At 38.6% G+C, this 60,948-nt stretch overlaps 1 protein-coding gene across 1 annotated transcript; it reads left to right on the forward strand.

The window, feature by feature from the left end:
* Positions 1-33,749: 33,749 nt before the first annotated feature.
* Positions 33,750-52,977, forward strand: AGTR1 (angiotensin II receptor type 1). The gene is made up of 2 exons (XM_056499176.1): positions 33,750-33,882; positions 50,647-52,977. Exon 2 carries the CDS (start codon positions 50,700-50,702, stop codon positions 51,777-51,779), a length of 1,080 nt encoding a protein of 359 aa, XP_056355151.1. The 5' UTR covers positions 33,750-33,882; positions 50,647-50,699; the 3' UTR covers positions 51,780-52,977.
* Positions 52,978-60,948: the final 7,971 nt, after the last annotated feature.

The following is a 60,948-nucleotide window of genomic DNA, read 5'->3' on the forward strand; positions in this document are numbered from 1 at the left end:
CATACCCATATCTGGACAACCAAAGCACCTAAACCATTTGTCCAGTCCCCAGCCCATCCTTCAACACAATGACAAAGACTTAACTACATCATATGCAACATATTTGAGTATTTCCACTTTTCAACAATGCCCAAGTAATGCTGTTGGAAGAGTGACCCAGGTAAATAATATCATCCAACTGCACTGACAGGCTCAGATTCATTTTTCTATTTTTTTTTTCCTCAAGTGCAAAGAGCTCCTGAGGAGGTGGAAATTGGCCTGATTAAGATTAAGATCAATCCCAGTAAAACTCATCCCCAGAATGCTCCTATGCATTCCACAAATTGCATTACACACTTCAAAAATCCTTCCTTAAAACCAGCAGTGTGTATGTCTTGGGGAAATGAGCTTAATCCCACTCTAAACAAACATTGCAGCATAGCAGGCAACCTAGAGCAAAGTGAGAGAGCTGAAGACATTAGGGCACATCCAAAGTCAACAAAATCAGCCAGACCTTCAGCTAGCACAAACCAGCACTGTCTTCATTAACTTCTTTGGCTCAGAATCATCTTCTAGGCTTACAACACACAGACCACACGTGACTTCCTCAATCAGACTTTTCACAAGCCAAATCTCAGCCTCACCCACCTCCTTCTCTCAGTTGCATCCTGTTCCAACACAGCTGGGCTTCATCACTGCACCCTCCTCAGCCCTGTGGAAGCACGTCCTGCACAAAGCTCAGCCCTGCTTTGCTCCTCTCCGTGCCAGAGAAGCTTGAAAGCACCACCTAATGGCACAAGTAACATTCTGAATATTACCTTTTTACACTATTACTGGAGTGTTCTATCATAGGGAGATACAGCTTCACATAAGTAATTTTAGTGGCCACTTTCCAAAGAATGCAGGTTACAAAAATGGGGAATACTATTTTATCCCACATCAAGGAAAAGGCATTGCACTTTACCAAGACATTTATATGCAAAGGCATATCTTTCTATACTGTATGTTGGAGTTCACAGATACCCTCAATTTGGCTCAAATATGGAGTTCATTAGTGCAGTGACCACAAATCCACATCTGGATTTAGAAACAACCGAGTGAACTGTACTGCAGAGAAGTTAACAAGAACATTTCTACTGTCAACTGCACGTGAAAGGAGAAAAATGTGCTGAACAAAAAATTTTAAGAGCTCAGCTGTGGGCTGCCTTATATCACTAGTACATACTAAACAGAAATTGAAATGGGAAGCTGTGTGATTGCTTACTTTACCCAGAGTTTACTTGGCTACTGTAATGTTCTCAGCTACTTTCAAGAGAACAAACAAAATGAAAAACTGTGATTTCATTCACAAGTTTGGAGTGGATTTTGGCAGGACACTACAGATTGCTGTTGTCAACCTCTGACTCTGAAGTAATCTGCCTGTTACTTTAGTCAATCCTGAGCAGAAGACATGAAAACCCTTCCTGCATCCATTCACTCCATAAACAGCTAGAACAGGAGTCAGTATTTATAGGCATCCTTTATATTTTAGTATCCAAACATACCCATGATGTGGCACATCAGAATTAATAGAACTGATATTGCTCCAGCACCATCCAATAATTTTCTTTCTGTAAAAAGAAATTATGCAAGAGGAACAGATGATATTCTACTGCTAGCTAGTAAGAATTATATCTTCCCATCTAGACAGTTTCTTTTATGCAAAAATCACCATAATATTATAATATAATACTTCTGCAGGTAGAGAAACCAAGAAAAGAAAAAATTAAAGCATATAATTACATTCCACAGCAAGTAAGAAACAGATCTAGAAACATAATTCAGTATCCCAGTGCTGTTCCAAAACTCTAGTCACTCAGCTGTACAAAAAGCATGTGGCATGTCACACCTCTAAGCAAAGCAATAGCATGGCTGGACTTCATCTTCCCCAGTTCCAAATCCCTCTCAGATGAAAACTTAAGAGATATTGGCAATGCCATTCTTCTGATTCCAAATGATCAGTCTGACTTTGTTTTTAAAAAAAGCCCAAATCAAATGAAACAATTTCCTTTCTGAAAGTGAATACACTTAATGTGGGTTCCCAGCACTGTGCTGGAATATAAGTTGTCTGCATGCAATAGAGGTTGGAAATATCACATGTGAATAAAAATGGTGAGAGAATAAGAGTCATAAGAAAGAATGTCTCTTTTTATTCAACAGCTTCAATATTAAAAGTGAGGGTGTTGGAAAACTTTTATCATACACAGGAACTTTCTTCCATATGGGATTCAGAGTACCCAGCAGGATATGAACTTTAAATACCAAATGCATGACAACAAAGTATTCACATGTCACATGGCCTCCACAGACACAAAGGAAAAACAAAGGTTATTCCCCCTTAAAAATAGTCCAATAGGAATCAAAACATGAAGATATCTGTAAATCTTTAATGTCCTTTTTTCCTTAGCTATTGAGATACTGATGTCTCTAGCTAGGATTTTTTTTTTAAATTTAAATCTTTAAAATCTCTTATTCTGATCCCTATTTCAGTTTCCATTTGATTCTGCTATAGTACTTTGATATGTGGCTACTAAAGCTTTATTTGCCTACTTCAAAACAAGCTGATACTGAAGCTGTTTCCACAGGAGCTAGCAAAAAACTGCACCTGTAAATCCTTATTGCTTAACACCTACACTGGAGTTTCTCTGTGCACCTTTATGTCATGCTTTTCCCATATGAAGATCTGCTTTGGGCAAGTTTCTCTCCTCTTGGGAGCCTCGAGGTTTTTCACTAAGACCAAATCCAATGCAGTTTGAAGTTTAGCAAGTGCTTTGGGCTTTACAATGAAATCTATTTCTGTTTGACTCCTCCATACTAACTATATCTGAGTTTCAAATTTGCTTTCTTTGAAATTTTTTATCCTGTTTGCACAAAAGAAATAATAACTAAATGAATAGAGAACAATTTGAGCCTGGTACCATTCATGATCAATCAAGAGCAAAGGAAGAATTCAATCCCTTTGTTACAGATTATAACATTTTTAAACCATGTTTTGGCTTTTCCATAGGATTTTCTGTTTATATGCACTAAACCATAACAATATTTAGCATACTGAGAACTGTTTGTACATCTTGTATTTAAGATGTGTTTGCTGTGTTTATGTTTAAATCAGATAACACAGATGGCTTCCCCCTCCACAACGCTGTAATAAATCTAAATTTTAACTCCCCTTTTATTTTTACTGTCTTGACAAGAATCCTTTGAAATTATCATGTATTTTATTTAAAGGATTTTTTCAGTGTTCCCATGTTTAAAGAAATCTCCTGGGAGGGAAAAAAAGGCACTTACAAAGCAATAAATATTTCCATTAATAGAAAGATATTTTTAAATTATAAAAAGGGAGTAGATTCAGAACTTACTATTTTTTTTGCCTAAAGATTGAGCATAAGGTTTGTTGCTCTTTTCTGGATTTTTATTCTTTTAACTAATATAAATTGGGCTAGTAGAAACCAATTTTTTAATAAGGTTTTATAGAATGCATTTTAGCTGAAGAATGAGGTTCCATTGAATGTTAAAATCTGTTTTTTTTCCACCTTTACCAGTTCCATTGATGGTATGATTATCCATGACTTAGCAGGCAGAGGACTGGAAACTGGGAAATCAATTCTCTGCTTTTGTTTCTGTCACTGTCTGTTACTTCATGTCAGTTCCTCTAAAATTCACTGGCATTATCAAAGGGGCAAAATAAACAAAATATAATATAATATAAAATAATATATAATATAAAATATACAAAACCACAAATATACAAGTTATTCAAACAAGTAAGACAAAGTCCTCAGCTCCATCACGGCATAGATCACTTCTCTATAGAAGACAATTCTCACCTTATGTGCCCCTAAAGCAAAAAATTTCATGTGCAGCAGCCAAGAGCCAGGGCTACCCAAGACTTTGTCAGCTGTCAAAAGAAGCAGCAAGCCTGGGATAAACCAGCAGGTTTTTATCCTGTTCACATGGACAGCTCTGGTGTGTCCTCCTGCACAGGACAGAAATGCAGCACCATATGAGATAATGGAGGGAGGCCAAGCTTCATCAGTTTTATTGCTCAGAAAGTGCTCAGATGCAGAAGAGAATCCACAAAAGAGATATCACACACATTGCAGACTTTTTATTGTTTGTACTGATGCAGGGCAGGATGGCTGGTGGTAAACAATTTTGTTTCCTTCAAAGTATTTACTCAGTTCTTACAACAATGAAAATGGGCATTACACTAGAAGAACAGAAAATCATCAAACTATATAGAGAGTATATAGAGCTCAATGTCTACATAGGCATACATGCCTGCCACCATATTTCCATGTTGCCAGGAGCCAGCAAGACTGCTGCCAGTGCTCATTTTTTTTCCATATTACATTTTCCCCTCATGAATAAATGCTTATGATCTCATTTCAGCCAGCCTTGATTGTGGGGGTTAGAAGCAGTAACTGGCCTATAAAGTCTCCATTATTCTAAACATGAAGGAATATCTATTTTTGTCTTTCATGGCCTTAAGGGTTTTGTATTTAATTATAGAGCAGTGTACCTGAGAGTCCAGCCATTGTTTCACATCAGTCCGATGAAACTGATTTAAACTGATTTAAACCAATATGAGGGTTGAATCAGATTAAGATTGGCAAAACATACTTAAAGCTCCATTGAGCTGAACATGAGATTACATGTGGTCTGTAAGAAGCAAAAATTAAGATATCACAACTAAAAGACAGAATGACTCCCAGATTTCAGCTTAGTTGAAATCTGCATATTTGCTAAATGACCAGAGTTAAGAACGTCAGCACAGACATCACAGTTTCCAAATATTTTTACCTCTAAAGTAACCAATATGCATTTGCTCCAACTAGTGAAGACAGTAAAGCTTTCCAGTGTAAGAAACAAAGTTAATTTCACTTTGCTAAAGATATTAAAGCAAACAAATAAACAAAAAAACCCCTGTACTAGAACACTAAAGCATTCAGACTGAATTCAAGTAAACAGCTAAATTATTAACTGTTTAGATTCTTCCACTTTTTGAAGTGAGAAGGGAGACTGTATTACTTTAAAGGAAGGCAGACTTTGTGAGAGTTTGAGTGAAGGCTGGGCACTAAAACCTCCAAATGCACATAGAAGAGAATAATCTTTTGTGCTCAGACCAAATACACTCCATAGAAATCACTCAGTGATGGTAAATTATAACATTAGACAGTTCACACAAATATACAAAAAAAAAAAAAAAAGAAAAAAACCAAAAACATTTTCATGGGAATTAAAACAAATCATTAATTTGGTTCTAATTCGCTAAGTTTTGTCCAACAATAAGTTTTTGTAATATCATAAGACAAAAGAGTTCATGAGCCCACTGACTAACACTTCAATGCATTAATAAATGCATTTTGGTTTGTGCATGATGTCTTAGAAGAAAACAATGCCTTCAAAAGTGACACCACCTGCAACCATGCAAGGATTTGTACCTCACTCTGGGAGTTCCAGCTTCAGGTTGAGTCTCTCATCCCATGGTTCAAGTTTATCCTAATTACTGCCCTGCAACATTCCTGGATGGGCACAAGCTCTTCCATGAAAATAGATCATCTAAATTGCATAAAATCTGTAGAAGTTGCCCATAGAGAAAAAAGAAATTACCTAAAAAGAAATACCAGTGGTCACAGAAGGTCACCATTAACTCATCATAAAAAAAGAAATACTGGCAGTAGTTATTCAGAGAATGTAGCTCACTTAGAATACTTTTTCTAAAAAACTAAGAGATCTCTCGTGCCAAGAAGGAAAACACATCATTTTAATGTTGGCCAGGTCAATGGAATACACATTTGGAAAGATATCAGCTGTATAGAAATAATGAAATATTTCCATCCTCTTTTACATATTTCAGTATATTTAAATCAGATAAATTTTGCAATGGGAAAAAAAAAAAAAAAAAAAAAAAAAAAAAAAAAAAAAAAAAAAAAAAAGACTTGTCAGGTATTTTCTGGGTCATTTCTACTGGTTGCCTCTTTGTTTTTTTAATGTTTATGTCTCTCCCTTTCTCCAAGTGTTACAACTTCACTATAAAATTCAGGTATTGCTTAACAGTTAAAGGATCCTGTTCCAAGTAATTTGATAAAGTTCTGGAAGAAGCACTTGAAGAGGCCCAAGCAATTCAGTGCCAAACCCCCTCCTACTTCCATGCTCAGTAGAGGAGCAGGCAGGACAGATCAAAATTACAACCATGCCACACGACTTCATAAGAACTCCATCTTGAAGACACCTTTAGGATTTTGTGCATTACTACATCAGTCTGCAAAGCAGGCTGCTGCTAAATGAAAGATTGGGGTGGCAGTGACAGTCTCCTTATGAACATCATAAACTCTTTATGACACTTCCATGGATACATCTTAGCTTATTTTATAGTTCTACCACTAAAAGCGAGACTTGCACAAATAGATTTAGGTTGGTAATACAAGACAGTAAAGCACAAAGCCCAAGAGAACCGATGCAATTTAATCTTTAAAACGTTTCAGTTGACTTTATGGATTTTAGAATTTACTATTTGATTTTATTGCACAGCAACAAGGACTACATGTGAAGCAAGAACCCTTTCATAAAAGGCCAGATATATCCTTTTATACCATTTCTGCATTGTCTTTAATTTAGAACAGTTTAGTACAAAAGGCAGATCACTACATGAAGATATACATCATGGCAAGTAGTTCCAATGATCCAGATAAAGTCAGACATGTATGTTCAAAGGCCTCTCCACAATTAAGCTCTGTTCAAAGCTTTGTAAAAGCTATTTTAGAACAAGCAAAAACCTCTTAAAAGGCCTCTTAGCCAGGAAATTACGTTGGCTGTTCACTGTTGAGTACAGATCATAAGACCCCAGGACTGCAGAACAGAGAGCACCTTCTTGTACCCAGAGTAGGGTCTCATGTTTCCAGGCTACAATACACTTCACATGTGTAAACCACTTTGCCTTCCAAATAGGAGTCCAGCGAGGGCTCTCCTTCAGTTACATGGATTTTGGCCAATGGAACGTTTACAGAACCAAGCATTTGAGAAGTTTTATTTCTGTGTATATTCCCAGAAAAAGGGGAAACTCTAAACCATGCCTTACTCTAGTTAAAGTGAAGGTTAAACACCTAAGTGCCTCTCTGCTTACATTTATTAGGCTGACTTTACAAAGCCAGGCAAAATAACAGATAAAAGTGGTTGGACCCATTCTTTAACATTTGTTAGCAACAGCTTTCCACAACAACTATTTCCCAGAAAACCCATCAATTAAAATATGGTTTTTTATCATGGTCACCAGCTTGCAGGTGCATGCATCAGTGGGAGAAAAATCGGTTCCTGCATCACAGAACAGAGAACACAAAAGTCACAGAGATAAGACTTGAAATTTGCATTTCTACACTGAAATCCCCACCACTCACACTGCTGGCTGACGATACCCACGGCCTCCCTGCTCTCCTCAGAGCTCACATCCCTGCCTCAGGCATAACACAGAAAGGCCAGGAGTCAGCATAAGGAGTTAGGAAAGCAGAAGTGACTTTTTCTTTTGCCACAAAACAGCACATACAAAAATTGACTAAGACCATGTTTCACACAGGAAGCTCCTGCTCCGAGCATAGGGCCTCTAAGATAAAAGTTCCCTGAAATACATCTTTGTTTCTTAAAGAATATTTGACAACAGATTCTCTCAGAATTCAATAAAAATTTCTAATTAAAATCTTCCATTATTTTTTTGGTTTCAGACAGGCAACCATCATGGAAAACAGCAGCACACTAGAGCACACTAAAACATGCCAAGGTTGTAACCATCCAAAAACAAACACCCAGCCCCTGGTCTGCACTCCAGAACACTCGAGAGCACCCCACAGCTCAGATCTCTAATAACTCATTTGGTACTCACAATTAACTGGACCAAAATCTTCGTCTTGTTCAAGTCACCAATGTCAGTCCCAAATCTCTGCTCCTCTGTAGCTCTCTGGCCCAAATTTAACTTGAGGACATTTTGCTGGAAGGTCTGAACTCTTAAATGTGCCCATTACTATCCATCAGTAGGACAAATCTATATTTCTCCTAAATGCCTGGTATTAATCACACAAAATAAGAATAATTTACCCCATATAGCCACTCAGGAGCTAAGTGGTTTTCCCTGGAAGCACCAGTTTTATTGTGTTGTGGGATAGAGAAGAAAGCCTTAAAACATCAGTTCTGAATTTAATTTGGACACTTTCTGAAATAAAATCTCATCTCCCTTACTGAATTTAATAATTGTTCCAAATATTTTCCTGAAAGCTATTTTTCTTCTGCCCCAGACAAAGGTACCAAGAGTCCTGAATCATCCATTCATTTCTTCATTTTTCACACATTTAAACTTAAATCTCATAACAGTTTAGGTCTGACGCCGAGGGGGAATGACCACACAAGTCTGATGGACTGTCAAAGAAAAAAGCATCACTTTAACTTTATGGTGTTTTCTGAGATCAAAGTCTTCCTTTAAAGTCTTTAACAAAGGTTTCACTTTAAAATAAAATAATTTTTTAAATTTAAATTCTTAGTTAAATGCTGATAGTGTTCCCAGTAATAATGCAAGGAAAAAAAAAAGTTCTATTACGTGGTTTTCAGTGTACAAATTACCAGCTCTTCCTCAATGAATCAAAGTTCCTTGATAGCAAGCAAGAAAAAAAAAATCAGGAAGCACTCTATTTTTTGATCAATGCCAAAAATAAGTATTTTGCTTTACTACACAAGCACAAAAATAAATAAGGTCTTTATCTAAATTAAAATGTCTACACATACTGTAGCTGAAGCAAATAATACTTCTGGAAACAAGAGTGTAGAATATGAGTAAAGTTAATAATTCTGTGATTCTATTAAGATATTACATGTGTAAGCAGTGCACAGACACCAGCTGCAGGATCTTGCCAGACACAGCACAGATCCCACCCATCAGAATGGGGCATTTATGAGGGTGTTAAATTGACTGAACTTCTGCAACACTCAAATAACAAGAAAATTGCTAAAGGTTTCCTTTCACCCTTAACATCTTGTGTCTGATATGCCTGTTCTGCTCAGTAACACAGCACAAACAGAATTCCACTAACACATTCCCATACATGGGTAGAACCTCTGCCCTGCTTAGAGTTCTGTAGGTACAATAAGAAATTCAAAGAATTTAAATTTCTTGCCCTGTTCCTAATAATAGACATGCATTGTACCTCTTTTAAAAGCAGACAATTTACATTGCTCTTAATGCCACTGGCCCCACGACTCTAAATCTTTATCTGCATCACTACTCTTAAACATATTACTGGCATTTAATACTTCTGGGAGAGGGAAAAGCCTTGACCTCTTCCATGAGGAAGTTGTTCATCACTGGATCTTATCCAAGGGGAATATTAATGATGATACAGAAGAGTGGTTAACCATTTTTCTTAAATATAAAAAGCATCTCCTCTTAAGGATATGCTTCCATCTTACTGTGGGAAATACACAAAGAGGCACCATATTGACCTTGGTTTGTTTGTATGAACTCTTGTCTTCAAATGTGAACATACAGCTCCAAAATTAATCTACCTGTCAGCTGAAGGATTGCTCCAATATGTCCATTCAAGAAAAATGTAAGATTTAAACTGATTATGTGGGGAATGGAACCAGGTTCCTGTGCATACACTGCAAACATGATCCACATGGCAGCACTGAGAGAAACTCTTGGGAAGAGCACGCAAGCACACTCTCTAGAGCCCCTCTGCTTTGCCCAGTATCTATGGTTTACCTCCACTAGGAATGTCAGAGGACACATCTCTGCCTATTCCTTTAACATCCCAGCAGATACAGGCAGTAGCCTCTGCCTCCCTCTCAATAACAATCCTGAGGCTTCCCAATACTTTCTTGGCTTTTTGACCACCACACACCGACATGGCAATTTTAGGGAACTGTAAATGATGGTTTATTGACCTGTTTCCTGAATTTCAGCTGCCAGCCCCAAGTCCACAGTCATGCAGGCATTACCTGTGCTGCTCTCCCTGAAGCTTTATCTCTTGCCTTTTTGTACTCACAGAGTCATGTAGAGTTCCCTCTCCACGTGCTCTCAGAGCAAGTCAAGGCACTGTGGTCACAACACAGACAACCTTGTGGAGAAAATGGATAAAGGGAAATCCACCAGGTTGTTCTTGTTATAATTGAGAATTTTGTTCAGAGTGATAATAGGCAATTATTATTTTATTATTAGATTGGTAGATCAGGAATTTAATAAAATAGTCATTCCTTTCATGCACTAATTGACCAGGACTAGCAGCTGAAGGAATAAATCAGGTTTGCTACATCTAGAAGACTTAGGAACAATTAAAATCACTTATTTCTTTCTGTCTATGAAATCTCAGGAATGAGATGGTGACATTATTCTAGAAAGGGTAACACAAACCACCTGTTACTATTAACATAATTGTTATTTGGCTTGTATTTGGGGAAGGACAGGATATTCTTGCAAACCTCATGGAGTTTAAAAAAAGAACTCTGTCTCTAGAGTGAGTACCTACCAAGGCAGATCAGTTGCTACATTCTGGCTTTGGCCACACTTGTACCACCTAAGGTTAACTTGGACAGCAGCTCATACACAGCACAACAGGGTCAAATACAGGTCCCATGATATCACTCCACATAATAAATAAAGCAGGAAAAACGTGCTCACAGTGTGAGGCTTGGCAGCCTTTTCTAGCTCCATCCCTGCAGCAGCTGTGCCCTTGGAAAGGCAGAGCCACACTGCCAGGGGTGCAGCCAGCAGAGTGCAGGGGGGTCACTCAGGAAGGAAGGATTCCCCTCCCCTGCTGCTTTCTCAGGACAGCAACCCACCGTGCTGGAAAGCAGCAGAGACACAGAAGAGTCTCACTAGAATTTTTTTTAAAATTTCATTTAATCCATTTTGGAGTCTCTTGGTCTCTCTCCATTACTTTCCTTTTGCTATCCAACTCTGATTAAGAGGAAGGTGCTCTTGGACTCCTCTCTAATAAGAAAAAAGAACCAAAAGACAATTTCCTCTTTTACCATACTGGAAAGGAATTAATTTGCTCAGCTTTGAAGCAATAAGTAATTTTATGGGTGTTAAATGAAGTTAAGTCCTTATTTACCAATAGAGATGTTTACACAAATGAAGGCATATTACACAATAAAAATGTCCAGTTATACTCCTAAATAATGGCCAATTACAAGATTTTGCTGTTTGGGACCTATTTTGCAATATGTTTAATATTGTTGTACTACAATATATTTAAAATCTTTTGCTTTCTGAAGCATTACTGGTACAATGTCTGCCATATTTTAGAATTGAATTATTCAGCAATTCATTAAATAAATCAGACAAATCAGATTCTAGCACAGCATGTAGCAGAATAGACTCCAGTCACTGGTATTTATGACGCTTTGCAATTGAAAGTAAACAGGCTTTTCCCAATTATATTTATGATCTTTTATTATTTTTAATCTCATTTATATACAGAGCAACTGTTTATACAAACAGTAGCTGTCAAGTCACATTAGAAATCAATATGCCAAAGGTATATAAGAAGGTTTTTATACAGGGCTGAATAAAATTAAATATATACACAATTCACTTAAACATTTGCATTGGCAGTTGTTTTTCAACAGATTGTCAAGAGGTATCAATCTATTAATTTAGGATTAAGTCTGTTAGTAGTATGAATCCACTTTATCAGTGGATAATCCACTCCTCAAATATACCAAATTATTTTATTGCTAATGTAAACCATTCACACCGAGATGTTCTGAAAATCTCCTTTGCCTGCAAATGAAAATATGATTAGACACAGCACCATGCAGCACTTTGGAGGTGAGAACAAATGTGTGAAGTGTGAAATAAATGTAGCAGAACACGAGTCTCCCATTCCTAGCAGCTGTCTGGCAGTAGAGCATGTGTGTGTGACAGCAATGACAGCCCAGTGTCCTCAGAGGTAATGAGACTCATTTCCCGACGAGCGCAGAAATGCGTCACAGCCCCGAGCCCCAGGACACACACCCTGGGCACAAGATGCATCACTGTGGGCTACAGGAAACCAGGGAGCAGGGATTCCAACCAGAAACAGCAATTCCACACCCAGGTGGAGGAGCAGTATTGATCTGTATCACTACCAGAATAGCATGATGAATCGTTAGAGCTGATGTAATATATTTTTCCTTGCTGTTTCTAGGTACTGAAAGGGGGTCTGAAGCCCTTCCCTGTCTCCTTTGGAGCAACAGTATAATTGACTATATTTTAGCAAGTAAGTAAACAAAAAAAAATAAAATAAAATAGAACTTTTTTCTTTTTTCAGCTAGAAGCTGCTGTCATTGCTGACAAGGGAACAAAGCAACACAAAACCGGGATGACTGCAGTAAGAATCCACCAAGAACTTCTAGGGGAGCCTGAGACAACAAGACAGACATTTAAACCTACTGCCAGAAAGCACAAAATACATATCCAGCATAGAAGGGGAGCAAATGTCAAGCAAGCTTTTTTAAAGCTTCTCTCTGATGAACTTCTGAAAACAATCCAGGAGACACTGTAAAGAAATACAAATCCACAGAAGTAACAACGCTGTCTTAGGAGGAACCACCCTTTCCTCTGGACAGGCCTTGCATTCATGCCTGCTCTGTGGAAACTAACCCCTGCCAGCACAGGACAGGCACCAGGACAGTCCATCACACCAGGACACAGCACAGGGATGTGCTGCCCTGCTCACTTTGGGTATGAGCTTTGTATGAACCTGCTGTCAGTGCCTGGCATCACTGGGACTGCTCAGTGGAAGGACTGTGTCCCTTTCTCAAGGACCCCTTGCTCAGGTGACTCTGCTCTTGTGAGAAGAGAAATGATGCACAAGGTGCCAGAGGTGGAGCACACAGTGCACCAAAATTAATGTGATTCATATGGCATAGAAAAATCATCCTGGCTCATCACTAGACAGCAGTTGGCTACAGCTCAGTGTCATCTCCTGTTTGTTAGTGTACAGGAGTACATAACTTGAAGGAAAGCATCAATAATAACAGGGCTTGTGTTTGAAACACAAAATGGTGTTTGTCCTGCATGACTCAAGGGAGGGTATTTGTTAGCTCACAAGGTTTTACTTTCTGTTGGAAGCACAGGAAACAAAAAATAAAAACAGAATGATGCATACTTATCAGCAGATAAACAACCTGAAATTTACTGAAGGGTCAGCCAAGATATTTTTCCTATTAGCCATACACACATTTTGAATTTCATGTAAAGTCAATATTGGACTACACAAAGACCAGTCCCATATTCCTCATTCATAAAAATAATAAATTAAAACCCAGAATTATTCCAATAGTAAAAATGTCATGCATTCTTCAACTGCAACATTAATAAAAGATTATTCTCCAGGGCAACCATCCCTCAGTCAATGCAGAAAAAATGTGTATAGACTAACAGAAACAAACAAAATATTATATAGCACACAGGATGTGGCAAGATTCAGTCAGGAAGGCACGTTTTATTTTTCTACAAACTCACACAACACACTGATTTTCTGAGAGCTAATTCCTAACAGCAAGCACAGCCAAAGAAAATCAAATATCTTTTCAGGTCAAGACCTTCTCCATGTAGAACAGTAAACACTGCACAGTTCTAGTCTAGGAAAACAAGAGTATTTAATGATGCAAATAGAAATAATAAGAAATAGACAGGAGAACAGGACAAAAACATTACAAGAGAAAGAATGAAATGCAGACAAATTCTATTTCATGTATATGAGAGTCAGGTCACATAGACTGCAGCTGGAGTGCAGAAAGGAGCCCAGACAGGGAGGGACCTTCAACTAAACCTGAAAGTAGCTGTGAGGCTCAGAAGAACTCAGGTGACCTGCAGTGAAGTTTTCTCTACTTAGAAGGCAACAAACACATGGCTGTTCACTAACACAATGTACTCAGCCCTATATTTTAAAAACATTTTGTCTTTTATTTGCAGAAAACATTATCAAAACCAATAAGCCATCAGATAAGAATGAGTCATCAGAGCAGCTACAAAAAAGGATGGGATTAAAACAATACATACATATGTATCCAAAGTAAACACCCATGCATGGTAACTAGCACTAAAGAACATTCAGAAATTGCAAGATGTTGTTGTCTGTGTAAGGGGCTGCAGAATAATGAAATGTTGAGAAATTCCATATGGAATAGATTTTCAAGAGAACATTGTGAAAGGTGCATCTTCCAAAAATTTGTTCCATAAGTGAGAAGTACTTTTGCCTAAAACTGATTTCATCATTCCATGAGGACTCTTTAGCAAACGATTTAGCAATAGCCTGTGACACGCCCCCTTACACAGAAGTGATTCAGTTTCACACGTTCTGCACAGGAAACAGATTCACTGTAAAGAATCACATTCATCCAGTTACTGAGGTCAAGTATTAATTTTCTGAGGCTGAAGAACAGAATACAGCAGCCACTGTCTGTGCAGTATTAATCTTAGTCAAGCTCTCAGTTATCAGTGTTACTCCCTCTGAATTTGGTGGTGTTTGTAGGAGTGGATCCTTTACTTTGTCCTTAACTCTTGCTGGTGCTGCCACTGACCACCTTGGCAAACACATCTGATACTGTGGCTGTGGCCACTGCACTACATTTACACAGTAAGAGAACAATGCAACACATGTTGTGACAGAACACTTGTGAATAAGAGGAATCTGCTATGAATTATCCAATAAACACCACAATTAAAACCAGATATCTATGTGCCCTTTGCTCATTTTAATTAGAAAACTGAAAAAAATGTAGGCATTCAGAAACAAGAAAGATACTGACAAGGTATTTTATCACTTGCTGTAAAATATGCAAGTGTGCACTTTGCCATATTTGAGAACGTTTTCACATACACAGCAAGACCATATCCCAACCTGCCTCAAATCTCTTCAAAAGTGCTAAGTAAAACAGATGAGCATTTTCTTGATACTGAGGCAGGATATGAAATTTACTTTGACCAAAACACTGAAAACTGATCACAGGGCAACTTGGGACAAGGTTTTCATTAAACATCCCACATTTGTAATACTCCAGGATTTACCAAAAGGATGAATTAGTTATTGGGTTTGTGCTTTCACCACTGCAGTAAATCCTGTCTCTCCCTCTCCTGCATGATACCATATCTTTCTCAATTTCACAGTTATAACAAAAAGTGACAGAAAGTACCAGACCTTTGTTTTATTCTGTTCAGAGGCCATTTACGCACATTTGGAAGGGATGGGCGTCTGCAGCTCTGTTTTCAATTTTACAGCCCTCACTGATGAGCAACATTAGATAAAAAGCTGCTCATCCAAAGCCAAGTGTGTGCCAGCAACAGAGAAACAACTTGAAGGTGTTAGATAAGTGACATTTCTATTAGAAATATCACCTTCTATTAATGGAAAGTGTCTTTTCGGATTATCTAATCTGAAACTTTAGTTTTGGGAGGAACAGTCAAAGCCAGTAACTTCAGCTGTTCACATAAAGTCATTAATATAATATAGATTTTACACTGAACAATGACAAAAAAACCCCACCTTTAACTGACATTTCAACAGCATTTCTCTATTAATGTTGGGGAAAAAACATCGTTTCTCTATTAGACACATGAAGGCTCCAAAGGGTTGGTGGTCTTCCAGATAGCTGACTCAGCTGGCACTGCTAACTACTTTGGAGTTTTAGGACAAAACCTCTCATATTTTGCTTTAGAATACAAGAAAGAGAAATTTCACTTCCTATCTTTTCACGGATGCAAATAAGTGTGCAACAATAATTGCTTCACTTCAGATCAAAGCTGGCTACCACCTCTGTAGAATCAACACTGCCTGCTCCAGGAGGCACCAGGGAGGTGAGGTCCTCAAGCAGAACAGCAGAATTCTGCAGCTTGCTACCACATGGCCCTTTGCCCATAAGCATACAGAAGACAAAAAGCTCTCAAAGAGCCAGAAGCCACCCAAATCTGACATGAAAGTTACAAACAAACCCCTTCCCTGTAAACTCCCGTTTAGATTTTGTATCTTTTCCTCCAGAGTAATAATCTGATTAATTTCACTTAGATTTAGAGTTTGGCTGGTCTAGGTAAAGGAGAATAGGATTTTCCTGTAACATTGCACTCCCTAAGGATAAAAAAAAAAAAAAAAATAAAAAGGACAATAAGTTAAACAAGGCTATAATATCTGTGATCCCAGATGCATACTCCAGCTCTTATCCAGTCCAGTGCAAAGGTACAAGACAAAATATACATTCTGAGAAAGAGCCCAATTTCTCTATCCTCTCTCAAACAAAGAATAATTTAGACTGGATCTCATCTTTACAGACGAGCCAATCAAATTAGAGAAATATTTTTTAAAAGTCACAATGCCTATTTTCTTACTGAAAAGCAGACAAGCAGTACACAGCTCTCTGATAGAAACTGCATTTAATAAGAATAGGTATGTGCCCAATATTATCTCTCTCAAAACCATTTCTATGAATGGTCAAATATTATCTCTCACTTTATTTCTTCTCCCTTGTTTTGCTGCTCTTCCTGCCAGTGTTAGACAATGTTTTTTTCCCCTACTTGCCAGCACTGAGCTAAGTGTGAGCTCCCTAGGACAGGGCTAATCACAGTGGGCCACGTTGCCTTTCTAAGAGCAGAGCCTCTTTTCTGCTCTTTAAAGGTCTTGGAAAGAGACTGTCAGAGATTTCTGGAGGAACCAAAACTGTGGAGCTGTCTCAACAAAGGAGTTGGTCAATACCCACATTTCTGGAAGTTGTTTTAATTTTATTATTCTCAGCCTACCAGCATGCTGAAAGGGTCTTAATACTGAACCCATGCCCATTCACAACCTCCTGTGTCACTGGGATCCAAATGACACTAAAACCAAATGAACACCACACAGGGAAAAGAAGCCCCTAACTGGGCTGTATCACCTCTTCCCACTCAAACCCCCACCACCAGAAAATGCTTGGCATTTTCCACAAATGCAGGGCAGGCAGAAGCTACCAGCATTCCTAGCACCTCACTAACCCCAGGGGGCTGGCATTGTTTAAAAGCTGTTTCCAATAGTCAAGTGGTTTTAATCATCTGCTGTCTCCATCAATCACAATCACTGGGAGTGCCTTGAAGTCCTTTTCAAACAGATAATGCATGTCCAAAATCGACTTCTAACCTGTGTTGGGGCAGTTGTGCAAAATTAGCCAAATGTGACACCAGCAACCCCAGCTTGGGGAAAAAAGGCAGCCAGGCACTTGAAAATGTAAATGTGCCAGTCAGCTTGATGGAAAATTAACCATATTCTGTATTCCTATATGCTTTAGGGAACTCTTATGTTTCTTTTTACCTGGGAACATATTAACCTTGAATAATGCTGTGTGCTCTGATCCCCCTAAGGCAGATAAGGCTTATAAATCTATGAAAAGACTGATTAGAATAACAAAATATACTTAAGTATCAGTTTCCACCCTTGTGGGCTCTACAATAAGACAACTGGCAAGAGCAACTTACACATGTTAAGCTGCAGGCATCAAAATTAATTATTTTACACCAAAGCTTGCCTCAGAAGGGACCACTGTAATTAGGATAATAAGCATTAGTGCAGATCATGAATTTTATGTGGGTTGGGCTTTTTTTAAAGTTTATAAATCCCCTTTGTACGCAATTGTTATGTTATTGCTATTTGAAATAAAAATACAAATTAGACAGTTAAAATCTTATTAAAATGTGTGCAGTTAAACACTGAGTAAAGTGTATACAACCCTCCCACAATTTCAGATTTTATGGACAATATCTATCATTCTAAGTCAATGAGTATATTAATTGCATGGATTTTAAGTACCATCAACATTCAACCAATAGTGTTATTCCAGAAAGCTTCCAGCAAGGATTAGCACCTTTTGGAAATAAAATTTAATTTGCAGGGAAGGTAATAACAACATTTTAATCTATCTCTATGTATTAAAAATGAAAGGAAATAATTAGCTAATATTGATTTTGAGCACTGGAGACCTGTCCCACGAAAACAGGATACTAAAAACAAATCCATGGATGGGAGTGTGGAGCAGGAGTGAGTGACCAGCTGGGGAGAGCTCTGCCCTGCATCCCAGTCATCTGCACCTTCCCAGCTCAGCACCAAAGAGAGGAAACAGATGCTGAGGTGCAGGCAGGCAGTGCACTGATATCTTCTTTCAGGACTAGCATTAGAGTGTGCAATGTAGAACATGTAACCCTCAGCTCTTGCACCTCCATTTCAGCCACCAGCACACTGCACAATGACAGAAAAGGATTTTGCCTTAAGCCAACAGAACGTTTGACTTTGTAAGAACAGCACAGATTAATCTTGCTCCTGTTTTTTGAGTGTGGCAGTTGTTTGCTTTCAAAAGTGCTACGAGGCAACATTAAGTTGCTGTTGCCAGATACCACATTTATAATTACAACTCAGACTCCATTTATAAAACAATTTTTTAGCATATCAAAATTGTTACGGGTACAAGGAAAAATTTGAAGTGTAGTTTTGCAAATAATCATTATGAAATTTGTGGCACTTTCTCAGAAATTTAGATTTATTAGCTCCAGGCTCCCAGCAAATTTTTCCAATTAATTACTGCTTTCGTTCCTAATTTTCTCAAACATTTTGACTGTCACTATATGTGTGATTTCCTCCCTCAGATTATTTCATAGCATCACAATTAGCATTAAAACAGATATTGTTTTTCCACTCAGTGCCTAATGTTTTCTAAGTGAACCTAACAATATTTTCCTACTTTCTGATCTGTTATGAAGCCTAAATAACATCTGCAAAATGCTCCAATATTTTCAATACAGACAAAGTAAGAGTAGGAAAGGAGTTTTTATCACTGTAGATTTCTTTAGGAAGAATGAGAGGGAGATTATTGTACCAATTTCTTTCCACATTCCCTTCTAATAGAAACATTATATAGCATAAAATTTGACAAAAGATCACCATTTTTTTGCCAAGAACTGTGACATGTTCATTGAAATAAAAAAGGGACAAACATGCTACAAGTGCTGCCTGAAAGGAGAGAGGAAAATTCCACTGAGATTTCAATCTGCCACTTACCATGGCTAAAATAATGGCTGGTAACACAGATCCCAGTAGCTAATCACACTGTTAACATCCCCTGCACATTAGTTTACATGATTCTGTGAGTCACTGCTATAACCATTGTAATTATTTATGTTTCCTTTCAGGACACAAAGATTTATGTGACCCAAAGCTAAGGGAAACTTTTCTGTTAGTGTCAGTGGATAAGACCTCACACAAAATATGCACCTTGGCTGCCTTGAGCCAGCAGTTAGCAAGGTCTTGTGTATAAATTTGAAAAGGGGAACTCACAAAGGTTTCAGGACCAGTATCATAATCATTACAGAATTTTAATTAAAGAAATGTTAAGCTTTTGGGTTTTTGGTTTGTTTTGGGTTTTTTGTTGTTGGTCTTTTGCTATTTTTTTCAAATAAAGTGGAAAAAAAAGACAATAGTCTGAAGACCAGGAGACATATTTCATTCCATGCATATAGGAGGGGAAACAGGGAGGCAAGCAAGCAAAGCATGAGTGATTATATGACAATATGATTATATTATCTTTCAGTGTGAAAGAATACAAGATAAACTTGGCTGTGTAAATGTTAGTCAGCAGAACAGGTGTGTTTAAAATGAAATGACAGCACAGGTTGCAGCAGTATCTGGCTTATAGCAAGCCTCACATCATAAATATTTTGAAAAATTTCTGTTGACAAAACCCTGAATTGTTCAGGACTTTCCAGTAATCACTATAGAGCAGACTTGCTTAGAAAGAAAGTGTAATGTATCAGCTCTGGTTTACTTTAGGGTCTGTTTGCAGCAAATAAAGGATCCTGACATACCAAAGACCAGCTGAACACTGTGATCCACGTTCATACCCACCTGATTGCCATTACCACACAGAGAAAAGCAGGCTCTGAAACAGGTGAGAAGCCTAAACACAGGAGGAGGCAACTCCTGGACCTGCCCAAATTGTTGATAAATTTTGAGAAGCAGGACAGCAACTGAAGGAATAGTGACACTGCAATGGCAGCAATGCTTATATTTTATTCCAAGCAGGCAGCAACAGCCCTCAGCACACAGAGAGCACAGCAGTCTGTATAACTTTATACAGTTCCTAAATCCAGAGAGTACAAACCTGAAAATGCTGACCAAGGCCTCTCTTCCAAACACAAACTGTAGGGAAGAACACTCCTGTGCAAAGCACTGGCACAGGCTGCCAGGGAAGCTGTGGATGCCCCATCCCTGGAAGGGCTCAAGGCCAGGTCTGATGGGAGCTCTGGGCAGCCTGGTCTAGTGAAAGGTGTCCCTGCCCATGGCTGGGGTGGGGAACTAGGTGATTATTAAGGTTCCTTCCAAACCAAACCATTCTGTGAAAGCATTTTACAAATTGTTAGCATGGCAACTCCTCCAGGCCCTTACAAATGACTACAATTAGCCTGTGTAATAAACACATAACTCTTCTGTCTCTGATAGCAGGTCTGTATTTTCTGCATTCCCACATCTCAAGACCTCACCTGGTTAACACGAGTGTGAGGCTGATAAAAAATGCATTTTCCTATCACCTACCTAGTGCATTCTCAGGGCTCCTGACAAGTTATCAGTCCTTTTCCTGACACCACTGTCTTTCAAATGCACATCAATTTGCAAATCACCATAGCAAATTGGCTTTTGCACTCTTTTTATGCCACTTTTTGAAAATACAACTACAATTTATATGCTTAATCACTAGCTTAAGTGATCACTACATCACATTTTAAGTTTCCAGGCACATAAAATTATTACAGCAATTACTTCTAAAAAAAAAAAAAATCACTGTTGTGACCACAATAGTCTTCATTAATTTCCACATTTCTAGCTGGATCACCACCATTTTTTTTCTCCAGGTGCTTGTGCACCATCTGAGAGCTTCTCTTGTATTGATTCTATTTAAGGAAAGAGTTTTATTTCATTTCTGCAGGTCAGCCACAAAACTTAATGACTGTATGCCTTGCTGAGGGAATGGCTTTTCACACATCCTACAAGAAGTATCAAAACTCTTCAAAGTCAGATACATGTTTGTGTTTCCATCAGCCACCTACCTTTTTAACTTATTTATTCTCCCACTCTTGAACAGGCATATCATCCTCACCTCTGAAAAAGCCTGTTTCTTTTCAACTGCTTGCCTTTAAGTCATTGCTTCTCTCTGTACCCAAGTTCTGCAGCTGCAGCTCCTAATCATCCAGCTGGAGTTCCACTCATTCATGAGCCAGAGGATTTAATCCTGAAGTGGTCCTTCCATTCTTCTGCAGCTGACAACAGTTACTCTCTTTAGTGAATCCTAGTCATGACTAATTTCTACTTCATATTTTCACCATCAGAATATGCCCCCACCAAGTTCCTCTCTTCTTTTCCTTTCTTTCTCCTGAATCAAGGCTTATGGATGCACCTTGGTGAGCTCATTGCAACTTGGCTCCCTTTCCACCTTTCCACACGTACATCAGGTACTTCACTGGGTCTTATTTCCATTTCTTATTCAACAAAACAACACAAACCACAAACCAATCTGCTCTGCTGCATTTCAAGCTTCCAGAACACCTTTTTATCAGTTGCAAAAGAAAAGCATCCATGCAAACATTCCACCAGCTGGGACTCTTCATGCAGCATGGCAGGGCTCACCAGACCTCACAAACACCCCAGTCCAGGATAGTCCATGACAGAACTTTCACATTCACCTCCCCAGGTGAGAGTTTCAGGAGTCAGATTCAAAAACCAGACAAGTCCTCCCTGTGGCTCTTGGGAACTGTTGGGTTTTGTTTGTCTGCTCACAGCCTTGGGTTGGAAGGCTGAGCCTGCCCTCTCCAGGGGCAGGGTGCTCCCTCCAGGTAACATCTTCCAAACCCTTCCTGGGACCTTTCACACATTTCAACTGCTCTTTTTCCTCAGCTGCCATCCTTATGTCCTCTCGCTGTATTTGAGCAAAACTCTGGATTTGTAAGCATGTATTCACCTTGTGAAAACCTTCAGACAAAAGCTACCATGAGAATTGCCTTTTGGATGAGGCAACTGAGCCACCTCAGTTCTCTGTTCACTCTTACCCCATTGGGCTAAATGAGTATTTCTAGCACAATGTATCTCTAATCCAAATGGTTACCTGCAAGCTGGTAAGCTGAAGACATTAAAAAAAGTACTTCAGGAAAACCCCACATTCTCCATAAAACAGCATTTAAAATGAACAAAAATAAATTAAAAAATCCGTGAGCTCTGGGCACTAATTCTGGCATCCCAGAGATAAAACATGAAATACATCAGATAGTGGTTCTTACCTTTTTTCCATAAGAAAAAGGAACATGGAATATTAGTGTTCATATAAACTTCTTTATTTAAAGGCATGAGAATTACACAGTGACAGAATTTGGGTGTCTGAACACACAGTCATTCTTTTTAGAAATGTTTGGGGTATATGATAAATTCTTTTTCCATTTATATTCTTGATCAATTCCACCACTTTCTTAATAAAATAATGTTTTAAACAAAATCCTGTAGCAATTTGTTTCTGCCAATTTTTTTCTACTGAATTCAGTTTTGCCTGCAGCAGCACTTCAATTTTGACTTATAACTTTCACTAGTAAGGCCAATTAACTCTCATCATACCACTTTCCCTCAGCCTAAACAGAATTAAGGGCTTCCCTCAAAGCAGATTATTTTCTTCTATGCCATACTTTAGATGATAAAGGAATGTAATTAAAAAAAAACACAAAACAACACAACAACTCCACCAAAATAAAGCTTAACAAAAGAAAATCAAATAAACAAAAAAATCCCAAACATTTGCAAGAAAGACTCAAAATTAATCTTGGAGATTATGGGCCTAGAATATTGTAAGCATTGAGGTTCCATAGAACATAGAAAAATTGGTCAAGGAGGGAGAGAAAATATCATAATAATTTCTGATTGCTGAACCTCTGGATCACAACTTTCTGTTCTGACTCAATGAGCAAAACTAAGAGTCTTAAACTCTTAACTATGAGTTCCTACTATAACATCCTACTCTACTTTGATGAACTCTTGCTTTTACTATGAGTTCCCCTACTACAAACAAGCTATAGACACCTATCACTAAAACCAGGAAGAAAAATGCTCAATAATCAAGAAAGATATTGGCACCAAGCTAAAGCACTCCAAGCTATTTTCTTTCCATTTGTTCTAATTTAATACATCTGTAGACAAATACCTGACACGGTATTTGCTATCAATTTTCAACCTGAACCACCCTATATTAGGCTTTTCTCAGCAATAATACAGAAGAAAATGCTGAGCACTTTGGAAAAAAACGTAAGAGTCACAGATCTTAATGCTGCTTTAGGATAGTGGGGTACTATAACAATAAAATAAAATAAAATAAAATAAAATAAAATAAAATAAAATAAAATAAAATAAAATAAAATAAAATAAAATAAAATAAAATAAAATAAAATGTGTTTTTTTTTTTTTAATTGACAATGCAAAGAATCAGGGAAAATATCTGCTTGTAAATTGCTGTTCTTCCTTCTCCTTAATTTCCTGATTATTGTAGGCTTTTCTACAATGCTAATGATTTTTCCAAACAGCTCTTAAAAACAAGCAAATAAACAAACTCTATGCTTTTACTTTATCCAGAGCACACAAGCAGGAGAGATACCAAAACAACACACAGAGATAGAAAAATCCTGTAAGATCTCCCTCAGTGAAGGAGCAAGATGCAAAGGCAGCAATATCATGAGGAACAAAAGGCAGACAAACACAGGTAACAGGAGAGAAAAAAACAAAAGAGAAGTGATGTAATCCCTGCTAAAAGGTGGAACATCATTTTGAGAAGACAGAGTGGTAAGCTGAGGTCAGCAGAGGCTGAGCAGAGGGAGACTCCATCTCCTGGAGCAGCCAGCACTACCATTCCTGCTCCATCCCTGCTGCAGACACAGCACCATGAGCACAGGAGAATGCAGCAGGATTCTCTCCCCAGCTGTGAAAATCTCCTTGGGTGCTGCTGTACTCTGGTATAGAGCAGCAGACTCCCACCCTGGACTGCAAAGCATCATTTCATGGTTTGAAACCCATTGTACACCATTTACCCAGTAAGGCAGCAAATGTTCCTCCTCCCATCTCTGTGACTTTCTTATATTCTGGATCCTGTGAACCCTCCAAGCTTGCAGTGAGACCTGCCAGATGTGTCAGATAACTCTTGTCCTGCCAGCTTCTCCACAAGCAGTTCTGGAGAGCTCACTGCAGTTGTAACTTCCAGGTAAGTAAAAGTAGTTTTTCCTCCTAGTACCACTTCACTCCAAATTAGATCTGCTTCTTTTTTTTTTTCCTTTTTCTTTTTTTTAAATAGGCCTATAGACATAAATAGGAGAACTATAAAACAATGTAAGTTCTGTGAGAGAAAGAATGCTGTGTTTTGGCTCTTAAAAAAGAAACAGAACAAAGTATAGTCTGCCATCTCACGTTGCTCAGATACAGAGCAAATTACCAAGAATGTTGCTGATTCTGTGAATTGATAAAGAGTTATTCTATCACATAGCTACACTTTCCTGTATGGATTCTCTTTTTTGGGCTTAATGTAATTAAAGCAGAACAGACATGGTTTCCAGTCGACTTGCCCTAATGCTGAAGTAAATCTCTCGTGGTTATAGTCCTGTGCTCAAAGACTCAAACACTGCAAAAAAAAGACCCAACCAGTTCTTGAAAAGCATGCAGAATCTTGATGCCTATAAATAGTTTGCTGAAATAGGAACAAAGACATGTACCTGGCACTTCCAAAGAGAGGTTTATAAGGTAGTGCCTACTCCCTAAGATTTATATGTGCTTATGTTTTAAAGTTAGCATGCCACAACAGGGAGGTAATAAGTATGCTCTTCACCAATTATTCAAAGCAGTCTACATTCCTTCAGTGCTACAGCACTGTTCCAGCTGGGCTGTGTCAGCTCTCCTTCAGAAAATGCATCCAAATACTTGCAGATAGGTCAGGAGAACACATTGTGGAATGAATATAAACTGGGAATGGCAGCAACATACTCTGTTTCCCAGACTCTTCCAAAAATTAAGTTTACTAATTAAATGTGTTCATAAATAGAGCCTCACTGCCTGGTTACCTGTAGGAAGTCATGGATTTTATTCAGTCCTTTTCTGAAAGGATTCATAGGTCCCTGCTAGTGTTTTGGTTTTAGCAATGTTTCAGCACTTTGACATCATGCATTAGATGACTTCAATGGCTGCTGCCTGCACCATCCAACAGGGTGATCCTGACCCTTTCTGAGGAGAGAATTAGGAACATCAGTCATTATGACCAGTGTTTGCCTCATAAGCCTGCTAGTCCAAGCTCCTGTTAATAAACAATCACCACAAAAATACAAAACTGTACTTCAGAGAAAAAAAAAATTGAATTGGAGTTATAATACTCAACATGCTTTTTTACACATGTTCATGTAAGTGCAGGTAAGTTTATATGGATATATTTACATATCCATACATTCTTCTGTTTCTTTGTAGATGCAATAAGGCTTTAGGAAACTGTGATTCACCTTATGTAATTCATGTTTTCTAAAGAGAAAAGCATTCTAAATGGTAGTCTTTGGTGTTAAAAGCTTCGCAGTATAAACCTATTCAATAAAAAAATGTAAATTATTTTTTAAAAATCCTAATAACCATTATGTGATCCTCTGGGGGTTTGTTGTTCTCATCCTCAGCTTATTGACAGTGAACTATGTAAATGCAAGTCAGCCCCTTGCAATAAACCAAACATCACAGTAAACAAGCTAAAGTAATCTTAATTATGAACAAACTAACATGTTCTTACCATTCATCAAGGTTGCCTAGGAACTACTTTTACTTTTTTGAAAAACAGCTGATGTCTGGATAAAAAACTCAGCCCACAAAATGTGCAGTGAAAACAGATAACAAGTGAAAGCCATGAAACCAGAGTGCCAAAGACACACCCTGGCCTGGCCAGGCTGTCTGAGAGCACTGAGATAATGCCTTACAAGCAGGGATGACAGCATGGGCTGGCCAAGATTTAAACAAACAAACAAAAAAAAAAATATATATAAGCCACTGAAATTAGATTTCTAAATCATATTAAACCATAGAGAGATGTCCTTAGCACAAATAACTAGGTCTTCAAGACATTCATTAATTGTGAAAGACACCATTCCAACCAGGTCAGCACCACCAATAGTGTCACCCCCTACCCTGCCCCAGCAGTTTTCTCTGTTTCTTAACCAGTCCCAGCCTTTCTGTCAGCTCTCCACCCTCTGTGACAGGGAGTGGAGGGCAGAGAGAAAAGGACAGCAGCAGTGTCACCTCACCCAGTCCCAGCAAGACACAGCTCCTGCCCAGCCTGTTCACCAGGAGCTCCTCCAGCTCCACGGTGGAGGCACTTCCAAAGGCACAAAAGCTCCATGTGTGAAACTGTGAACCTCTGGGGGATTTATACTATGAAATTTGGATCCAAACCAGAGTTCTGGTTCCAATGCAAACACTCCAAACTGCTGCAGTGTCTGAAAACTGCAAACTGATCTAGATTCACAGGTTTGGGAAAAATTGTAAACACCAGTCTTACTTACTGGGAATTTGGGTTTTGTATTTTAGATGGTGATAGAGCATGGATACTTGTTAAGCTATTCATAGGAGTCAGGAAAGTAAGAAAACACCTTCAAAAACAGTGTTATAGATCCAATGTGATTATTAAAAGTTCATATTCATATGCCAGTCTTCTATTTAAACAAATATTTCACATGAACAGAAAGAAAAATTCTTATTAATTTTGTTCATACAATGATAGAATCATTCTGCTCAGGTAAGTTGCTTCAGTCATGAAATGCTGTCTTTATAATATATTCCTTAGGTTTCATGGTGTTCTAATAACACAGCATGCATAAACACATAATCATATATTACATTTACCACAAGATGCATAAGATTTAACCTTTCATTTTTCAAATCAGCCCAGTCATTCTAGGCCTGTCTTTTCCAAACTTTTCCCTTCACAAGAGAGGCCATCTGTTTGCTTCAGTTCAGGGCAAACACATATGTTGAAACGTGAGGAGTTCCTGAAAAATGATAACCCCTGTCTTCTAGCTATTTATACACATTTGCATTAGGTATTAATTGCCCCCAGTTTTTCCTCTACCAGGATATTGCACTTCAATCTGTCTAGAGGTGTGAGTAGTGACATAAGCCAGTGAAGAGTCAAGCTCTTTGGTTCTGCAGCTCACACACCTTTTCAGCAGCACACTGGGCACTTTGATTAGCTTTTGATTGAAGTGACAGGTTTTCAAGGAAGAGTTATGTCTCCACTACATCAGATCCTACTCCATATTGCACCTGCTTTTAACATTATCAGCCTGGTGAGTATTGGAATTTAGCTGCTTTTTATCTTACTGTATAAAATGCTTGCTCTATTTATAATAATTTGATTAGAAAGTGCTGATTCTCAGACCACAGTGCTTAGCAGATAGCCCTGCTCTGGGGCTGAGGGAGTAAGGAGACTGAATTTTCACTCTGCCATGAGCATTCTGAGGATCTCCACCAGTTACTGCAGAATTAAACAGCCTTTTCCACCTGTGAGGTGATGATAATACTTCTGCACTATCTGTTCATCCCACAGGAATGGGGCAGGGCTAGTTTGATGTGCCTGGAACCACTGGGTGTTCAGCTATGGCTCAAATAATTATCATCCCCACTCTGAACTGCTCTGATGAGAAGAGGTAGAAATTACAGTTTTGTGGAAAGAACCAAAAGATGCTGCTCAGTATCATCTGTGTTAAAAACACCATCTTTTACTCTCCTGTTGGTTACACTTCTTTTTCAGAAACAGCAAAACTCCTTGCTAACTAGAAAATAGGGTTTTCTCCAAACAATCTTCAGAGAGAGGAAAACCCATTTATTTCCACTTCTGTTTAGCTCAAAGAACACAGTAAATAGTGTCAGGAGGCTCTTCTATCTGTAACTATGGGTAGATTTATAGAATTCCAGAAGTAAAATCTGACCTCTAAATCATCCCACAGTTAGACTGAAGAAGAGAGTTTTTCACATAGTAATTATCACTGATAGCACTATACACTCTCCATCCAATTTTAATCACAATTGTTAGGGTCAACAAGAAATTAAGGCCAGCTCAAACACTAATTTCTGTTTCTCTTCTCGTTTCAAAGTAAAAATGTGGTTTTATGAATACATACTGTATTTAAGTTGACCACAATGGGAAGTTTTGTTTGTTGTTTTGAGAAAAGTCATTTCAAAAATTACTAATTACACATTAGTCCACACCCATTTTCAGAGGTGACTAATGCAAACATCTTGCTTTACCATAACTGCAGCCTTTCTCAGAAACTGATAATTTTATGATCAGCTGGAAATTAAATGGGACAGTTATTTTGACCTACAAGAGCCTCATTAGCATGTCAAGAGGAAGTGCCTAAACTATCCTTTTCTGCTGCACAATAAAAGAAGCACATAAAAACCAGTCACAAATTTTATAACTTAGATTTCTCTGTTTCAATATTTAATGTGTTTCTTTCAAGTGTTAACTCCATTCTACTCTGAACACAGTTTTTCCATAAAGCTTGCTTCAGCTGAGCTGGATTTACTCAAAGGAAGGGTAAATGAGGGGATACAATGTGCTCCCCAATAACAGGACTCACAAAATCACATATTGAGAACAAATCACATGGCCTATCCAAATGTCATCGTCCTTGCTTCCAGCTCTCAGGAATTTACACATGATTCCTTCCACAGGAATAATTTGTTATGAAATTCTGCTTTCATAAAACCTGAAACATAAATGGTGATGTTTGTTTGGCATTGTGTGGAGATCAGAGTTGAATTGCAGACAGGAACTGTCAGAGCTAGAAATGGGAGCCAAACTTCAGAGACTTTGGATCATGACCATGTTCAGTGTTCACTGTCCTCTGCTGAATTTCATAAAAATAATTTTTAATAGCACAATATATTTAATATTATATTTAATGGCATGCATAATTTTAGAAAACACATTTTAAATATAATATTTTTTAGTTAGTTCCCAGAAATAACATGGCCATGATCATACAGCAGGGATGAAGATTCACAGGGTAGATTGAAATGGCAAACCCAAATTAAGTGTTATCTCTGTCTGGGATAAAACAAAACTATTAAAAAGTAAAGCATTTAAGTCTGAGGGGAAAGGGCTGATTTTCAAAAGCACAACAACATGTTTGATGAATAAAGGACCTCAAATATCTGCCTGCTTTCGAGTGGTAGACTTTTACTCCAGCCTGACGTTTCTTGGAGGTATTCAAAAGAAGGCTTTTCTTGGCTCTCCCTGCTCCAGTCAGGTGGAAGGCATCATGAGCAGAGTAAAAGGTTCTTTATCAAGAACTACCTTTATCTCCATTCACTTAAAAACTCACCCAACCCACTAGTTGTGAAATGACATGTTGTTAATGACCAAGCACAGCCAAGTCTACATACAAAAATAAGGACATAATTGCCCTATTTTATAAACTTCAGAAAATGATATCACACACTTCTAATTTTATTTCAGCTTTTTACACAGTAGAAGCCAAACAAAAAATCTATTATTTATCTATCAAAATAAAACCAGTTAAACTTTAAGGTATTAAGGAAATGCTGAGCTTTAAAACATTGACTTCCTTTGAATCTCCATATTTTCCAGCCTCCCCTTTTGCTGATGATTATAAGGGATACAATTAAAGCATACCAGCTGAGGAAGACTAGAAGTTTAAGCATATAGCTACCTGGAAAGAGATTAAATATCTTAATTGTTCACAGACCTCATCAGAAAAAAAAAAAATAATGTAAATTTCCATCACTCTGGAGAGGCAGACCTTGTGGATATTAGCATCACTGCTGCTCAAAAGTCTGCAAATGACCTCCCTTGCTTGTCCCAAACATTTCAGCCTCTCCTGCTCTCTCCCCCTCTCACACACACAAACACAGATTACTTTGCTGGCCCAAGCAGAATGCTCTGGTCTCACATAGTGAGTGGATGACAACAGTAATATACATTCCTATTCCTAACATTTTTCCTGCAGCTGAAAGGTTTTGGGATCTAGAGAGAGAGAGAGACAGTGAGAATTACATTGTCTCTTTTTTCAAAAATTTATTTCCTTAATATTTCCCAGTAACTTTCATTTTTAGTAGACCTGACAGAAAGGAAAACACTCTGAAAACACAGTTCATCATAGACAACAATGGATAAAAAATTCCAAATCACAGATGCATTGGCCTGGGGTTAATTCTAGGTTTAAGATATATAAACAGGATAGAACTGAAGTGCTCCTTATGGCAGCAGGAGAGTATTTTGACAAGCAGTGTTCTAAAAAACAACTTTCCTAAGTTGACTTATCTTCAGGAAAACCATCATCTTTACTCACATCAGATTGCTACCAGGACATATTCAGGTTTCCAGTAATTCCACATCTGAATTACTCATTTGCCTCTAAGCAAATGCACAGATATATTCTATGTGCAAAAGTGCAGTCTATTTCCTGAAAGAATCAACAGTGAGAAAATGCATCAGAAATGAACACAAAATAATACAATGAAGAAAACCAAAATGTCTCACAACCTGTGGTACTTTCCTCAAGCCAGCATCTTGACATGCAGAAGCATGAGGATCTATGTAAGAAGTATCAGCTTTCAACAAAGAAAATAACTTTGTACTTCTTGTTCCAGCAAAAAGAAATATCTTGAAAATTTAAAAAACTACAGCCAAAATGTTCAGATGTGAATCATTCCAAACATATTTCTAAAAAATAAAGGGTTTTAAAGGCAATGTAGTTTAGAGTTCCCAATAAAGAATTTGTTTTAAACTATTTATTCTCACTAGACCACTAGCAATTTTAATAAATATTGCTATTAGAAGAGCTATTATTTCATTTTGTAGCAATCAAATTGCCCAGTCCAGTCACCTTCTTAATGACAGCTCTTTGCTCTTAACACAAGCAATAGAAGGAAACCTGCTCCCTGAAAGCCTTTCCACATTACAGGCACCTCAATCAGTTCTGGTGGGAAGAAGCCTCTTTATTTACAGCAGCTCAGAGAAAACAGAATTCTAGTCATCAAGTCTATTATTCACTTGATGTTACTGTAAATCACATTTCTATAGCAAGTGGATGTTGCAGTGCTTATCATGTTACAATTTTGTTATTGGGATTCCAGACACAAAACTGCTGAGAGTGAAGAGATTTTCCCAAAATTACATTAAATTACATCTCTCTCTTACATTGCCCAGAGATGAACTGAACTCAGCAGAGAGATGCAGAGCGAAATTCAATTTTATATGCATCTTTTAAGAAAGAATCCAATTGAAAAAGAAGCCGCTGTGGTTTGTTTTGAGGAGGTTTTTTTTCATTTTATTCTGGTTTAAAAAATGGTTGTCATCTACTTTCTTCATCCCTTCCTGAAGAGGAGAGATGATGGAATGCAATAAAGGGCACAACTGATCCTAGGTGTGATTCACACACACAGAGGCACTGTAGGCAGCCAGTGTTTGAGGCTGGCACTGGGATTCGGTTTCAGCTCTGTGAGAACTGAAATCCCTGCAAATGTCACTCATGAAGATCTCTTGCCCACCAGCTCCACCCTGCAGGTTCTTCCACAGAACACGCCGAGGCAAAAGGGGGAAAAAGCTGCCAAATACATTGTTACCCACTGGAGTCTGGGAATCAGTCACAGGTGTGCAAAGAATGGTTTGGATAGAAAAAGTATGTCCCATATGTCAAGAGCTCCATGTAGTAAAACCAGTAACATAAATGGGGATAACACAGCCCACTGCTGTAGCCAGCTTTAGGAGTTGTTCAGGCCTGAACAGTACTTATAGCAAGTGATTTCTAGTCCCTGTCACGATAAATCTGTGAACATGCACATGGTTCATCATTGGAAGATCTCTCAGCATGATCTCTTTAGGGAGATTATAAATTATAAATTATAAACTCCTCAAGTGGCAGGAGGGCAGCATTCTGCCTGTATACACTGCTTCAGTCCTAGCTGCTGTTCTGATAAAAATGCAGATGTCACAATATAAATAACATCAGGGCAAAAGGTTATGTCACAAGTGAGTTAGTGCTTTCATGTAACACACTCATGGCCCATCAGACATGGCCTGGAACAATTGAATTTATGCAATGTGCTGCAGTTCTGCATTTCTATCTGAACCTCTGATTTAGCTAACAGATTTTCAAAAACAAATTATAGCCAGACAAGACCTTACTGATTGCACATGTGCAGATACTAAAAAATTAGTTCTTATCACTGCAGAATCCAAATGTTTTCTCTTGATTTGCCTCTCCTATCACTATGACTAAGTAGACTGTAATTATTCTTAGCCACAGTAAAGTTATACTGCCAACCTTTGAAGGATGTTGCCATTGTAAATCATATCTTCCTTGAGTGGGTCTTCAAAAACACACTAAATTATAAAAAGATTGGGAAGCAATCCACAGTTGTGCAGCTCCCATTGGAAGATTTAGCTCTGTTCATAACTATGGTGTGATGGCCCTAAAATGGAGCATAACTTCTGAAATCCTCTTCTTGATGAGCATGACAGTGTCACAAATTCTACCTGAAAAGTTGTTTCCTGAACTGTTTAGCAGATCGAGAGAGACACAAGCAAAATCCCTCGTACGCAAAATCTTTTCTTTAAATGACAGTGATTGGTGACACAAAAAGTCCTCCTAGAACATGTATTCCAAGGGGGTTTCCTCTGTTTCTGCTCCGCTCCACTCCCAGAGGATAAAGTTTGCCAGATTTATTACGGCAATTATACATTTAACTTCATTAGTGATGATCAGAACATTTCAGTTGTGCTCACTGGCGGCCCGGGGGAGCCTTAGAGAAACTGAGAATGTTTGTTCATCACTCGCGATCCGTTCCCTTGAAAGCTGGAGGCAAAGGCAAGCAAGGGGCTCCCTCATGTGCATCCCTCGCCCCATCCCCGCATCCTGCGCTGCGCTGGCGGCCGCACTTCCCGCACGATCCCAAATCCCTGGAGCTGGCTCTGCCCAGCGCGGCTCCCCCAGTGCCCGACACCCCCAGTACCCCCGGTGCCCAATATTCCCGTCCTGCCTGGCATCCCAGTGCACAGCATCCCCAGTGCCCAGTATCCCTAGTGCTTAGCATCCCCAGTACTCAGCACCCCTAGTGCCCCCAGTGCTCAGCATCCCCAGTGCCTGGCACTCCCAGTGCTCAGCACCCCCAGTGCCCCCAGTGCTTGGCACTCCCAGTGCTCAGCATCCCCAGTGCCCCCAGTGCTTGGCACTCCCAGTGCTCAGCACCCCCAGTGCCCCCAGTGCTCAGCATCCCCGGTGCCCCCAGTGCTTGGCACTCCCAGTGCTCAGCATCCCCAGTGCCCCCAGTGCTTGGCACCCCAGTGCTCAGCACCCCCAGTGCCCCCAGTGCTTGGCACCCCCAGTGCTCAGCATCCCCGGTGCCCCCAGTGCTCAGCATGCCCAGTGCTTGGCACTCCCAGTGCTCAGCATCCCCAGTGCCCCCAGTGCTTGGCACTCCAGTGCTCAGCATCCCCGGTGCCCAGCGCCCGGCATCCCCGTCCTGCCCGGCAGCCTCGGCGGGCGGGGACGGGCCGGGAAGGAGGGAAGTGGGAGGGAGCCGGGTCAGCGGGGTCCGTGCCGGGAGATGGGTGGGGAGAGGCAGCGGCCGAGCGGGGCTGTGCCGCAACGCCCCTCGCTATAAACGGAGCGGCCGCGCTCCGAGCGGGAGGAGCGGAGCGGAGCGGAGCGGCCGGCAGGGACCGCTCCGGGAGCTCGGCTCGGATGAGCCCAGCCCAGCCCAGCTCAGCCCAGCCCAGCCCAGCTCGCTCCGGGGCTCAGCCACCCCCGCCCGGACCCAGGTAAGCGCGTCCCGGCCAGGGACACCCGGAGCGTTCGCGGGCGCGGCTCAGCCTCCTGCTGAATTTACTCTTGGCTTAGACCGGGCTGGCACAGGGAGGATCGGTCCGGACGAAGCGCAGCCCCCTAATCCCCCGTGCTCTGGCTTGCCATACGAAACCCGCTCCACACAATTATTTGAGAGAGGAGTAAGCGCCCCACGGACGCCGGTGTGAGCTCTGAGCCTTGTCCACAGTTTGAAGGGAAAGCAAGGGCGCCCTTTGGCAGGAGAAAAGCGCTCGGAGCAGTAACTCCACCGCACCAACATCCTGCAAGGCACAGCCCTGGCACCTCTGCTCAGGATCAGATGAGCAATTAAATTTTATTGCTAAGCTCATGATAGAAATTAATCAAACAGCAGAAGTGATGCTCATGATTCCTGGGAGTTGTACAAACAGTTCAGTGTTTCAGTCTGGCAATGCAACTTCCACCAGTTAGCAGCAAGTATTGGTTTAATCAGAATTTTGTAGCATACACTCTCCATAACCAGATCTCTCCTTTTTCTGCAGAGCAAGAATTGGAGTGATCTACAACCAGAGATTAATTCTAGTTAGTAAAGTTAAAATGGATCCCTGCCATTTTTTACCCAGCCAGTTTCTAAACTTCTCATGGATTCACACTGGGCTAGAGTTCTTCAAAAAGTTCAGTTGAAGTCCTGTAATATATTTACTGTTCTTCCCATCTCAATGCATCAAAATACTTAATGTTACCAGTTACTTACAAGTACAAGCCCTATATTCATCTAGGTCAACTGGTGTATCAGTTACTAAGTCAGGTCATGATGCGTACAAGCAGTAAAATTTCAGTATTCAGTTACACCTATTCCTATATTTCTGCAAAACCCCTAGAATAATGAGATATAAGGCAATAAGGGACAGCAGGATTCAGCTCAGAGCATGCTACAGTTCACTGTAAATTTCCATCACTTCCAAAAGTTGTAGCACTCATTTGGATTATGTTGTGCTGCATAGCATGGGACAAGGTAGTAAATTGGCTCAGTAAAATCACAGGATGAAGGTATAAAGAGAGATTTTTTTTTTTTTTTTGTATAGGGAAGCCTCTTCTCTTGTCACTTGCATGAACCCACAGCACTAACATGATTAGATTTTTCTCTGAATAGGAGGTTTAAGTATGGCCTGGAGCAGGTAATTACCATGATGATGTAGAAAGGCTTTTTTAGGTCTGTTTTAGTGTCAGACAAATGTTTCATACTGCTGACTATGGCAGTCCATTTTGCTTGTGGCCACTATAATCTTTTAAATTAAAGGATCTTTCAAAAATATTAAGTGCCTACAAATTCAGCTTTTGCTCATGTATTAAGAGTTTAAAATACATGCCTTTCTAGCAGGAACATGGTATTTCTGCACAATTTTCCTCTCTGCAACTTGAATTAGATAGCAGAGAAAAGTCAGTTGTGACTATTGCATGCTTCCTAGTTGATATTGTTGAACTGAGAAAGCAAAGTGGCCCTGTACAATTTAAAAAGTTCACATTTATAATTAAATTTCAATATAGCTGGTTTCATTCTCCCCTTACTTTTGCCATAGTAATAGATGGAAACAGAGAAAGTTTTTGCACTGGGGGAGAGCTCATTTTCTATGGTGTAAGGCATCCTGCCTTCCTGATTTGAAAAGTATCTTCTTGGGCTGGACAGCATGTGCAAACTGCAGTTGGAGTTACTGGTTTAAAAGGCAGCAAATTCCAGCCTTTAAGTAACAGAAACCACAAGGCTACAGAAATGAGGAAAGTGATGCCTTTAACTTTCAGATATCAAACTCAACAACCTGCTTTTTACAGTCCTCTTGGAACAAGATAAATGATGGTATTTGTGTTTCCTGAATAGTATTATCTTTAATTGCATTAAATATTGGAAAATATATTTAATTTCTCTCTTTGTCATACTATAAAAATAGAGGCAGATGCAGAATGTAAATGTGGTGATTTATTTACACTTTCTAGACATGTATGGACTGACATGGAAAGAAGTGTCAGAGGTAATGCCCGTTTTTAAAAAATTCTGGTTTGGATAATGGGCACCAACTGTATTTTTCTACTCCTAAGTTTTCTCCTCTGTGGTAATTTTATCCTCCATGTTTGTTAAAGGAGCATATTTAGATAGTTCTTTTCTCTGGCACTGCCTATGGTTGAGCATAGTAATTAATATGGTAATTTAAAGTCACATAAATTACAAACTCTCATCACATTGTCCTAGTTAAAACTTTGTTTAAGCAAAGGCACAGTATTAGTTTAAACAATTTTAAGCAGTCACAAATTACTCCTATTTGCTCACTACCTCTCTTTTTTCTCTGGAACTTCTTGTGTTCCAGAAGTTATTAGTATCTCCTGTAGTATTCATAAGCTCACCTGTGGCTACTGCTGCCCAAATTTTAGGGGTCTTAATCCCAGTCTAAGAAGCATGCAATTATTTGAGTGGTTGGCATGTTCTCTACACCTCAAGTATCCTATTCTACCTTGGTGACTTCCTAAAAATGTGGGTACAGAACATGGATTTTTATGCATTACTTTAATCAAATACTACATCTGATTTACATAACATGGTTAATTTTGTGTGGTTTTTAAACTGAATTTAATAGTTATCTTCTAGGAGACTACCTCAATGAAAGGAAAGATTAACTAAAATTGAATTTGGAGATGTATCTAAAGCTGGGCTGGGGAGATGGGTTATCAAGATTTATTGGCCTAAAAATAGATCAGCTTGGGCTTTATATTGGATACATGACAAAAAGAGGACAAATGGCCAAGTCAGGAAGGGGAGAGGACAGCAAAGCAAAGTATTCCCCTCACCTATTTCTTATTTCTGAAAGGAGTGCTGGCAGCACAGCAACCATCATCTCTGTCCAGGAGGAGAAACATAAACTTGGAATCTTTTCAGAGCTGCAAGCGTGGTGAGGTTGGGAGCTCCCAGCTGGGAGGGCTGGGGGAAGGTACAGCCCCAGCCAGTCCTGTACCTGTTACAGACCCACAGCAGCCTGCTTGTCCTGTAGGCTCTGCTGCCTGTCTAGCTGCATCTCTAGCCTCTGGGTAATCTTGGCTCAGTTTTCAAGTTTTATCTTGTTTACTGCTGCTGTTTGTTCCTCCTGCTCTCAGCTGTGCAACAATTCCATCAGAAATGCAGTGACACGGTTGTTGTGTTTTACCATGTGTTCCTCTCAAAAATTAATTAGGAATTTTTCAGTATTCTTGGATGGCAGTTCACATTTTTGGACAGTTAGTCCTAATGGTGACTATGGTGTTTTTAAGAAGTCAGATTCTGCACTTTAGGATCAGGTTTGAGAAGGTAAAATGGCAGAATGTTAGAAAAAAATCTTTATAGAAATCTCATGGAATTCTGAAAACAGAATTTAAAATGTGGATCACTTTTGAAGAGAGAACGAAATGGAGGGAAAAATTACATCATTATTTCCACTATTGTAGGGTTAGTTTCCACAACACCAACAGGAATAAAGAGGTTGCTGTTGCTGAGCCTTGAACCTCACCTACTTACATGGAATTAACGTTGCATAAAAGTTAAAATTTTTGCATGCAAGCAGGAGGTGAGTTCAGATACACTGGGGAGATTGAGTAGGTGTTGCCCTAATGTACTCTTTGAGTTTCAAGATGCACAGATCTCATTCATGAAGCTGGAACACTGCAGCATGAAGAACAGAAAGCTCCAGCAGAACTATTTCAGTGCAATTGTCCCAGTGTGTAAGACAGTTACTAATCACAGTGTCATTGTGTCTCTTCCTTCTGATCCCAAACACCCTTGCAGTGAAGAGCAAGCCAGTAATCTTTTGCTAATGACAGTGTTTCTTTCCATTCCCTTTCCATCAACAAATTTGTCTCTTAAGATCACTTTCACCAATAGACAGTCATTCTACTCAGAGCACTCATTACGTGTTCTGTTCATTTTCTAAAATGCCTTTGCCAACAAAAGAAAGCAAAAAGCCCCTAAAATTGCCAGATGTACCCTAGAAGAATCTTTGTCACTTTGGAACATTTTGTGGAATTTAACAAATTTGACAAACAAGGGGAGTTATGGTACTCATACTTGACATTTTTTTACCTCAGCTGTAACAAACAAATGAATAGAGGTTATCTTGACTGTAAGTCCTAACAGCTGTGATTGTTTGAGACAAAGCACATATGAAAGAGAATTGCTGGTCTAATAATTTTTGGTCTTATCTTCAGATAAATGTTGGATTATACTAAAATTACTCAGAGCTTTCAACTGAATTGCAACAAAAGATAGGAAAATATCATGTTCCAAATGACATGCTGTTAGTATTCTCTGCTGCACCATCATGTGAAAGAACTACAGATTTTGGCCTTTGGCCAGGTGTCTTTTACAATTTTCATTCCATTTGTGTTTTGTTTGATAGCAAAACTGTCCAGGTATTCAGTTTATAACAAGGCTAGCTAGAATGCTTGGTTACTATTTGTAGTGTTTATCTCCTTTTATTGTGGCTGAGTAGCATGTCTCTTGTAGGCACAGAGAACGGGTAATAACCAAAAACAGCCTCACAGCAGGAGATTGGCAATGCAGCAGTGAGTGGCATGATTGAAGACAAGACAAAAAGCAGGCTACAGCAAAAGATAACTGGCAATATCTAAAGAAACTAGTACTGAGTTTGGGCAAGGTCAATATTTAGACAGTATTTCACTGCTTGAGGTGAAAGCTATAATTAGGGTTACAGCCAGAACAAAGAATGATTTTCCTAAACTCCTAATTTCAGCTAATTCACCTATTCCTTTCTTTACTTCTAGGTTAATCAGCTTTGTGAGTTACTGGTAGATCCTTGGCTAGTGGAATCTAATAATCAGTGGATGAAGTTTAGGGACAGAAATAGAAATTAAAATTCAGTGGATTCCTGAATCCACTCTGTTTTCTGAAAACAGAGAAGAGACACTGAAGGAAAGTGCTGTGTCTCAGCATTTCTAGCTCAGAAGGACACATGCAAATAAGTAAAACATTCCAGAAAACCACTGAACAGCTGTGCTTTCATGATGGGGGGCTTACACAAGGAGAAAAATGCACGAGTTGACTTCGCTAAAAAATGTTCTGTTGGCAACTGGCCTTCATTTAACTCTGCTTTAGCATCAGCACAGCCTGGCCAGAGCCTTTCCTTGAAGCAGGCAGCACATAATGTACAAAGATGCAGCCTGAGCTTGTTTATTGAGAAACCATTCATGCCCTTCCCAGACTACAATTATAGGATGTGTGGTGCCTTTTCAACTTTTTCTTTATAAACTGCTATTGGTTTTTATCTTTTCCCCTTTCTCCACTCACTGTTGTTGCCCAAGCCTAGAGGTTTATACAATTTTACTTTCTCCCCTCACCAAGGGGAGTTAGTCCTCTACCATTAGAGTTGCTCAGGGTTTGTTTTCTTGGTCCTCAGGCTCTCAATGTACAACAGCCAGAAATGGAAGGCATGGGGAATCAAAATATGTCATCAAACTGGGACTCTAGTTGTGCTGTCTCTAGTGTTTTCCTCTTGATTTTGTTACTAGCAGCTTACCATGATTAGAGAACTAGAGTTTTTCTCAAATCAGGTAAAAATATTTTTCACATGAGCTTCCTGAATAGCACTTTGAAGAAAAAGGGTTCAAAATTATTTTACCTTCAAATACATTTTATGATGCCATTCCATGTTCTTAGACATACCATCAAAAAATAAAAGCCGTATCAGTAAAGGACAGCCACACACCAGGATTTGCACAGTAATTTTCCTACATTAAAGTGAAGTTCATTCAGCCTCTCTGGGAAGGCACAGCACTGCCCCTTCTGGGCTTCTATGCACTTTTGTTTGCTTGAGAACTGAGACTGCACCTGCCTGAGGATGCACTGATCCACAATATCAGAGATTAGCTCACTCCAGCTGTAACAGCTGCCTTTGTTTTGCTACCTCTGGCTGGTCCTCAGTACCCACAAGGAACATCTCAGGACAGCAAAGACAGTTCACCAATTAATTTTATTTTCAAAATAGAGCAATAAATTTTACTATGGGGGGAAACAAAACAGGAAACAAGCTGTACAAATTTGGCAGAACATCTATTTTGGGATCATTCTATTAAGTGTGCTGCCTTCCAGACAAAGCACTAAGGATCATAGTAACTTGTTTTTCCATGGGTGATAATACCTTTCACACTGACATGGATTAAGGTGCCTGTGTTTGACCTTTCCTTCTCTTTGATTAACCCCTTAGAAACTCACTAGTTCAATTGACTCATACATTCTCAAATTTTATTCTAGTCCTCATAATGATCTGCCCTTAACAGGAGTTTTGTGCAACTGAAAGCACAATTGGGCCTCTATGCTTTCAGTGTTATACCTACCAACACTTACAATGATACTAACTTCTCTTGGGCTTAGCTGCATTACCATTTTAAAAGATTTTTTTTGTCTGAATAAACTCTTGTACTTTGCCAGTTACTCATACTGTTTTCTTTCCTTTCTGCCTTTGGTTCCCTTTTTCTGACCCTAATGAGCGATTCATTAAGAAGCCTCCATGCTGATCTTTTGCTTTTAATCTTTTAACTTTTCCCTCCAGGCTGTTCCTAACGTTCTCATTTAGGGAAGAAAAGTCTTTTCTGAGGGGTATTGCCGTTGTGTGATATTTTCCCACTGTAAGGATGTCTAAATTAATTATATAATAAGAAAAGTAATCAAGTGTCTCAGTCAGACACAGTGAACCAAATCCTATTACAGGTTGCTGAATTACAAGACAAAGCTTCCTCTGAACTAAGGTGTTGAAATCTTACATCCATTTCCTTGCCCAGAAATCCACAATACATTGCCTTTGCTTCTTCAGTAAGGGAAACACTGTTTTTCAGCACGGAGTCAAAAGAAAAAAAGAGTTCAATGCAAGGTTTTCTCTCCTCAGAGCTGTAGCAATGACTGGTGGGAAGTTACATGGAAACCACTAGCCATGACCCTGGAAATGTAGTGATAAAGATTTCAGATTAGCTGGTTTAGTTACCATGACAGACACTTTATTGGCAGGTTTGTCTGTGCTCACATAGAAATGCTGCATCTGCACACGTTTGTGTTTCAGTTCATGTCTTCAGCACTCAAAGCAAAAGATTCTGTTGCTAACTTTAACCACATTGCTGAAAGGTAACAGGAATGGGATGCTTTAGAGGGGTTTAGAGAGGGAAAGTCTTTTTAGGTAACAGTATGCAACATGAGCTACTCACAGTCAGCTCATCTAATTTCCATTAGATTAGAAAGAGGAACACCTCTGTATAAAGGAAGTCTCTCCACTTCTGGAGTAGAAGCAGAGAATTTTCAGTGTTTCTTTTCTCTGCTGCTTTCTGACGTGCCATCATTGCAGATGAAGGTATTTGCTCTGCACAATGCATTTCTAAAACTTGTTATGAATTAATTTACATTTGCCTTCTGTATTTGAGGGGGAAGCAGCAGGGTTGGGTGGGGAGTGGGATGTAAAAATAAAAAGCCCATCCTGCAGAAGGGACTGCATATTGAGCCTGTAAAGCTCATAGGTGCGTTATGGCCCCAGCCTGGTGATTTAAGGATTTTAGGGATTCCTTTTGAGGATTAACATATCAGTTAAGGCTTCAACACTCATCAGAATGTTGCCATGAGTGTCAAAATGTTACTGATTTGCTTTACAACTTGAAGCAAATCTATGTAATCTTACATAGGTGGCACATTTCTTACTGTTTTACAGGAAGGTACAGAAAGGCAGTTCCTTGTAACAGAAAAGTAAAAGTAAAGTTATTTTTCAGAGTTTGTTGCTGATCACATTAGTATCTCACCTTTAACTAAGAAAAGTTGTTCAGGAGTGTAAATAAACTGAATATATAATGTTCATTTTTGCCTCTGTGTCTTCTGCCTCAGCAGAAGAGTTACATGACTCTGGAATAGGGGCAAATGACACTGTGATATCTAAATAAAATAAACTACTAGAAAAAACAAGGAAGTCTCTATTTGGACTAAGTGGAAATTCCACAAAGTGCTATCACCTCCCATCTTTATCTACAAAATTATTAGCTGTGTCCCCTATCCTTCTTCCTAGAAACATCCTTGCCTAGAGGGAGCAACAGAAACCTAATTAAAACATTACTTTTGGTACATTTATGCTAGTAACACCACTGAGTTGTGTCTTTCACAGTAAAGCTTTAAGACAGAAAAAGAGCAAAGATTGAGAAAAATACTTTCTCCCAGAAGTAGGGGTTTTGGTTATTGAGGAAATAGTTGAAGTTTTGGACTCCCCATTCCATTTTCTTTTGCAATCTCTGCCAGCAATAGAAAAGGTTCTGACAGTGATTGCATATTGCTGTGGGCACGTCACTCATGCAGTAACCATTTTATGAAATTATAATTTCTAGTTTCATACATCTTTATGAAATACCTTTTTCTGCCAAATTATTAACAACCACTAACATAACCAAGAGTTTACACAAATCTCACCAGTTTTTATCTAGAGGCTGGAAGCAGTTTATGGAAGTAGCCTTTTATCCCCCAAAAGGCCACTCCCCACATGACAGCCCCCTTCTTCTGGACAAGTGCAACTACTGACTAAGACCAAGATATAGACAATGAAATTAAAAACTCGTTTCAGTGTCAGATGCATTCCAGCTAACATTCCTTCCAGCAAGAACAGGAGTGATCAGAGAGCAGTGATACTCAAAACAGCACATAAAATGTATTTTAACCCCTCATTAAGCTCTACCTGCTTGAAACCACAGTCATACAATAGCATTTCTCCTGCAAGCTGGGCAGGAAGAAGAGCTGTTACTGCTATTTTTTGCATATTGAAGAAGTAACCCTCAAGCTCCAGGGAACAGGACTGTGTAACTCAGGACAGATTCATGGGTGTTTGGAATGCCCAGTAAGCCAATTGGGATTTATATGTGATCTGAAAGGAGGTGAGATACCTCACCTCTGCTGTTAGAGCTGGCCACAGTAAGGTGTGCTCACAGCAGTGCTTTTTATTTCAGCATGGCTTTTTCTCTCTTGCCTCTCCACAGCATTTTTAATATAAGACTGAAGTATAAATCTGGATCAAGGCCAGAATTAACACAAATTCCCTTGCTTCTCAGGTTACACATAGAATCTTATAGTACACATAGGCATAGACATAGAATCTTATAGTACATTACATATGGAAGCAGTGTAGAAATTTCAGATGTGGGGTTATCCTAGTGTAGGATGTGCCATGCAATGTAATTTAAAAAACAAACAGACAAACAAAAAAAAAAAAATTAAAACTTCTTATTCCATGGAACTAAGCTATCAGAAAATAAACTTAAAATACATCAAAATACTTCACTCGCACTTAACAAATCTGAATTTGATTTCTGCTTATTAAAAACAATCACAAGGGGCACACTATATTTTATATAGGCAATTCCAACTGCAATAAAGGAAATGCATTAATTCATTCATTTACTATCACTCAGAAAGTAACTGTGCAGAATGTAACCTTTCACTGCTCAAACTAATCTCATTTTTATTCGCTCTGGGATTGGTGGCTTAATTCTGGTTAATTATTGATTCTTTCAGGTACTTCCAAATACCCTAAAGGTATTTCATAACCCAGCATCAAATTTGAAGTTATAAACCTGCAGTAAAACATGTTTTCATACCAAAATAATACATTGTGCTGCTATTCAAAAAACTTTTCATGTCACTGCAGAAAACCCTAGAAATTCTAGTCCTGTCTTGTTCTGAAATCCCTTTGTTTAGTCTTTCACTTACTTTCATCTAATGTGCAGTAAATGACATTGTTAGCAGTACGAGGAGATGACATGGCCCTGAGAAGCAGACATTAGGTTAGCCAGCTGATTATTGATTATTTTTATCTCCCAGAAGGGCACCAGTCTTTCTTTTTGGTAAAGCTAATGGCCAGAGCAGAGGTGCAAAAAACCATGCTGGATTGATGATGGTGGTTAATGCTCTCATTTCAAAGACTTAAATATAGACCAAAGTGTCTTCAGCCTCTTCTAGAGAAAGAGACAGTTCTTTACCTTGTGTTATAAAGCAATCAGTGACTGCTTCCTGCTATAACAACTAATTTTCATATTCAAAAACTAATCTGGCTATAGGTTTAATAACCTAGATAAGGAAAAGATTATATTCATTTCTTTCCAGACAGACCAAACAAGGTGATAGGACACCATGAGATTCCTCTTTCAAACAACATCTTTTCTGAAGCTTAGCATTGTGATGTTTCAGAAGTACTGAAATAGAACTATTAATCCAGAAATATATTTTACTTTGTTTATTTAATTCTCCTTCCAGTTTTAAGTTACTGCTCTGGGGGTAATTTTGTATTCATATCCCTTGAGGTTGTATAATACCTAAGACATATTAAACACCAGAAAGTTTGCAACACATTCATGTAACCTTAGTCAAAGAAAGAAAATAGATATTTCTCTGATGGATAAATGTGAAAAAAGAGACCAGAAAATTAGGTAGAAAAGTCTAAAATATCTGGCATACACTGTGAAGCCAGAGCCAGCATTGTCTAAAACCACCACCCCACTGATCTTCCACGAGAGACTGAACATGCTGCACTTTGACAGTGGTTAATCCGTCAGTGTTTTGGACTCTAGGTCTACATGGGTTGGATTCAAGAATATTTTCCTTACCCTTAACACCAGAGAAAACAAAATTATATGTGTATATGAGAAAATCAGTGTTTACTTTGAAACTTAAATCTAGAGAATTCTAAAAATGAAACCTATAAACTAAAAGAAACCCACAAAGAACCCACAGCTCCAGGCACACTGCAGGTACAAAAGTCATGCCAAGTAGAACACCAGACTGCCACAACATACTCCCTGCACACCTTTCTTCTTGAGACCCACCACAGCCCATGGCTGATTTTACACCTCTGCCTAATTTTAGGGTTGGTCAGGCACTTGCTCTCAACTGAAAGACTTTTGGTTAGCTCTAATGAGTGCCCTGTTTATCTGTACAAAAAAATCTCATAATCATTGCTATGGTAGCATTTACTAAACCACTAAGTTCTGGTGAGGTTGAGAAACTCTGGAAAAGTTGAGCAATTCTTTCTTGGCATTAACTTCTACAAGTAAAATTTTATAGAAATATGTACATCAGGGCTTCCCAGATTCTGGGGGAAAAGAAATGTAAATACACAAGTTGGGGATTACTATAGTTAGCATTGTCCAAAGAGCTAAGTAGTAGGAAGAGACATTTCCCATGTTTCTGTACATTCTGTAAGTAATGTGAGAGTATATTCAAATAGTCCAAACTTTCCCTGCTACTGCAGCTGCTCTCATTACAACTGTGACATCATTACATCTTACACTGCTAAAAAGAGCAGAAAAATTGTCACTTCTTACACTGTAATATATTAGCATTTAATGTCCAAAAAATATACTTGAAAGATTTTATTCATCACTCCACAGCCCCATAAATTAGTGTTTAGAAAATTTCACTTATGGCAATTTTGCCACATTGATTTCTAAGACAAAGTGTTGTGTGCAAATAATAGATTTCTTTATTCTGTATTATAAATCCAGCCAACAGCTTGCTAGTTTTCCATCCCTATATATCACTTCTCTCAATGCTCCTATTTTTAGCAGCTGAAAGATATAAACATTGTGTGCTTGTACCCAAACATCCCTTAAGTGCACAGAGATACACTGACACTGGATAACAAATAACTGGATAACATTGGACACAAATACAGGACAAGATACTGACTAGTCCAACTCATCTGGCACAGGACAGTATAGTTTATGTCATTTTTTTTGGTTCTAGTTTGCTCATTTACTATTTTCAATAAAATAAATCTCATTGTGACACTAACAACTCTTCTCCTCCATCTGAATTAAAAGCTGTTTGCCCTTACCAGCATTAGGGAACTATTTAGGTAAACACATAATTTGAAACAGAATAACAGCATCATGCATTGGCACTGTCCAAACAGGTAATGACAAATCCAAGTATATTAGTAAAAGTGGGGGTTGTTGGTGTTGTTAAATATGCTTCTATTTTCAAATTATTAAATTGCTTAAAATTCATAAAATGTACACACTGTTTGGATAAGACTGTGTAGGTTTGAGTTACCTTTCCATTTCTAAAACTCCCTTAAGTTAAAAAAAAAAAAAAAGTTCTGAAGTGTCATTTTCAACAGTAAAAATATCTTCCTTCAAAATTGGCTGATATTTGAAAAAAGAGCTGTATGATTAACAGCATGCCTACTTAGATCTAAAACAATTTTAGTTGCATGAATAGGTGTCACTATTTTCCCCTCTGCATTGCTAAAGTAAAGTTTCTTTAAAATCTTCTTGATTTGGGTCACAGAGAGTTTAAGCTGCATATGTCTTTGAAAAAATAAAATATCAGAATTTTATTCTAAGTCTTAAAAGTGCAAGAACTGGACTGAAGCTTAGCAGAACCAGGAATGTGCCAGAATACAGGAAATTAGATAGAAGCTGGTAGATGCTACAATAAAGTGAAAATAGTTACCTCACCTACATTAAATTTAAATATGTACAGATACAATGATATATATTTTGCCTTATGTTTTCATATTAAATAATCTTGAATGAAGGGGATATTTTAAAAGGCCATGGCACTTGAGTATAAAACAGCAAATCTCTTATTTTAAAATAGGAAATACAGACCTCTAGTGGTCAAAATCTATATTATATGAGTTAAACTTCAAAGAATTTAAATGTCACTATGCTTAACTGTGTCACTTTCTTTAGCATTTTTCTCCTCATGCAAAATCATACACACCCCCAATTCCACTGTTTAGACATTCCACAAGCATTGATTTTTTCCCAGAGGAAAAAGCCCCTTCTTCTATCCTTTTTCACATAAATTTTATGACTGAAACTGATTAGTTGAAACATACTTGAGAAGTGAAGAGAAAATTAATGAGAGTAGTCTCTGAGAACAAAGAGAAGATAGATGTTCATTCTTCTCAGAATAAGCTATAAAGCCATCCTACAGAAGGACAGACTCTTTTGAAGTGTGGCAGAGGAAATAAATACAGAAAAGTTCTTACAGAGAAGGTCAGAGTACATAAACAGTTCACATTTGCAAGGTAACAGGAACTGTTCTGCTAGCACAAAAAAAGTTATAACCAATTGAGGTTTTGATTTTGTAGAGAACCAGATTCTGAAAGGCTCACAGGCAGTTTATTTTCCAGCTATATAGAGGCAGCACAAGTGAAGCAGACCGACCAGCTTGAGGTCTTGCAAGGCAAAGGCACAAACAATCCACATATAGGTTACAGCATTAAAAAGATACATTTTAAATTTTTAAATAAATAAAGCAAACATCCCAAAATTGACAGCAATTTCAACAGACTGGCAGTTGCCTCAGTTGCACAGTTGTTAAAAGAAAATGCAAAGGGCACTACAAGGTCCTGCAAGTTCTGCTTGTTGTGATGTCAGACACCTCCTGATCCAAAATTGCAGAGCAACAGCCAGCTTGACAGCTGCTCACACAGGTCTGCTGAGGTCTGCTTTGTGTTCTTGGTGCTCCTGAGGCAGTGTCTGGTGCTGTACTACCCATCACAGTTCCTTTTAGTAGTATTTTGATTTATTGGCATTTACCACAAAGTCAGATGCTGACATATGTGGAAGGTACCATCACTGATGACAAGTGCCCACTGTAATGGCACCACAGTTTGAGTTATGTACCCTTGTTTGTTTTTTTCTTTCCCTTCATCTATAAACTCTGGATTAAAGATATTTAGAAAAACCATCAGTGGGAAATATGGACTATTAGAACTAGCTGAAGAAATAAGAGCTAGGAGAAAGGTAAATCTTTGGCTTCACACTGGTACTGCTCAGGAACTCCAGGAAAGCAGAGAAGGTTATGAAGTGTGTGTGTTAAATAGAGCAGCTCTATTCACTAAGGCCATGAGGGTAAAAAGGGTTACTCTGTTTGATAGAAAAAAACCCTAAAAGTCTTTGCAATAAAGCATGTGTCAGTGTCATTACTATCTCAGCAGTTAGAATAAATTGGGAAAGGGGGGACTAAACTCTTAAGATAAAGGAAAGTTTATGCCACCAGAAAGAAATAAATATAGCTAATATATTGAACATATTGTTCTAAACATTTTTCATTCTCTTTTCTCCCTGTGCAAAAATTTTACATAAAAATAGAATGCAGTATCCTTTTAATCATGGAACTATCTTCTCATTTGTAAGAACAGCAAATAACCCACCCACTGTCAGAAGAAGGAAAGTGCACATTACCTGGTGATAAGATGGCTAAGCTGTGGCAGGATTGGTCAGCCTGAGTTTATTTGGTCTTTGTCAAAGCAAATATTAAGTACATTTTTGAATCTCGCTTGTGACATCTGCTCCCCTATTTTTAGCTGATGAAGTTCTCACAGAAAGCCACAGCCAGTGCTTTCTAATCTTTCAGCAGGAAAAGTGCTGTTTACCTTGCATGAGCCCAGCATTCCTTGTTTCCACAGGCAGTTTAATTAAGGATGCATGTTCACCAAACAGAAGCAATGAATGGAGTGGTAAATAATAGATGGTTGAGCAGTCTGAAGCATTTCATTATCAGTGACTTACTGTAATCATTGTAATTAAGAAAGATAAAAGGTCAAACAGGACAGTACCTCAGAACAGGGGCTTGCTGCTCACCAGATAATTTGTTTGAGATTGATGCCACCACACCATTCACAGTCACAATCCAATCCTGTTAGAAAAAGCTCCTTGTGTATCAGCCTTAAAATGATCCAATTATCATTATATTAACACAGGTCATTTTAGATGTTTACATGGAGATATCCATGTGCACAACTTCAATAGATGCATTTAACTGGCCAGTGGTTTAACCTGCTTTGTTGAATTCTGGCAGCATAAAGCTGTATCAGACATCTATTCCTATAGTATTTTAAAAGAATCTGCAGTTCCTCCTATGTAGAAGTATCTGCTTTGCATGAATGTGTACAGCCATGATCCTGGGACAAACAGGTGAACTGTGGCAAGTGGGAATAACAGGAAAAACTGAAGGAAAGAAATCATTGCCTGTAAGGAATTCACATTGGCCCTCTCTCACTACTCAGCACAACTATGAAACCATACCTTCCAAAAAAAATAACCTTCTCTAGTTTTGAAGCTTTTCCTAATGCTCTGAACTTACAGTTGTGCTCAAGGAAGCAGATCCACCTGAGGCTGGCTCTGAAACTTCAGAATTTCCAGGAAATTTTACAATTCCATTTGGGATCAGCAGTGCCTTCCCTAGTGTTCTTCATATCTACAGCTCCTATGAGGTTCATTCTCACAGCAACATTCAGACTGGTTTCAGATACCCAGATGGCAATCCATATGTGTTTACCCAAGAGCAGCCACATTATGTATTTCTGCTTTCTTGTCATTTACTGAAAACATTGATGGATTTATTTTATTTATTGATTGCAATTCCTTAGCATAATTTAAAACTGATAACATGCCAGACACATTATTTGCACAATTCCACTGACTTTAGTGTTACCAAAACCTTTTAACTCCAGAAGGATTACACAGTTTTACAGAGGTAGATTGAGGTATAATACTATTATTTGACAAAATTCCTGTTTCTTCATGGGCATTGTTCTGCCTTTTTTTATATTTCCCAATCACTCCAGAATATGCTCAAGGAATTCAATACCTCAGTGCCAGACAATTACTCCTAACTAATTATTTTTTGTTTAAAACATTTCTGAAAATGTAGTAGAATCACTGTCACTCTTTCTTGAAAGAACATATGTTATTAATTAGCATCATCTAAAGCTACTACTGACATGAAACAGTACAGGTCACCATGTGGTAGAAAAGGGAAATTGGAAGCAAAACAACACAACACAGTACACTGAAGGGGTGTGTGAGGAGACCATGGGAAAACTTAACTGAGCCTGATCCACATTATTGCCAGTCACAGGTGATCTCCTGAGCAGAAACTTCACTACAGATTCTTACTGCAAAGTTCTGGGCTGTAATCTTAGTGGGTGTATAAGAGAGCAAAGACTGTAAGTGACCACACAGCACCAGCTGTAGCTGAGACAGGGCAAGTGTTGCCAGACCTTGATGTCACAGAACATATCAGTTACTGTCAAAGTTACTGTCACAACCAAGACATGAGATAAAAGGATTTATCTTGAAATATTTTTATTGTGGTTTCCCTGTCCCAGGGATAGGCTGACCTTCCACACAGCCAAACACCTTGTATTTGAGATTTGGCACAGTTTGAAAGCCAGGTTTTTCTCAGGATGTACTAGAGTGCCACATGTGATTAGAATGCTGAACCTTTCTTTATTTGCTTGTCTTTTTAATTCCTTAAACATGACAAAAACAGCTGATGTCATTTTGAGACATCTACCAACTGAAGCAAGACTAATACACTGAATGAACTGAAAAGACAGGGAAGTGTTACCTGGCATATCTTGACAAAATGTCTATTAGCTACATTTTACTAGATATTCTAAACTTAACAGCGTTATCAAGAACCTAAATCTTGACATTATCCTCCTTGCTTTGTAGAAAGGAATCAGGTTATTAATGCAAACATATGCTACAACATGAGCTAAGATAGAGAAATATAGAGCGTCTGTATTAAAATAGGAATTGGCTGATAAAACACTTGAAGATGGCATATTTTAAAATTCAAACACATTGATACATTGTGTTAGACTTGACAAAAAACTTGACATTTAGTTGAGAATTGTTAAAAATTAAATCCCTAACACAAATATGGCTTTTTTTCTCTTTTTCCCTTTTAGGTGTGAGCTTCATATTTTTCCCCTGAAACTAGCTTACAGCTGAAGAGCTCAAGATGATTCCTAATTACTCTACTGAAGAGTCTGTTAAAAGAATCCACGTGGACTGTCCTGTGTCAGGAAGGCACAGCTACATCTACATTATGGTTCCAACCGTTTACAGCATCATCTTCATCATAGGCATATTTGGGAACAGCCTGGTCGTTATTGTCATTTACTGCTACATGAAACTGAAAACAGTAGCCAGCATCTTTCTTCTCAACCTGGCCCTGGCTGACCTGTGTTTCTTGATAACTCTGCCCCTCTGGGCGGCCTACACGGCCATGGAGTACCAGTGGCCTTTTGGCAACTGCTTGTGCAAGCTGGCCTCGGCGGGGATCAGCTTCAACCTGTACGCCAGCGTGTTCCTGCTGACCAGCCTGAGCATCGACCGCTACCTGGCCATCGTGCACCCGGTGCAGTCGCGCATCCGCCGCACCATGTTCGTGGCCAGGGCCACCTGCGTGGCCATCTGGCTGCTGGCCGGCGTGGCCAGCTTGCCCGTCATCATCCACCGCAACATATTCTTCGCCGAGAATTTGAACATGACCGTCTGCGGGTTCCGCTACGAGAGCAACAACACCACGCTCCGCGTCGGGTTAGGTTTATCCAAAAACTTGCTGGGCTTTTTAATTCCTTTTCTGATCATATTGACGAGCTACACCCTGATTTGGAAGACTCTGAAGAAGGCATATCAAATTCAAAAAAATAAGACTAGAAATGATGATATTTTTAAGATGATTGTGGCAATCGTATTTTTCTTTTTCTTTTCCTGGATTCCTCATCAAGTGTTCACTTTTCTGGATGTGTTGATTCAATTACATGTCATAACAGATTGCAAAATCACCGATATTGTGGATACAGCTATGCCCTTCACCATTTGTATTGCTTACTTTAACAACTGCCTGAATCCTTTTTTTTATGTTTTTTTTGGAAAAAACTTTAAAAAGTACTTCCTTCAGCTGATAAAATACATCCCGCCGAACGTCAGCACACATCCAAGCCTAACAACCAAAATGAGCTCCCTCTCCTATCGGCCACCAGAAAATATCCGCTTGCACACTAAAAGGACTGCTGGGCCTTTCGACACCAATTGAGGCATTCAGCAAAGTTCTTCTGAACATCCTTGTGTGCGAAGCAGCAAGAACAAGATTCACCTGCGGTCCTGAACATCACAGCTCGTTGCAGCAACACTGGATCACCTCAGAGAAATCATACTGTAAAGAGCCAGCAGTGGCCTTTCATCCTACATTGTAAAGGGGACTGCTTCGTTCTCATTTTGTTTTTCTTTACTGAAAGCAGTGTAAGTGTTGGACAGGTGTGTCAGAGTTCCTGCCAGCATCCCGCCGTTTGCTTGGAGCTACTAAAGAAGGGGAGGGAAAACTCCTAACTCAAGTTCACAGGTGTTTCAAAAGGAAAAGCTTGTATAAATAACATGAAATACAAAGAACCTGAGTTGCATATATGTGAGCTATTCTGTTGAAGGAGTGGAGCTTTGTTTCTTGTTTTGTTGGGTTTTTTAAATTACATAAATGTCCTATAATCATATTTATAATATATTTTCAAATATATGCTATATATAGAGGCCCAGTTTAAACTCAAATGGAAATTTAAGGCCCTTGAAATTTGTCTTATTCTGATTTATGCTACTTTTTTTTTTAATGGCAATTTTTTCATAATAATATATGCAATAAAATGCAGACTTATTTATTAAATATAGAATAAATATATTTTTAGACTTATATTCCTACTCATACATTTCAAACATTGCTTCAGAAATGTACATTTATATCCCAGTGGGTATTTTTATAGTAGTTTAAAAAAAAACCAAACTATATATGTGCACACAGAAATGGCATTTACTCAGCCTTCCACTCTGACTTTGCAGAACTTTACATACAGGAGGAGTTAACTCCATACTCTGTATGACTAAAAGTAAAATTCTGTATTTGAAAACATGAGTTCTGGAAAAGAGGTGATCAGAAAGCTTAAAACTATTTTTCTGTTATAACCAGGGCACTCAGTGAAAGAAGTTACCAACTAATCAAATCCACTTCATTGTTTAAATTCCTGCACATTCAGTAAACTCATATGCTGATAAGCAAAAATATGACAATGCTTATGTACCAATTTAACTAATAATACTTTTAGTCCCATCACAAAACATCCAAGATCAAGCTTTACTCTTGGCTCTTACAGAATTTCTCTCCATTTATATAAAATTATGCCAAATGTATTTGCTCCCTGTAGAACATTTTTTTATTTATATGGAACAAATTCAGGTTTATACTAGCATAAATCAGAACTAAAGTCTGGCTCAAAATTGCCATTTATCTGTGTATTTTGTTCATGGACTAGCATGCACATGCTGAGCAGCATCAGGAGCTTCCCCTGACAGAAGCATCTCTGTCCAGCCATAATTCTGTGTGCTGTGCTTGCCACCTGCTGGATGCAGCCACGAGTTTGCTTTACATCTCACTTCCCTGCCACCTGAAGGACCTGAAGATCCTCACCTGTGGTAAAACTCCTGTATAAATAAAACACAGACTTGTGTATCTGGGAGGCCAATAACTTCCTTGACAGGGTCTAAGCAAGCATTTCCTCATCACCTACTCATCCCTTTGGTCAGTGCAACCCAGTGTCCCCAGTCACCACAACAGGGAGCTCATTTGCAAAACATGATTGCATTACTACAAGAGCCATCTCAAAGAGAAGACATAAAAATCAAACCCATTTATTACTGAATTTGATCATTTCATGCCAGATCCTGCAGTTTTAAGAGGCTGTGTATCCTAAGCCACTGGTGCTGTCTGCAGCTGCCTGTGCCACGTGAAAAAGCAGGAGGATGCACATTCAGCTGTGTTACTGGAGGAAAGGTAGGAAGGGATTGCACCTGGTGTGCTCTGAGGGCAGCACTGACCTTGAATCGATAGGCAAAGGAAGTGGAGATGAAAGCTTTCCTGAACAATGCAGGGAAATTTTCATTCTCCTTAGGAGAATCACCTGCAAAATATGCTTGCTCCTTAAAAGAAAAAAACCTCAGCAAATTAGCAGATACTGAAAAGAATCTAGAGATAAAACTCTCCAGCAACTCTAACTGGGTAGCAGCAGAAAGTAAACTTTTTGGAGCACAGTTTCTGCATGCATCCAGATGCTGCAGTTTCACCACCCCCCAAACTGACAGGGTAGAGCCCACAGGAATGACACCCACAGCCCTTCCATCGTGTATCTGCAACCAAGGCAGCAAGGAACAAGTTACTGCTGAGCCTTACACTGCCCTGCCCTCCTAGGGGCTGGGGGTGTGTGCATGGGGCAGGCAGGGCACAGTCTGGCCTTTGCTGGGGACCCTGGGCTGTGGGGCAGGTAGGAGATGGCCAGAATATTCTTTGGTGCTTCAGCAAAAGTGTATTTTGATAAACCTGACATCCTATTTAAGTAGAGGTATTTAAAGCATAGATATTCCCAGAGAAATATGTGCCACTGAAAGGAAAAACAAATCCTCGGGAGAGGGTGGTTGAAGGCCTAAAACTTCAGGGACTTGCTGAATTTGGATATATTAAGTGTTAAATGTAAATATTTATTTTTTGTTTTGCAACAGACTGAGGGGGGAAACACACAGACACACAAAAATAATAAATCTTTCAGCTTAGTAAAACCTTCCAGAAAGTTTTGAGAGAACTCAAAGTTTCTTTATAACATCCTGCTCAGTTTGGAACATGTCAAACCATTCCTGCTCACAAGGTCAGGGCACCGGCCCTGCTCTTCTGCATTGCTTTGTAGGCTTGGCCAGACCCTCGTGCCACCAGCTCTTGCAAAGTGAGGGCTGCTCTATCAATCACTGAGGGCACCTCAAAGGCGACCTCCCAGCCAAGGCTGAACTCACAAATCCTCAGTGTTCCAGCCCAGCCGTCCAGCTCAGAGCCACCAGCGAGCTCTGCAGATGTGACAGGGACAGAGATGGGACAGGGACAGAGCAGATCATGCCTGAGAACAGCACTGTGCCACCTCCTTACTGGACTAGTGCCGTGGGCTCCAGCTTTGTAGTTGGCAAGTTAGGTAACAAAAAGTTAGATATTATTTTCTTTTCAGTAATTTTGTGCAGTTGTAAGTTGTGGCTTGTGGATGTTAAATGTTTTCTATTTCAATAGATATAGTTTTATATCATAAAAGTTTACCTTGATTATACAACAACTTTTGTTGTCTGAAATATTACTAAAAACAGAGGTCATCAATAAATGTCTTTGTGAAAGTCATCTCCACTTCTGTGTTAACCACCCAAAGCAGAGAGATCTGTTTCTGTGTTATTGTATATAACTATACTGTTATCTGTATAACTACAGATATATATATATTTATATATATCTTAGGCAATATCATCTTTAAAGTATTTCTGTGTAATGCTGTAAATTTTGTATCACTAATTCCTCATTACTTTTAACCCCTATCCTAACCCAGCTCTCCCTTAAATCTTTGGGATATACAGTTTGTGTCTGCAATTTATATTGGAGAGGATACCCAGCTAGCTCCAAAATCACATGTGGCACAGCACTTCAGTAATTCATTTCTGTATCCCAGAAGAGACTAAGTTAATAAAGTTTACTTGGAGTGGAGACTAGGCAAATTGCCAGATTTCCTACTTACAGGTTGGAGTTTGAAGCCAAATTTAGGCTTAACCTTTTAGAAACTAAATTTAATTTTAGGGACATATTTATTTAGAATACTGTGTTAAATACAGGATCACATTAAATTGTGAATAATGGCCTTGAACAGCCAGACTCAGGCTGCCTGTAGCTAAGTATTTGATGTAAATATATCCACTTAGAATACAAGCAGTGCCACATCATACTGCATCATGGCTGCAGTGGAAACAGCATCAGGTTCCAGCAAAATAAAGAAGAGACTGGGGAGGGGAAGAGGGGTTGACAGTGAAAAGAATTGTAGATTGGATTTTGCCATTTCCAATTTGTATGAAAATAAAATAGAATTTAGTCTTGCATATCCCTAGTAAGCCCCACTTCATACCGTGTCTTACAGTGTCACATGCTGGAAAAAAAGTGAAAAACAGTTAAAGGTTGGGTCTGACATTTTTATAGCTTATCTACTGCATAAGTTATTTTCCATGTGTATTAGTTATTCCTCAGCTTTGTGTATTGGCAGCTTTATGTACTGGTAGTGCTGTTAGGCTACAATTAAGCAAAGGCCCTGGGGCAGGAGGATGGACAGACACATACCTTGGAACTTTATCATGAGGTGATCAGAGGTAAAGAATTGTTAGAATATGGTGGAAAGCAAAGACAGTTACTGAACAAATACAAAATTGGAAAGATAATTAACCCTGCTGTTAGATAATTTTTTTTAAAATCTTTTTTTTGTAACCAAAGTTATCCAAATAATTAAAAATAATAAAGCAAAAAGAATAGAAAATGCTGGAAGAGAATTTCAATTCCACTTAGAATTACGAGAATTTGAAGTGTCACCAACTCATATTCTCAAGGAAATGCAAACCTGGCCATTTCTGTGAAACTGAATGAATAAACAGAAAAGTTGAAGTTAACAGATGTGTGTAAGATACTAGCAGCCACTTTGCTACTATTGACTTTTCTTTCAGAAAAAAAAAATTGAATTATGTACTTGAAATCCATCAGATAATTATATGCCCAGGAAAGGAAAAGAACATACTGCCTATGGGCTTAGCTGAGCTTTGTATCCTCCTCCTGCTTAGTTTATCACATGGTACACATCTACACCAAAAGCCCCCCAAAACAACTAAAGCAGAAAACAAAGCAGAAATAAATTAATTTTGTGAAAATATGTATTACAGTAGTGCTATGCTTATTAAATTTTTAAATCACCTATGAAACACTAAAGGATCTAAAACAACTTCGTTTTAACAAGTTTATATTCATTTAAGTAATTTTTAAGCTTTTATAAGGATTATGTTCTGCACTGGAAAAAATTCCCAAGCATGAGAAGAAGATTCCAGACCCAAAGCTCTCTTTCTGTACAGCAGCACCTATAAAGTGAGGCCACATGTATGATTTGCAGGATGCCTCTCAAAGGCAGGACATAAATAAGTGCACATGAGATGTAATGTCACCTGCCAGAGCATTGTTAATGTTGAACCTGATTTTTGTCATGTGATTATTCTAGAAACAAATGGAAAGAAGCAGTAGAAAGGCATAGGCATACTCTGCATACTAGACTGTACTCTACAGTGCCATTTTTACATGCTAAATTCTGAAGAATTATATTTCTGCTATTTTTAATTTTCTGTGCTTACCTATGATGGCTCTCTATACTATCATCTGTATTTTTTTACATGAGAGTACACAGCAGATTTGTACTGTTCTGTTTAAAAAGAAAATATCACATTTCCAAACAGCTTAAAAACTGCAAAACCAGTAACCTTTTCCACAGAGCCATCTACATCAGACTGGTTGTATTTTGAAATACTGAAAATATTAAAACAAAATAACTTTAAATAAGTGTCAGTTTAATTTATTCTTCAAGCTGCATGTTTAGACTGTTTCTCTCAAGTTTTGTTTCTTATTAACCAAACAAGTAAATGTGTTTTTATCCTTAACTCAGCAACATGGAGGAGAATCATGTACAGAGTGTGACATGAACACTGGATTCTAGAAAATTTACATTATCTGTACAGCTTATACCCTGGAAATTCTAAACTTGCTCATAAATATTTTTTTATCAGCAGTGTTTGTGATTCAATATCCTGTTAATTAAAGAAGACTTTAAACATTTGTTGGAAAAAATGCTCTGTACTTACTGCTTTAGCTTAGATAACATTCTAGCAAGGGATATGCTCCTACAATTCTTTTCGTGAGGAATTCACCACTAATGTGCATAACAAATATGTCAACATTCAGTACTGTGACCCAGAAATATGCATTTGATTTAAATGTGGAACTGAATCACAATACTGTCAAGACACTACAAAAAACACAGTACATAAAAAAAAAAAAAACACCAAAACTAATGGCATATTCCAATTTTTATCTCAGTTCCAGCCCAAAAGTCAACTGCAAACTTTTCATGCAAGATAAAATTTTCCTTACACTTCACTGTTTATCTTGGAGCTGTTTAAAGGCTAAATTTTCTGCCAAGTTAGTTCAATTATTTTGACAAGGTTAGTCCATGACAGAGCATGCCTTTATCTCTCCTGACATATCACTTGATTGCTGATCTGGTTATGTCACAGAAGCTGATCGATTCTGCAGAGCTCCAGAACCTCCAGCTACAAGGAGATTGTCACCCCAGCATTCAAACCAGCACAGAGCACAGCAGTGGAATCCAGTTTCACTGATTGCAAAATAAAATGCACTCCCCTGCCCCCACAGAGCCACGGAGGCAATGACATCCTGAACAGATCATCATGGGTAGAGATATCCCTGAATTTCACCTACTATGCAATACCTGCAGTGCCTGCAGTTAGTCAGTCCCTGATAACTGAGTGCCAGCCAGCACACACCACACACACACACTGCTGCACTGCAAGGATGGACTGGAACGAGCAATAGGGCTTGTTTTTGTTTGGCAAAGCCTTGCATTTCATTTATCATGTCTACACTTAACTTTTGGGCTTTCCACTCTTATGTTTTTCTTCTAACAGCTATGCATGAAATGCTCTCTGGGGGTTAAGTTCAATGTAACAGTGGAGAAAAACACATGGGCAATACTAACAATTTGCTCCAACACACACTGTGTTAATCCCACATTGTTTTTAAATATGTGTTTTCACTGAAAACAAAGGCATCTAAGACTTTCCCTATATGTTTTTAATTTGGGAAATGTTTGATTTCCCAGAAGCACAGAGCAACTCTCAGGAGGTCTCTAACAAATTTGAAAACAAACAAACATTCTTTTGCACAAGCTTTGAATCACAATTTAGACAGTATTTTAGATGTAAAGTGCTGACTGCACATTTGACAGGATTTTGCTGGCAGGCATTCCAGTATTTCTTTCTCCTCCTCTGAATAACAGGACATAAAATATTCTTTTAACAGAGGGTAAAAATTAAAATATACACTGAACAATAAATATTGGAAGACAGGTCAATGCAGCTGTGGTTCCTAGAGCTGCATGACTCACTATTAATTTCATTACATTGAAAATGGCATGATTTCAAAGTAAGAGCCTCTCTAAAAGGCAGAAGTGGTCCAAAGGCTCAGTATTATTTCAGGCTCTTGTAAAGATATAAATCTTCAGGAATTATAGGAATTGAAGTTGAAAACGTGCATTTAAGTGTACTTAAAACCCCTTGATATTCTACATTTCAACCTTCAAATTGCACCTTGTAACAGCAAGCATTGACATTGATGTAGAGAAGCCAAAGCAGGGCTGTAAACATTGGCCATAAACCTGTCACAGCTGTTCCTGTGGGCAGTCTAAACATCCCTTGTAAGGTTTCTGTTGGGCAGTGCCAAAACCTGTTTTATTCCCATCTAAAATGGTATTGCTCTATGGACAAGATTATAATTGCTAGTCTGGTAAATAAGACTTATCATTTTTAAGATTATGAGGGAAAAAAAGAGAAAACTATGCAATCCCCTATAGAGTGCACAGTATTGGAGAGTTTTTAGAATATGCAGAGAGGCACTGAAGTGGAAAATAAATTTTTCAAATAAGTACAAAACACACACTGAATACTGTTCACACTGATGTCAGCTGGAATTTAGTTACTGGCTTCAATGAAGAGACAACATTAGATTCTAAAACATATCACATGCTACTGTTCACTTTAGAGAAAAATAATAGCATTTGAAAAATCATTTTATTTCCTCTAAGACAGGTATGAAAATATAACATATATTGTGCCATCATCTGAGAGGATGAATACAGAACAGATCAAGGCAAAATGCTGGAGCCAAGCATTTGATCCATCTGCTTGTAAACATTGCTTTAAACATAGCCAAGCCAATTTAGAAAACACTAAAGAATTAAACATCATTTCCTTATGCTATGAAGCAGCTTCCTAGCCATCTTCTTTGGTTTGTGCAGTACCCAGTACTTCTTTGTAGCATATACTAATCAGGATATTAACCTGATGTGATTCTGCCTCACTAACAGAGAGTTTGAAGCAATTTGCATTAAAACCATGTAAAGTGTCACTTAATAACAGAGATAGCAGAATAAAGTCATAAATTGAGTAAGGCAGGAGGAAAATCCTAGCAGCATAAAAACTTTTACTGGCACTTAAGAGTATTTTTCCCTGATTAAAGCAGAATTCATGGAACTACAAGGCCATGACAAAGATCTGTAATTAGCCCTTAAGAACTACTGTTATTTTCTGACAGTTCAGAAGCTGCTTTTGTTTATTTCAGGAAATGAAACATCAAATCTACTCTAGACTATCCAAAACTGAGTACATAGGTTAACACCAGCTAATTGCCCAGTGCCAGCATTTGGCTGAAGCTCCCACAGTAGAATAGGAGACTTATGGACTAATTCATAGTTGTAACTCATTCTTGTCACCCAAGCAGAGTTTTTTAAGGTAGCAATATGCACTTCAGTACCTGGTACTTAGATTATGCTGTGCAACAACAGAAAATACACAATGAAATATAGTGAAGGAATTATTGGAGATAAATTACTGTTAAACAATTTTAATAAATTCAGTCAGAATTCTTGTCAGTGAGATGTATGTTATAAAAAGAAAACTCAGTATCACGATAAAGTCACATCTACACAACTTATCCAGACAATTCAACAATATTTGTATCATGATACCTTTATCTTAGTAGCTAAAAATTACTTCTATGCTGTCATGAAACATAAAATGTTTTTCACTATCAAGTTCATACAACAAGGCTTGGATGGAATAGAGAACTTCCACAATTCTTCATAGCAGGGACCACATTCATACCCATCACCACATTCCTTTCCTGTCGTCTATTCAAATATCAGAAAACATCCTTGAAGCAACTACATTGCAATACTGCCTTAACTGCTTAATGCAGAACAGCAATATTGAGAAATTGTCAGTGAAATGGTAGGAGGGGAACGTGTGCTCTGTTGTTTTTTGCATGTCTGTTTGGTTTGAGGGCAGTGATTGTGCATGTAGGGGCTGCATTTGCTATAATTGTTTTCTCATTTAGAAAGAGCACAGATTTCAGGGTCTGTTTTTATTCTTCATTTCACATACTCTTCTCTTTAGGTATAGCCCTTTCTATTTTGTTTTCTTTTGTTTCCCAAACAAGGTTCTCTGTCTTGGTATTCTCTGATCTAATTTGAATCTTGTCTTTAACCTAA

This window comes from Oenanthe melanoleuca, chromosome 9, assembly GCF_029582105.1.
Source record: "Oenanthe melanoleuca isolate GR-GAL-2019-014 chromosome 9, OMel1.0, whole genome shotgun sequence".
NCBI lineage: Eukaryota > Metazoa > Chordata > Aves > Passeriformes > Muscicapidae > Oenanthe > Oenanthe melanoleuca.

Excerpts from the sequence above, each read along its gene's own strand:
- AGTR1 (XM_056499176.1), top strand. The coding sequence starts at position 50,700 with ATGATTCCTAATTACTCTACTGAAGAGTCTGTTAAAAGAATCCACGTG.